The sequence below is a fragment of the Pleurodeles waltl genome, chromosome 3_1, assembly GCF_031143425.1.
Source record: "Pleurodeles waltl isolate 20211129_DDA chromosome 3_1, aPleWal1.hap1.20221129, whole genome shotgun sequence".
In the NCBI taxonomy this organism is placed as follows: domain Eukaryota; kingdom Metazoa; phylum Chordata; class Amphibia; order Caudata; family Salamandridae; genus Pleurodeles; species Pleurodeles waltl.
The window spans coordinates 1,419,386,744-1,419,458,832 of NC_090440.1; positions in this window are offsets into that span (position 1 = coordinate 1,419,386,744).

Genomic DNA, 72,089 nt, shown 5'->3' on the forward strand with positions numbered 1-72,089 from the left:
ACTCCTAGCAGCCTTGGATGACATCCTCACCCTATTGGACCATGGTGAAACAGCTGCCCTCATCCTCCCTGACCTCTCCACTGTATTCAACACAGTCTCCTACACCACCTTGTGCCTACACAACACCGGCATCTGCAGCAAAACCCTGGGTTGGATCTACTTCTTCATTACCGGCCAAACCCAGAGAGTCGGGCTCCCACCTTTCACAGCAAAACTGACATTACTCAGCTGTGGAGTACCCCAGGGCTCTTCTCTGAGCCCCACCCTCTTCAATGTCTCCATGACCCAGCTCACCAAGATCGTCAGACACCACGGGCTCAGCATTATCTCATACGCTGACGACACACAGCTAATTCTCTGCCTCACTGACCAACCATCAACAGCCAAAAGTAACATTCACAATGGAATGAAGGCAGTCGCCGACAGGATGAAAGACAGCTGCCTCGGTCTCAACTCGGATAAGATAGAGATCCTCATCCTGGGCCCCACCCACCACCTGGGATGACTCCTGGTGGCCAACTGCCCCATCTTACACCGACCAAGCATGCAATCTCGGCATCATTCTCAACTCATCGCTGTCTATGGCCCGCCAAGTCAATGGCGACTCATCTTCTTGCTTCCACACACTCCACCTGCATTGGAAGAATTTCAAGTGTATCCCCATCGACTCAAGAAGAACAGCCACCCATGCCTTCGTCAGCAGTAAACCTGAATATGGAAATACACTCTATGCCAGCATTACCAAGAAGTTCCAAACAAGACTCCAGAGAATACAGAACGCCAGGACCAGACTCATCCTGGACATCCCCCGCCACAGCCACATCTCCTCCCACCTGAGAGACCTACACTGGCTCCTAGTCAACAAATGCATCACTTTCAAACTCCTAACACACGATTACAAGGCCCTACACAAAATCGGACCTACATACCTCAACCACCGCATCTCCTTCTATGCACCCCCTGGCACCTCTGCTCTGCTAAACTGGCCCTCACCACCACCCATGGGATCCCAAAGAACGTGGCTGGAGGACAATCCTTCTCCAACATCAACACACAGACCTTGAACAGACTGGCGCTTCACCTCAGGCAGTCCTTCTCGCTGGCTCAGTTCAGGAACGACCTGGCTCTTTGACTGATCCGTGTCCGCCATCAGCACCTTGAGACCCCCCAGGTGATAAGTCTCACTTTACAAATATCTGATTGATTGATTGAGGAACACTATTACAATGACATGATGTCTCATGTTAACATTAGGTCTAGGTGTATGACTTACTAGCCTTTCCTGTTTGGACAATGTTTGGTAAATGTTTACTTTTTATATAGCTCATCATATTAACCTCAATTGTAAGATAGTGTACAACTGACCAATAGCACCCTTAACAGGTAATATGCCCAGGATCACACAGTTATGTTTAACACATGGAAGCCAGGATCATAACTTAAGTGTCCTGGTATCACAGCTGACAATTTAGCCACCAGACCACATCATCTGCAAAGAAGTGCAAAGCTGCATATCACATGTCTTTGACAGAGAGCATGTGTGCACCAGCCAGAGACTGACTGGACCCCTTTCTCCACACATCACTGCAGCCCAGTTTCCCCAAGCGGGCTGGGTTACTTTTTATAACCTCCCTCATAAATCAGCTTTCTGGGAGATAAACACAATTAAGAGCTAAGAGGCAGAATAACCTCTGCAGCCCAGCTTGGTGTTCTGCACAAGCATTTATAAGGCTTACACTCTCTCTCATATTAATGTAACAAAAAAACAAAAGTCCGAATTTTTATTTGAATGTTTTGCCCTTTTTAAATTAAAGATAATGGGCCTTAGAGTCTCAGAATCACAATTTTTATGAAGCATCTCCCAGAAAAGTATTTGTGACTATTAGAAGAGACACACTGTGCACAGTTTTTCTTTTAAATGACCAAAAACGAATGATATTCCTCAGCAGAACATTTGAACAGAAACCCAGATGTACACCTAGGCATTAGCAGAGTTAGTCTTTCACCATAGTAGGAGGTTAGGGGTCACATCGAAGCAATGCAATAACTGCTACTCATGTAAAAGACAATGCCATTGCAAACGAGAAGAAAATACATAACTGGGTCAATTGCTTAGCAATGTCAAACACAAAAATATACTGAAATAACATTACTGGCATGCTATTTACTCTACTCATTAGCGCCACATGCTGTCCAAGTTTAGCAATGTTTTCTTTAGTACGTACAAGTGTGCATGGGGGCTGGTGCAAGCTAGAGACTGTAGGCACATGCACTCTCAGTGCATGTTCAACAGTAAATAAAGCAAGTATTGCCAAAACCAATAGGTCTCACCTAAACCTATTGGATTTGGCAATGTGTGTTTAGCCATGTTGTACACCAGTGTGCCTGCTGTTCAGCATGTCTAAACATTAGTGGTGTGGAGTGTCAAAGTGGATTGGGGGAGTAGAGTGTCATAAAGTGGATGTATTGGAGTGTCATAGAGTGAAGTGGGGCAGCACAGTATTATAGAGTTGAGTAGATGAGAGGAGTGTTCAGTCGTTCAGTGGCAGAGAATGCCATAGAGTTCCACTCTATAGGGTGAGGTAGGTTGGAGTGTATTGAGGTAGTGAGGTAGACTGGATTAAGTGAGAAGGGGTGTATTGGGGTGGGGTGGATTGGATTGGAGTGTGGTACATTGGAGTGGAGTGGATTCTGGTGGAATGGACTGAGTGGGGTGGACTGCACTGGAGTGAGTTGGATTGGATTAGATTGGAGTGGGATTAGATTAGATTGGAGTGGGGTAGATTAGAGTGGGTGGGGTAGATTAGAGTGGGTGGGTTACATTGGAGTGGGTTGGATTGGATTAGATTGGAGAGGAGTGGATTAGATTGGAGTGGGGTGGATTTTATTGGTGCCGGTTGAATAATTAGAGAGTGGTGAACTTGATTGGAGTGGGGTAGATTAAGGTATTTTGGAATGGGTTGGGTTGGATCGGGCTGGAGTAGGGTGGATTAATGTGGACTGGATTGTACTGGAGTCGGGTGGATTAAAGTGGATTGAATTGGAGTGGGATGGATTGGGATGGTGTAGTGGATTTGAGTGAGGTGATTTGGGTAGCAGTGGACTTCATTGAAGTAGGTGGGGTGTGTTAGATTGGAGATGGGTAGTTTGGATTGGAGTAAGGTTAGTTGAATTGGAGTAGGGTGGATTAGAATTGGGTGTGTTGGATTGGAGTAGGGAGGATCAGACTGGAGTGGGGTGCATTGGATCAGAGTGGCATGGATTGAATGTTAGTTGGGTGGATTGGACTGGAGTGGACTGGAGTTGATTGGGGTAGGGTGTATTGGATTGGGATGAGGTAGAATGGGATGGGGTGGGGTGAGGTGTATTGGATTGGAGTGAGGTAGATAGGACTGGGCTAGATTGGTTGGAGTGGAGAGGGGCCGATTGGATTGGTGTAGAGTGGACTGGATCACAGTGAGGTGTACTATGGTGTGGCAGGGTGGAGTGGGGCAGGTTGTATTGGACAAAAGTGGGGCAGATTGGAGTGGGGCAGATTGAAATGGATTGGAGTGGGGCAGATTGCTTTGAATTGGAATGGGGCTAGATGTGAGTAGGATAGATTGTATTAGGGTGGATTGAAGTGGGGTATATTGCAATTGAGTGGTGTGGACTGGATTGGAGTTGGGTTGATTGGGATGGTGTGGGGTGTATTGGACTGGAGTGGGGCGAATTGGGATGGAGTGGTGTGGATTGGATTGAGGTGCGGTGGATTGGATTGGTGTGGGGTCTATTTTTTTATTGGAGTGGGGCGGGTTGGAGTGGGACAGATTGTTTTAGGTTGGAGTGGGGCAGACTGCAGTGGGGTGGACTGGAGAGGGGCAGATTGTTTTGGATTGTAGTGGGGCAGATTGTTTTGGGGCAGATTGTCCTGGATTACAGTGGGGCAGATTGGGATGTAACAGATTGTTTTGGTTTGAAGTGCAGCAGATTGCAGTGTCGCAGATTGTTGATTCGGACATATTGTGGTGGGGCACATTGTTTTGGATTGGACTGTGGCAGACTGTTTTGGATTTGAGTGCGGCAGATCAGAGTGGGGTGGATGGGAGTGGGCATATTTCTTTGGATTGGAGTGGGTCATATTGTTTTGGATTAGAGTGGGGCAGATTGAAGTAGGGTAGATTGTTTTGGTTTGGAGTGCAGCAGATTGCAGTGGGGAAGCTTGTTTTGGATTGGTGCAGATTGGAGTAGGGCACATTGTTTTGAATTGTAGTAGGAGAGATTGTTTTGGATTGGAGGGGGCAGGTTGGAGTGGGGTGGATTGGAGTGGGGCAGATTTTTTGAGGAAAGTGAGGTAGATTAGAATGAGGTGGATTGTTTTGAAGTAAAGTGAGGCAGATTGGTGTGAGGCTGATTGGAGTGGGGCAGATTGTTCTGGATCAGAGTGCAGCAGATTGCAGCAGGCAAATTGTTTTGGATTAGGGCAAATTGGAGTGGGGTATATTGTTTTGGATTGCAGTGGGGCAGATTGAAGTGGAGTAGATGGGAGTGGGGAATTTTGTTTTAGATTGGAGTGGGACATATTGTTTTGAATTGGAGTGGGGCAGATTATTTTGGATTGGAGTGTGTCAGATTGTTTTGGCATGGTGCAGATTGTTTTGGATTTGAGTGGGGTGAATTGGAGTGGGGAAATTAGGTTAGAGGGGTTGGGAGGATTGGAGTGGGGTGGGTTAGAGTGGATTGGATTGGGTAGAGTGGTTTAGATTAGAGTGGGTTGGTTTGGTGTGGGGTGCGGTGCAGTGGGGTGAATTGGACGGGGGTGAATTGGGGTGTGCGGCACAATTATGTGTGAAAGCATCATTTCAGAAAATACACATAATAAAGGAACAATGGCACAATATTTAGTGCAATATAATTGACATCATTTGAGAAAAGCACCCACTAGCAAAAACAAAAAAAACATGAGTGCAATGTGATAAAAGATTACTTGGCATAATAAAAGAAAGTTAGTTATAAAAAATACAACTTTTCAATTTTGTTTGTTTTCCTGGGTACATTTTTGCCAGTGAAAAACGTTTTGCTTGCAGTGCACTAGAAGTTAAAAAAAGAACAAAATAGTACCTAAAATACATCGGGAGCAGTGGACGGGCACTAATTAAGTTTTATCAATCAGTACTTGGTCTCTGCTAGGCACAGAGGAACGGAAATCATGCTAAACCTGCAGTGACAAATTACGAGGCTGTAAAATAGAATGCCATACAAGCTCACAAATCAGAAGTGACAGGCGGTTCCAAGCCCTTTACTGTACACAACAGAGTGTCACAAGTGAGATACATGCACAAGCGCATGCACTCGCAGGCTCAACCCTGAAAAGAGTACTTGCTGGCCAGTGGAAGGACACTGGCCACTGGAAGCAGTACTTGGCCCAATCGCCACTGCATGGACGAAGAATCCAAAGACCTGGAGGAAGCCATAGGCCAGGAGGAGCTGCTCACCATTTGAAAGCAAGGAAATAAGACCCACATGGGAGCCAGCCAATAGAAAGTAAAGAAGTGTTGACCAATAGGAAGGAAGCAAATGAGATCCACATGGGAGCCAGCCAATGGTAAATAGAATGATGTGGGAGTCATGTGGGTTGAACCAATGTTAAGTAAAGATAAGTAATGGGTAGGCTTTAAGCCCCTTTTTTAAAAAAAATTGTTTTAATCAAAAGAGATTTCGCTAGCACAGCACAAGTGTTGTGCAGATGAAACCTAGAAAGGGACCCAGTGAAATCTTTGGTGGTGTGTCTTGCTTGTTTCTGGTCCATGGAGGACCTGGTCTGGCAGTTCAGGCTGGACTGTTCCCATGGGGGACAAGGTCTAGACTGATTTGCTTATCGCTAAGTCCAAACTGGAATGGCATAGCAGACATAAAAACTGATGGATTAAACCCAGATCTGTGATTGAGTGTGAATGTTTGATGTGTTCTTCATTCCGTCCATCATCTGTTGTTTTTGCATTTCTTGTATTTTTGGGTTAGCGTCAAAAGCAATGGATGTTGCGGTGTAATGCCCTGAGCAGCAGCCATTGCACGCCCCTCTGACGCAGAAAACTGCAACAGGGAGGGGGGCATATTTACAAGGAGGTGTTAAGCCTCAAAAGTGACTTAACGCCTACTTGTAAATATGGTGCAGTCAAAAGCACCACCTGAGCATCACTGAAAGTGACACTCCGGTGGCGCTAGGGCATTGTAAACTGGCCCATTATGCCTGGTGCAGGCATAATGTGGCACACGGGGTTACAAAGGTGGGCAATGCATGCATTGTGCCACTTTCTAAATATGGCACTTGGAAAAGGCTATATTAGCGCCGCCTAAGCGTAAAAAAAATTACACTAAGACGGCGGTATGGCCGTGCATGGGGCTCTTAAATATGTCCCTTAGTTTATTTTGAAAAACAATGAGCAACCTACAAAAATGCCGCATGGGGAATTCTGAACTCTATCCGCGTTCCAGGCATCTCTAGTTTTCCAGGTTCACTTATGGGTTTTACAGCTCTTTCAAACTGCAAGTATGTGTTAAACGTGAAAATAGGCAATAGTGACTACCAACTGCCCCAGTTATAAAAAAAAAGTGGCTTATCACTGGGTGGGGAAAGTCTCAGCAATTAAATAGGTAAAACACGATCTTCTGGTAGAATGTTGTGTGGGTCGTAAACTGTAAAACAGACCATCATAATTGGTACAAGCAAAACACCAGAGGCGCATAGCACCACCTGGTGACTAGCATTAGAATCTCATACAACCTTAAAAAGCTACGTGGGAGGGAGACCCTGCAATGAAAGCCTTCGGAAAAGCAGTTTTTGCCGCTCCGAGAAGGGATTTAGAAGATAAACCATTAATACATAATTGCATCTGTAATTTAATTTGAAGTGAAAACTAAAAGAATGCAAATAAGCCCACGGAGGCGGGTGCAGCTTTCACACAGTTCATAAACAATATTTTTCAAGATCCCACTGTAATTAAGACGCTGCCTGCTTGCCTGCAGGCCTGGCTTAATGTGGAAGAGCCACAATACAGACTGACAATTCACGTGTAACTCATTAAGACAGTGTTAAGTATGTCGGTATGGGGAAAGCAGATCTGACATTTTAATTTCCGGATATGCGGGTTCCTAGGCCTGTGGCTGTTCTTTTTCTCTGAAATGGATTATGAATGCCGTCCCGTGGGTCTACTTCTCAGAGGTATTTGGTTACACTTGCTGGTGAAAGTGGTGCACATACAGCTCCTGTCCCATTATAACACCTGACCTTTGGGGATGTTTTTTTCTTTTCTGCCGGCACGTAAAAAATTCTACTATCAATTGTTGATCTTTTCATATTAACTAATATAAATAATGTCTTAGTGCAGAAGGAATGGAAGGGTTATAGCACAGAGAGCCCACGAAGGCATGGAACCCAGAAGACATGTGCTGGGCAGGAGGTGGTACAAAAGCCCATCCTGCACAACAGAATGCTAAACAAAAAATATTTTGGCAAACCTGGCATCTTAAAGCCTTGTAAGAAGAGAATGGGGTTTTGGAGGCGGCAGGGCGCTATGCAAAGAATGGCTTGACTAGTACTTCTGAACCTTGCCTTCGCCGCCCCTCCATCTCTTCCAAAAAAGAAAGAAAAAAACGCCATTGTCCTAAGAAAGAGTTTTCACACTCCTTAATGGCTTTCGGCTGCTTATTGCCTTCAGAGACGATCTAGATGACTCAGTGCACAATATTCCAGCTTGCTTTCATTTCCCCTGTCAGATCTGGTGACGGTGCGCAGGGAGCAGATATCGTGTGACACACGCACAGTGCGTTTTGACACGCCACCTTTAGCATTAATCTTTTCACCTCCGACCTGCAAATATTCAGACCACAGAATTTCTTCATTGTCCAAGAGACCTCTAATGGCAGCAAAGCACGTGTCAGGAGATGCAGTAGTGTCTTGAATCCCTATATCGACAATTTAGGGACGGTGTAAAGCAGTGGCGACTGGTTCCTATTCACAACGAGGGGGACACAATAGTAATTACATTTAAAACAAGCAGTTTCAAAGCAACGGGTCTCGCATTTGCTTGAGTTTGTTTGAGTCTTAACCGGACTTTTTTTGCCACATAAATTGAAAATGAAAAGTAAAACAGTTTCACTTAAGCAGCCAATTCAAAGAGCCATGTCATAAGCGTGAAGGAGACACACAAAAGGAAAAAGAAGTTCGCTCACAGTCAAACATATCGGCAAAAGTGTAATTAGCCATTTAACAGGAACGAAGGCCAAGGCAGTAACCAAACTGCCCCAAAGAGGGACAAACGTAAAGCATTTACCAAAGATAAGGGATTTTTGAAGGGCAAGCCCACAAACAAGTGATGATGATGGGCGTGAGGTGGGCGTGGTTGAAAGCCCAAATAGCTAACAACACATTGGAAAAGCAGCACTTGTGCGCTGCTATGCTCGACCTAAAAACAGTGAATCCCTGCCCTCATTTTTTTAGATAATTTAGCACTGAATATAGATGCCTGTTTCTACTCAATTAGGAGAATCAATTCATTCATCACTAGAACACTGTTGCAGTCTTTCTCAAGTCTTAATTAACTCCCTCTTCCTCTTCGTACAACCACACCCCTCACTGTGACCCTTGTCTTTAGATGGCTTGATTAAAGCATCAGCTTCCTGCTATCCCACCACAAGTTTGTCATCTGATCCCTGGATTAAGCCCTCCACCTTCCCACTCACACCATTTACAATTTTCCTACTCCACACTAATCCCACATTACTTGCACCAGGTTTCATAACTCTCAATGTACAAACAAGGCCCTATCGTCCTTACACTCATGTTTAAGCAAATTCTATGAGTACCCACATCCATCCTCGTCATCCTGAAGTCAAAAACCCCTGTCACTAGCTATAAATCTGCTTCGGCAACCACGATTCAGACCACTCACAATTTCCCCGCCCACCCACTGAACGTCCAGCCCCTCTATCATTCTCACCAGTCCCAGAAATTAACACGCTACACCTTCGAGCCACGGATCGGCATCTGTGACCTGGATCAATTTCTAATATTGGAAACTCTGGCCTAACCACACTCAGTCCAGGCGATGTGTGCATTGTTGCAGTCTACTGTACACTGGCATTACTTCACAATCTATTCCTAGTAACACGTTTGCGGCATCATGCATTTCCAATCATAGTAATTAGGCACCAGGGCAATATTGTATCGTATTGTACCCATGGATCGTAGCACAATCTGTCGCTATCAACCACTTGAAATAAAATGTGAGTGTTTTTGCACACTGAGCTATTTAGGACTGTTCAAAGTACAGTTATAATGTATGATATTTCAGTAGAGTGGCACTTTATTAAACATCTTTTCCTTTAATTCTGCAATTCAGAAAGGTTATATAACATGAAATATACGACATGCAATTCTAAAACTATTAACTCAGTAAGTTGCTTACACTGGCTTAGCTCAACTGTGTATTAAAATAGTTCATTCCACGCTTAAACTGAATTTAGGCAGAAAAATAAAAGCAACGTTAAATGCCAAAATGCTGTAATAAATAGTTACTATTTCACACGCAGTGCTTGTGGCCAAAAAACTGCGTAATTCCTAAGGAAAGATCATAAGCAGCGTTTGTCTTTTAGGATTAGAAGGGAGAGAGAGAACGATTAGGGGGGAAACAAAAGGTGGGGGGTTGGTTGGCTGCCACGAGGGTTGGGGGGAGTTTAGGGTAAGAGAAAGATTTTGTGATGGGGCGGACAGACTGCACTCAGTTAAAAGAAGAAAAAAAATGAGTTAGAGCTATTAGCATTGTAAACTCCTAAGCAGACTTTTCTTGCCACATAAACTGAAAATGAAAAGTAAAACAGTTTCACATAAGCGAGCCGACGGCTGCCAAGAGCGTAAAGCAGACACACAAAAGGAAACAGAAATTCTCTTGCAGTGAAACCTACCAGCAAAAGTGCAATTATCCATGTAACCGGCAGAAGTGCTATTGGCAAAAGTGCAATTATCCATGTTACCTGCAAAAGTGCAATTATGCATGTAACAGGGTCGATGTCATGCAAAGTGGTTGACTGCTGCCCAGCGAGATTGCGCTGAATAGGAAATAAAGAGAAAAAGTAGTCCAGAAACCATACGGAAAACACGGAGCCTTGTATATTTTCAGTAGTTGGCCGGTGCACTCGAGGAGGGTTAAACACCTGAAAAAGCATGACGTATGCATGCCTTTCACTAAAGAAATCCAGCATATTTTAAAAGGCAAGCCCACAAACCAAACAAACTGATGGGTGTGACAAGGGCGTGGTTAAAAGCCCACAGATGGATTACCCCAGTGACAGAGGGCTTTGAGCGCTCAACCCTAAAAATGAGACTTATCTTGGGACGTCTTCTCATTGTCTCTGCTCTCCTGGATCCAACTTGTGACGGGACACAGGAAACTGCACTAGTCAATCCTGGCCTGGTAACCAGCATGAAAGTAGCATCAATCAGGATTCGTGGGAGCGCACTCTCTCTGTGCTCACAAGAGCACTGGAGGCCTATGCTTTCTCTAACCCAGCTGTCTTAAGACAGCTGGGCTGGAGATTCTTAAAGTGCACATCTGACAGCCAGCCAAAGGGACATATGAACTTTAAACAATTGCACAGCTCCCTGCTGCCACTTGGCAGCAATTGCCCGCCCCGTCCTGACACTCGGTTCAGGACGGGATGCTGAAAATTAAAATGGTAGTAAAGAATATTTATTACCATTTTATTTTTCAGTTCTGGGGGCATTTTATTTAGCGGGGCGATGCTCCTCCACTCATGTGGAGGGGCCATCCCTGGTGTAAAGGTACCGCTGGTGCCCCAGAGCCAGGGGCGTAACATTAGCGCCCGCAGCTCCTGCTGAGGGCCTGAGTTACAGTGGGGCCCTCAGCAGCAGGCCCCTGGCCTGTGAGCTCCTGACTGGATGTAGGGGGAAGGGGGCCTCCAATCATCTTTGTAGGTTGACCCCCTCAAGTTTAGTTACGCCACTGCCCAGAGCACTTGGTGACAAGCTAACTGCAACTTGTCAGTGTGGAAGACGGCACCACCTCGGTTCCCTTGTTGCAGGGATTGATATTCATCATAGTAGTTAGTATGCAGGCCTATTTTTCTTGTTGAAGGCTAGCATATGTAGAATTATATTCCCCAGAAGGCCTCTATTGGTTGCATGAACACCCACCAAAAAGAGTGATAGGGAGTACTGCGTATTCCAACCCAACTTTTATGGCTGTTAAGAATCTGTTTTTAGGAGAGTACGCCTGTGTTGAGAGCGAGTCCGGAATTGCCTTTCTCTCCCCTCTCTTCTTTAATAAGCTGGTTCTTTTGGAGTGTTTCATCTGTGATGGAAGGCTGCCATACCTGCGGTTTTCCTATGTGTTGGTAAAATCTATATTCCAAGTGAAAAATAGGCTCCGTAAATGAAAACCAAAAGCTGCTTTCCCTATCAGACTTTGAAGACTGCAGAAAAATACATATTTTTTATGAACTTAAACGTAATTTGCTCAAAGAAGAACGTTTTTAAACAACATTTCTAGCTGTCAAATCTGATTTTTCAATTGCATCATTTCTATATCAATTTTGTCTTTATGAATGAAACCACCAAATGTGACTTTAGAATGAAGATACAAGCCTTTTGAGATGTGATGGCAATTTAGGGTAACTTCTATCTTTCATTTGATCAATCTGCCCTTTAATAAGACACAAGTGATTAATGATTGTTTTTGCCCAAACTAGTAACATCTGACCAAAACAAATTTAGGGGCATATCTAAGAGCCCCCACAGCGCCTCCTTGCGCCACATTAGCGTAATTTTTTCTGATGCTAATGGTGCCCAACGAGGCCAAAATCCCCATGCCATATTTAAAAAGTGCCACAATACTTGCATTGAGCCACTTTGTAACCCTTTGCGCTACATTATGCCTGTGTCAGGCATAATGTATGCAAAGCGGGTGTTCCACCGCTAGGGGTGCCTCAAAAATGGTGCAAGGAAATCTAACAGATTTCCTTCTGTCATTTTTTTGGCACTTTCAACGCCTCCTCATAGCAGACATTAAAAGGGGGCACAACATTGTTTACAATGGGCCCCTGTGTACTCTACGAGAGTAGCGCCGACATTTTGGCACTACTCCTGCAGAGTACATCAATAGCGTCATAAAAAATTATGCTATTGCCCCCTACCCTGCGTCTTGGTGCACAGTATTTTAACTAAAGTGCTCATCTGGTGGTGGTAGAGGGGCAGGAAAGGGCGCTAGAAAAGTGGCACTGGACTTTATGCTGTGCCACTTTACATAAATATGCCCTTTAGTCTTTGTGTTTCAACTGTCCAGGAGAAAGAAAGGAGGCGAGAGAGGCAGTGAAACAGTGAGAGAATGCAAGAAGAAGAAGAAGAAAAAGAAGAGAAGTTAGAAATAAGAACAGGGACGAACAGGTGGGGATAAGTGGGAGAGAAAAAGTTAGAGGAGAAAGGGGACATAGGAAAGGGGAGAACAGAGAAAAGGCAAGATTCGAGAGAAGGAGAGGTATAAGATGGGAGAGAAAAGTGTAAAGATGGAGCAGGTCTTTTTAAAGAGCCATCACGTATGTAGGTTCACATGGGGGTATTTAGGCCCGTATTTAAAAGAAAATGGCGCAGCACTGTGCTACACCAAAATTGACAGCGCTGCACTGTGTCACTTTAGAAACACAGGGATGCACCATATTTATTAGAATATGGCACACCCCTGCGTTTCCCCCTGTCTTGGCACTAAATTGAGCTGTCTAGCACCAACACAGTCATCCTTGTACCATCGTAGTTTGTTAGATAATTGACTGAAGGTAGTTACACAGATTAACATTTTCTTTTCCTCCTTTTCAATGGGCATTGAAGGCTGCTCCCCCTGTTATTATTCATAGCCCTCTTGTTAACTTTCTTAATCAGTCTGCTGGGATATGCTTTCTCAAGGAGTTTCTCAGTCAGTTTTTTGTGTGTGTGACTTGTACTTCCCTATGTCTGAACAATTGTGGCATAGGCGGAGGAACTGCCATACTGGAATGTTTTCTCTCAGGGCCAGTGGGTGGAAGCTGTGAAATCTCAGGAGACTATTGCAGTCTGTTCGTTTGTAGAAGACCTCTGTTTCTAAGGTACTATCTTTCTCCCTTATAATTATATCTAAAAACATTACTTCATTTCCACTCATAGTAGCGGTGAATCTTAAAAAGGGATCTAATGCATTCGGACACACCACAAAAGGCTGTGCTTCTTCACACAAACTTCTCCAAAGCAATAGAACATCATTGATGTAACATTTCCAAAGGCAGATCTTCTCTCTGAATGGGTTTGATTACTTCAAAACATTTTCTGATGCGAAATCATGTACATAAAGACAGGCCAGGCCCAAAAGTGCTTCCCATGGAGGTCCCCGAGGACACCCATTCAGTTTCCCTCAGGATTTTCTCCTGTGGAATGTTTGTATACAAGGACTCCAAATCCAGAATTATCAATAACTAGATTGAGACATTGTCTCTCTTCATTCCCGGAAAGTTTTTAATTTGTGGTACCATGGACCATATAGCAATGCAAGTTATGTTGAGAATGTAAGAGTGACTCCTTGACCTCGTTGATTGTGAATTAGTTTGGGGATACGAGGCCCCCTGGAAGGTAGCACAACTTATAGACTCCTCGTAATTTATCTTTTACCTCCTACATCAATATGGGTCCTCTCTACATACATGGCTCAACCTTTTAGTTGAGGGTACAACCTATGGAAGGTGGGCTACAACACGTAGAATTCTCTGTTTGAGCTGATTTTGTACTTCCTTAGGGTGTGACTATAAAGGGCGGCACTGCTATCATGCACCAAGAAATGAGAGGCCCTCAAATTCAGGGTAAAAACGTAAGAAACATTGTCCACCCCACATATCCCACAGTGGTGTATTATAGGCTTCTTCAATTAGAAGGGGCTAATGCATGAATATGGCTAGTGTGTGTCACTGTGTGGAGTGAAGTGTGTATTCTCAAGCGTGAACACTGAGCTTCTGAGTGGGAGTTTTTTATGAAACCATGGGCAGAACTAGTATGGGTTTCTGTATTACATACCTACAGGTGCCCCATGAAGCATTAATCTTAAGGAAGATAGGCTTTTTTTGCTGGTGGCTCCATGCACAATGTCTTGTAGGGTGAACTGGGGATTTGGATTTAGGTGAGTAGGGATCCTTGGCCCTGATGAATGCCAGAGACCCTTAGAGGCTTGTAAGAATGGGCAGAAACATGTTGATTTGAACAGGCGACATGAAACATTATTATTGTGGGTTTACCATGTGCTTTTAACAATACCTGTGTTCCCCACTAATAAAGGAATTACCATGGGTAAATACAAGGTATTTTTATGAGTCTGGATCCCAGTCTTTTTATCCAGTTAACATTTATCAAGAACTCCCTTGTGCTCAGAGGAGACAGATGGTTGAGTCTGCCCTGGTGGTATTGATCCTACCAGAATGGGGAGTAGAAGCCAAGGATGAAGCATGACACTATGAGGTGTGTGAGGCTACTACTTCCTTAAATGGAAAAGACCTGGGTGACGGTGTGTAATTTCAGGTACTGAACTTGATAGATTTTCATGTATGAAGAACTGGGACAGTGACTTCCCAGAATCAGTCATATTTTTTGTGCTATATGTCCAGAACCGTGGTGTTATCACTGCCTGTTTATGCTCCCCTCTTCTCCATTTGCAGTGTTTTGAGTGGAGTAGAACAGGGTAGAGTGGAGTGGGGTAGATTGGTGTTGAGTAGAATGGGGTAGATTCAAATAGATTGGAGTGGGGTAGATTAGGGTAAAGTGGGGTAGACTAAAATGGGGTAGATCAGAGTGGGGTAGATTGCGATAGAGTGGAGTCTAGTATATTGGATTGGAGTGGAGTCTGGTAGATTTCAGTGGGGCATATTTGAGTGTAGTTGAGTTCTGTATATTTGAGTAGAGTGGGGTGAGGTGGATTGGGATGGAGTGGAGTAGATTAGAGGGGGTTAGATTGGAGTGCAATGCATTAGGGTGGAGTGGGGTAGACCAGAGAGGAGTGGGCTAGATTGGGGTAGATGGTAGTGCGGTGGAGTGGGGTAGATTGGAGTGGGGAGGGGTAGACACAGTGGAGTTGGGTAGATTGGGGTAAAGTGAGGAATGCTGGGCTAGATTGGAGTGAGGTGTAAGGGGGTAGAGAGGAGTGAGACAGATTGGCATGGAGTGGGGTGTATTAGAGTGGAATCAGTTAGATTAGAGTGAGTGGGGTAGATTAGAGTGGATTGGGGTAGAGTGGGGTAGATTGGGTGAATTGTGGTAGAGTCACATGGACCTGGGTAGATTGTGGCGGAGTGAGGTTGACTGAGGTGTAGTGGAGTGGGATAGATTGGAGAGGGGTAGATTGGGATAGACTGGAATGGGGAAGATTAGAGTGGAGTGGTGCTGATTGGTGTATATTGGTGTGGTGTAGAGTGGAGGGACATAGAGTGAAGTAAAGTGTTGTATAGTAGAGTGCTGCAGAGTGGAGTGGCGCATTGTGGAGTATGCATGGTGTGGTCTCGCACAGCCATTACAGGCAATACACTTTTCACATCATGCACCTCAGATCTCACCCACCTTGACCTCTGATTGCACGAGGGAAAACTCCAATACCCCAGGGCATAAAATTAACCAGGTGCGCTAAATACCGCCTATGATGAGTTTCCCCTCCAAATGAGGAATAGCATACAGATTGCCTCCCTGAAAAATTGTGAAGGTTTGATCTGCTGACATTGACAAAGGTAAATTACAGGGATGCAATTTTGATGTGCTTACAAATTCTCCAAGCATGATTGACCGCATGCCACTGAATCCTAATTAGACCAGGGTGCAAAATTCTGTTCTGCTGATGGAGTTTTCAGAATTCAGGCACTTCAGAGTAGTGCGAAGTTCCCAAATTCCACCATCCGGTGCTAAATGGTATTTTTTTCCATTCACACATACAAGATTCTTGTTTTTGGCACTCCCTCATGAGCACCACAATACTCTCAGGCCACTAACGGGAACACACAAGATTTTGTGCCTGCTCAAGCAGCTCCTGGTTGCAACAGCACCAAAAACAGTGTCGCTTGCCAATGCACCTCATGTAGATTTTCTACTCAAGACGTAGATAAATCTAGTCTAAAAGAGGTTTTTTATCTGATTTTGTTGTCCATTGGACCCATCAAATAGTTTTTTAGTGTGAGAAGCCTTTTTTATATATTTTTTCCAACAGGAAGGAAGTGTCCTAATGACACCAACTTCCTGTGCCTGACCAGAAGACTCCTCCCAGCGCTTTGTTAATCTCCTGGTCAATTTTCACTGGGATTTTGAGGTGAACGCAGCACTCTCTTTGTCTCCTGGAAATGTACCTTTGGATTTAAAGACTTGTTTTTGTGATATCATAGAAGTAATTGCAAAACTATTGTATAAAGGTGTTGTTTGCTTGCTTGGGCATGCACCAGTTTCTCTTTGTAAATTAATTTGATTTTTAAAATTCATTGTGATGAGTGGCCTTGAGGGGCCTAGTTTTGTGTGCCTTTCATTGCTTTTTCATCTTCTGGAAAGGGAAATTGTTGCACAGCCAGTACCCTTTCTCCATGTGTGTTATATTTGCAATATTCATTTATTTTATTATGTGGCCTGGACTTCCAATGGGCCATCTAGCTAGTAGGCCCAGTACTAGACATCAGTGCAAGAAAGAAATGTTTCTGTGGCATATGGATTTAAAACTAAATTTAGGGCAGGGGTAACATTGGATTAAATAAAAAATGTAGGCTATTGTCTGCACTTTTTTTTTTCTGCAAAAATGCATATGTGGGGTAATATTTGATGGTATAGGAGGATGTGTGTTATAAAAGTTTTATAGCTCACGTAATTATTGTGTTTCTGCATTGCTGAATTAATATTAGTGTTTTCTTCAGTGTTAGCACCATGCTTCCTTATGGCCAGTGAGTGTGCGTGTGTTTGTCATCGGCCACCATTTGTCTGCTTTCTCAATGCCATGTGGCCAGGGGACATTTTGTGTAGTGTATGTCCATAGGCCTGAATTCATGTGTTCTTTGTTGTCCATGCCTCCTTCCTCGCTGATGTTGTTTGACCATGCGGCTGGTGGCCATTTTGTGTATCCAGCCACTGTGTTTTTGCCATAGGTTTGCATGTGATCTTTGTTCTCCATGCCTCCATGCTCCCCGTTGTTCTTTGTCCATGTAGCTAGAGGCCATTTAGTACATCCAGCCAGTGTGTTTTTGCCTTAGACTGCATTTATTCCTTTTTCCCAATGCCTCCTTGCTCGCTGTTGTTGCTTGATCATGTGTCTGGAGGCCATTTTGTGCATCCAGCCAGTGTGCCTTTGCCATAGGCTTGGAGGGATGGATGTGATACCAGTTTAATAACATGCTTGGGGATCATTGTAGTATATGTATACTAGAAGAATATGATTTTTGATGAACATGGCTTATATTATTACTTGCTTTTTTTGCATTTTTAATTTTGCACCTCCTTTCCTCATAATAGGTTTCTTTCTTCTCAGTCTCCCATACAAACATCGCTATTTATTGATCAATTGTTTAATGTAAGTTTTTATTTGATTTTTTGTGTAATTTTATATTTTATTTTCTATTATAATTTGTATTTACATTTTTAAAAAACATTTGTTTTCTTCTTTTTTTATGCTTTCAAATTTTTTTAATTGTGCATTTTGCCTTGATCCATCCATATATTTATCCACCATAGGCACACAGCCACGCTACAACATTCAGTTTCTTTAGATGTATAATGTAATTTCCTCCTGGACACCCTTGCTGCAGTGCACTGCAGGTACATCAGCAGCAGCATTCATTTTTTCAAATATTCAATTTCCCCTGGACCACCTTGCTGCCATAGGTTTTGTTGAGGATTATTCCATTTAATCATGAACCTCTATGAGTACCACCTATCACAGGTGTCTCCTTTAAAATATATATAGTCAAAGCAATGAGCTATATCTGAATGTTGAGTTGCCTGATTTGAAATGAAATAGTATGGTGGTGTCGTTTGATTTTACAATGTTTGGATAAATTAAAATTTATTTCACAAGTAAACAGCCACACTCATTTTGCATTTGTCTGTACTATTTTAACCTGCAACAATGCAGTGTTTCACTAACTACATGTTTTTCTTGTTTGTTTTTAGGTGCAGAAGAGAAGAAGAGATATCACCCGCAGTACTGCCAAATAGACAACCTGTACAGTGATTTTAGACCTGCAATCTCTTCTGCTTGTGCAGCTTAGCTTTCTACCAGTGGCTTGCCGACCACAACCTTTTTTGGGAGGCCATTGTGCCTGCTACACTGACCTCCGGGAAGGAACCTGGGAACAGCACTTCTGCATCAACAGCACCAGCCCACCTAAGCTCAAGACCATGTCTGTCGGTGAGGCAGCCACTGCAATCATGGCAACGCCAACAAGTAGTGACCCTAAATTGGATTTGTCTTTTTCTGTAAGTGGTAACCAATCATTTTAGGAAATGGAAAGCAGTCACAGCCAGCAATAGTAAATCTTCCTGAAGTTATAGCAGAACAGGAGATTGAGCTTCCTTCCAAGCAAGTACCTCCTCTTTTAGACTCATTGACACCCAAATCTCAAGCAAGGAAAAGGAAGCGTACTATTCCGCCATCTTCTCCAAGCACCACTTCCGATGATAATGATAGGGACATGAAGTGGACCCCGGCAGATGCCAGGAGAGGCAAGAGAAAGGAAAAGTTTGCGAAAGCCTTAGAATCAGGGAAGGAGATAATGAAGAGGATGATGATGATGACAAGGCAGTCATTGTGGAAGCTGGCACAAAGGAGTCCAACCTGCTCCGAAGGATGTGGCACAGGTATCACTGGCAGCTTCCATATTTGTGAAGCCCCAGCAGAGACCTGTACCAACCCCTACCTCAGTAGAAGTATGCACTGCAGGGAGACAATCAACAACACACCTACCCACCTCCAGTTCATCTTCAGGAATTGGCAGTGGCCCACTAAGAAAGTACTCCTCCCAAGTTTGGGATTTTTTTGTTCTTAGCAAACAGGAAGAGAACATTGCAGTATGCTCAATTTGCCACATGAGTGTAGGTCGATGTAAACCTGGTTCCCATTATAGTACTGGAGTCTAAATGACTCATATGAAAAACCATCATGCAATCCTGTGGAAAGAGCACCTTAAAAAAATGCCGAACGTGGTTGAGATGGTGAAGGTGAGAAGAGCTGGGAAACATCAGCTACAACTAGTCAAATCACGGTGGGAGGTGAGGAAGAAGATCGCGACATTCTCATGCAAAGCAGTCCTGTCCCCAGCAGTGCGCCAGAATCACCCACCTCAGTGACATCACAATGGCACAAGACGACTCAGAGTCAGATGGAGACACTGTGGCACACAGTGACTGCCCCACAACACACATGGAGCCTACGACCACCTACTTCTCAAAAGTCTACTGCATCAGAGGCCTCAGAAAAGAAGAAAATTCAGTCTACTAGTGCAGGCATGTTTAGGCAGAAGAGGCTCTATGACCGCAACCACCCAACTGCACATTTGTACAATCGTTGAGCTGGGAAAAATGTTAGTGCTGAATGTCCTGCCTTTTTCATTTGTGGAAGGAGTGGGATTCTTAGAATTTGTGGTGGCCTTTTGAACAAAATGGAAGGTTCCAAGTTGGACCTATTTTCCTAAAGTTGATGTTCTTGCATTGCATCACTATGTAATGCAATTGGTTGGAAAAGCTTTGCTCCAAAGTGTTGTCCACACTATCCACCTGACGCAAAACATGTGGACCAGATGTCAGGTGACTGATTACATGTACATCACTGCACACTGGATCTGTTTTGTGGGGGTAAAGCAAAAGCTATCTACAAGTCTTGGCCCAGAAGAAAGTTTTAGGAGTGTTCAGCAGGTTGCAACCGTAGCCATGCTTCCCATGGATAAATCACATACAACTACAAACATCTTAGAAGAATTTAACAGCAAGGTTTCTGAATAGCTGTGACCTAGAGGTCTCTGAATTGCATTTGTTGCCATGAACAATGGCAATAACATACTCAAGGCTGTGGCAGGGAGTGGACATTTCAGGGTCCTGTGTTTGGCACACTTTATCATCCTGGTTCTACAAGAGTTTCTCACAAAAGAAGACATAGTGAGCAACAGACTGACCACCTACAGATCAATCTGCACTAATTTTAGCCATTTTTTTTAAAGCCTGGAAGCAGTTGCCGATTATTTAGCGTGCTAATGGAGTAGCAGTTAAAGCTCTGATTCAGGAGTTGCCAGAAGCGGATGCAATTGGAAAAAGTATGACCATGGTCAGGACAAATGGGGCCTAGTCAAATGTCTGACAGAGATGCTGCTCCCTTTTGAGGTTTCACACATGAAGTTAGCAAGGAGGACAGCACAATGGGCCAAGCTATTCCATTGTTGCATCTGCTATAGGACCAGCTAAAGAAGGTGTCTGAAAGGTTCGCACTCAGGGGTGTGAATGAAAACCCAGAAGTGCATGCCTTGATTCGGAGCTTAAGCTATCGCTTGACTTCTAAACAGGGCTGTAAAATTACATTTTCTCACCCAAAAACTAGATCTGTGCCAACCTGCTTGATCCTCATTACAAAAAAATTCTTACCACGTTCAATCCCTTTTCTAGAGGGAATGCTTCAAAATACAAGAAGTGGATTGTTGAGGGAGCTGGACACCAGGAAGAAGACCAGCTGGAAGTTGGAGTCACACTCTATAGTTCTGGGTTGCTACCTTCAACTTCCAGAAAGGACAGTCTTGTCTCAGCACAGCAGCCAGAAACACGAACAGCGGCAATAACAGCAACAGAAGAATTGGACCCAACCTCTGCATTGGCTTGGTTTCAAATGACAGGTCTTAGGCCCAGTGCAGAGGCAAAGTCAAAGAGGTCGAGCAAGTGGCAGCACCAATGACCATTCAGAGGGTGTTTCAGGAGTATCTGGATGACCTAAAAGATCTATGTATGGATCACAACCCATTGGTGTATTGGTATGGGAAGATGCACCAATGGCCAGAGCTCTTCAGGCTGGCAATAAAGTATTTGGCTTGTCCTGTACCCATTGTGTCTGCTGAGTGTGTGTTCAGTGCAGCTGGTATAGTTGTTGCAGTGAAAAGGACCAGCCACTCATCTCAAAACGTGGAGAGATTGACCATGATCAAAAAGAACCAACATTTTATACCACCTGGTTACACCATTCCTGAAGTACCACAGGAGGAGGATGATTGGTCAGAATCATGTGTGTTAGCTAACCAACTTCTGGGTGAACCACATGAGTGTGCGGATGAACTCTACTTCTCGAACTGAGTATGCCAGTGCCACAGGGCCCCATAGAACTTTTTAATTATTTCTTGTTGAACTACTGTCTTTGCAACATAAAAAATGCCAGGGGAACATTATTTGTGCCAGAATCAGTTGTATGCTGCCCGCCATTTTTGAGTCACATATATGGTGGGTTGGAGCTGGGCCAGTGTGCAGTGATGAAGCTTCGACAATACCTTCATGACATTGAAAACAATTCCTTGCATGCCTATCATTTGTTTTCATCACTTAGGAGGGCTGCTTCAGAAGAACATTTACTTACAATAGTGCCAGTACCAAATTCCAATGTGTTTCCTGCCTCAAAGATACAATTGTGTACCTAACCTACCCGTGCTTGGATTGGAAGAGGTGCCTATAACTAAGTACAATGATTGGAACAATGAGTGAGTGATTTGAGTGATGATTGATGATGTATGTGATGGTAGACAGTGAGGGAGGGTGTTCAATTAATAGTAAACTTTGATCAATAACTGGTACCTGATGAGTAATCATTTTGACTGAAGGTGATTGGCCTTTACAAACTTATTAGGATAAAAATGTACCTCTTCAGATACGAGACCAATCACTTTAGTTAACAAACACAAATCTATACAACATACAGCAATTCAGTTTCTCTACATGTTCTTCAAGAGCAGTGCACTACACTTCTATCATGCACGTACTGGGACAGAGTTACTTGGAGTCAGGTGAAGGATGGAAGGACTCAGGGCAGGACTGCTTGTTTTCGATCCAGGTAGGACCTGGACTGGCAGTTCAGGCTGGACTGTTCCTGGACTGTTCCCATACGGCACAGGATCAAGAATGATTTACATATGGCTGGGTCCAAACTGGGGTGGCATAGTGAGCAAAAGAACGATGGATTAAACCCAGATCTGTGACTGGGGGTGAGTGTCTGCATTGTTCAGCACTCCGTTCATCATCCTTTTGGGTTGCTAAAGTTGCCCTAAGTGGGAAGGGTATGCCCAGACGTGGGTCCCGTGCTCACTGTCCCACTGGAGTCAAGCTAGCCTGGCTGATGAAGGGTGATAACCAGAAACCGGTCCTAGGATGCTAGTTTCCGGGTCCAGGGAGGACCTGGCCTCCATCCATCATCCTTTTTGGTTGCTAAAGCTTCCTCATCAACAACAGCTAGAAGAAGGGAGTTGTCAACTTCAAATGGAAACTATGACTCTGAGGCCTAGTACTCAGTTTTGTGGAATGGAGAGATGTGAGTTGGTTTGGGAAATGCTGACGAATGAGTGTGTTTTACAGCTGGCAAAAGTGAAACTCTGAGTCTTCTTGTTTTTCACTCTTCCTCTGAGACATCTTGGTATATCCCTCATTAGGCTTACCTTCCTTCTGTCCTTCTCCTTGACTCTACAATGCAGTGTCTGTTTTACAATCTGCAGGCCTTCTCCTCTCCTGCATGAATGAAAGGAGAAAGATCATCTCAACACTCTTGCTTTCCTGACAGCCTGGTCTAGAGACAGGCACCAACGAGTGAAGGACATTCTGAGGAGAATGTGGATGTACCACCCAATTTGGTAAAAAAGTATCATTTTTCTTTTAACTATTTTTTCAAACCTAGAGGATTGAACATTTAGATATCTATACCTTGGGTCTCTAGGGCAGAAGTACTGTTTGCAATGCATTTAATTTAACTGTGTCATACTCATTCCTTAATTTCCTTCCACAACAGGCTGACGATGATGATGTGCTGCTCATCGCCCTGATAATACACCTTTCCCCGAATCCCCTTTCCCATCCATTCCTCAAACCCCTGACCCTCTTCCCCCAGGCTAAGTGATTTATTGAGGTGTGACTCAAGTTAATTTATACCAAATAGATCCCACACTCAATGGGGCAGATGTGATTATATGCCACACCAACTCATGATGCGATCTTCTATTACCATGCCAATAGCCCACACCAACCTTACTCAATCACATAAGTAGGAAAGAACATCGGGCCAGATGTAGGTAGGTTTCATTTTGCGAGTTGCAAATTGCGAGTACTAGTGACTCGCAATTTGCAACTCGCAAAATGAAACGCAGAAAGTTGTCTCAGACACCTTCTGCGACTCGCTATGGAGTCCAAAGACCCACCTCATGAATATTAATGAGGTGGGTCGCAGTTTGCGACCCCATAGCGAGTCTAGGCACTCACAGGGATGGTGGCCTGCTGGAGACAGCAGACCACCATGTCTGTGCCTGCTTTTAAATAAAGCAGTTTTTTAAAACTTTTTGCAGCCCGTTTTCCTTAAAGGAAAACGAGCTGCAAAAAGAAAAAATACCGAAACCATTTAGTTTGTTTTTTTCAGAGTAGGCAGTGGTCCATACGACCACTGCCTGCTATGAAAAATACTTTTTTGTGGCATTCACAAAGGGGAAGGGGTGCCATGGGGACCCCTTCCCTTTGGCGAATGAGTTACCATCCACTTCAAGTGGATGGTAACTGCGAGTTGGTTTGCGACCGCTTTCGCGGCCACAAAGCAACTCAACATCGCGATGCGGTCGCAAATAGGAAGGGAACACCCCTTCCTATTTGTGAGTCGGAATCACATTTTGCGAGTCGGTACCGACTTGCAAAATGTGACTCTGCATCGCGTAAGGCCTTTTGCTCCTTGCAAACTGCGTTTTTCGCTGTTTGCGAGACGCAAAAGGCTTCCTACATCTGGCCCATCATTCCTTACAGTCAGCATCATCCTTCAGGCTTTGTTATGCATTGATAAATCACTTAACCTAGTTGACTACAGAGTACAGACTTTGAGTAAATTTTTCATGGCTTGAGGATTTCATATCTTTAGCTTTCAAATGACATGCTTACCATTGCTCAGAATAATGTACTATTGCTAGTATTTAATATGCAGTATACTTTGGTGTGTCATGGTGGTAGTAGTCTGTCCTCGGTCTTTCTAATGCTACAATATAAATGTATATGTATTAACTACTAACTCTCGGTTTTTCTTTCTATTGAGTTGTCTATGCAACGTTTGATTAATCCTACAATTGGAAATCACCTAGGTGGGAGTGGGACCTCTCTGTGATGCCTTCCCTGTTAGTGCACTACCACTACTATAAAGAAGGCAACTTGGGAAACCCTTCAGTAAGGTGTTGGAACTTGGAGTATTTACAAAGGAAGCATCTGCCAGCCATTACTTCATCTTTTCAGGTAAGAGCACTATGGGGTGAGGTGAATTACTTTACTTATTATGTAACTAACGTTTACTGCAGTTGAGATAAGGTCTTGTTCATCTATGTTTCTGTAGGCAATATAGGGAATGGCAGCATACCCTTCTTACCAGCATAAACGTAGAGAAATAGATGAAAAGACAGACCGTGTGAAATGGCATCAGTGCAAAGTTAAATCACAAAAAAATCTTCTGATATAAAGTGGATTATAAATATTTCCCTTTTACTAATATATAAAATATAAGCCTTAAAATGTAAAAACACAACAGATCTCCACCACAACGAACTCACACCTCTTCCACATCTTATCTCATTCCTGTTCATAGTCCAAAATAAATGTCCAAGTTCAAATTAACTGTCAAATGTCCTTAATAAAATGCCCGCCATCCCTACCCACACCTTCCTCCCTCCAAAATAAAATTTAAAAAGTACTAAAAGAGGGCATTTTATATGAGGGTCTCCCGGTGCTCAATGTGATCCTCAAGTTATGCCATCTAATGGCCCAATTGCACCTGCTCTTGCAGCACGTGGCAATAGTAAAGTCGGTCTGAATGATGGGTGGAATGGGGGCAGGCAGCTCCAGGCTGTAGACGGCGCTGGTGTGGTCTGAAGCCTTGAAGCACAGTTGGTTGGCTGGTAGAACTGGGCCCAGGTCTAGGAGCAGGGGCATGGGCCGGGGATCTCCTTGTCCACCAGCTTCTGGTAATGTGCCTTGTGGCCTCCAGCATCTGCTGCCGGCCTGCAATCTCCTTCCCACTCGGTGGACAAACTGTAAAGAACATTCTGTGCAAACACTTGTTGTTTTAAATTACATTGTGGCACAGTATACCTACATTGCTGCTGGTCTCCTAGGGCCATTGGAACATTTGATGTGATGATTATGAAAGTCAGTCACAGGGAGAGACATGATTACAACACATGCCTCTGTAAACCACTGACTGGCTGAAAGAAGGCAACATGATTTTTTTTTTAAAAGGGGGATTTATTTTTGGTAAAGGACTTCCTAAAAATTAAAAAGTACAGACACTTTATGTGGAAAAAATTACTTTGTTTAATGAGTGAAGTATCATCCACTATGGCAGACAAGTATTCTATTCTCATAGTGATAAATGATGAAAGCATGCTAGCTAGCGCATCGGTTACAATGTAAATTTGCTACTCTGCAGTCTGCAGCTGGTCCAACTGCAATGGACAAGAAGTTATCTTTGGTTCTACTGGCCCTGCTCTTCTCCAAATGAATTTTTATTCTACCTTGAGTACAAATAGGCAGATGAGGTTTATATGTCTCACACATGATGTATCGCATGTGGATAGTAGATATCCTGTCTGGCTTAAGTAGACCGTGAGAAAAATGATGCACTACAGTGCAGGAAAGGGAACAAGATATATAGATTTTTTTGGGCACGTTCATCACTGAGTATCCCATCTGCAAAACATGAAGTCACAGACACGTAATCCTTCTTTATTTCCTGGCCTCACCTTCAAACACATGTAATTTAAATCACATACATTCACTTAGCAGTAAGGGAAGGAAAAGGAAAGGAAACTTGACTTAGAGATTAATTTAGACTAGAATTTGGCAGAAGGGTTACTCCATCACAAATGTGACAGATATCCCGTTCCCTGTATTATAATTGGTAATACGGTGGACGGGATATCCATCACGTTTGTGACGGAGTTACTCCCTCCTTCAGTCTCCGAGTTTGGCGATGTGCTGCAGCAGGGTAAGATACAGTAAAAAGTCTGGGTAGGTATGGTAGATGTTTTGCAATAAAATACTGGTGTTGGGTGTTCACTGATAATGTAGCTTAAGCTTAGTCAGTCACTGTAGTTGAAAATGAAAGTTGATGAATGTCAAATTTGAACAGACATAAATCCATTATGAAAATAATATGAAGTATGAACCACTTTTCTGCACCGTAAGAGTTGGCACATGTCAAAAATGTGTTTTTTTTCAATGTGGACAGAAGTTAGGAACAAATAGTACAATGCTAGGGAAGGTGAGTGAGTCGGCACTGAGAGGGAAGAGAAAGACACCTTGTTTTTGTTTTGGTTTGCAATTCATTGAAATGCTACATTAACAGAAGCAGACACACATTGCACAGCCAACACTGCCGTGTCGGATTGAACCATGCTGCAGTTGGGTGGGTCATGATCATCATGGCCCATGGGTCAAGATTTGCAACTCGCAAAGTGCCATGGGTAGTGAGGTCATGGATGATGACAGATGGATGATTAAACAAATACAGTGAGTATGCTAGTAATTGTCAATCAACAAGCAATGTGACTTGCCATCACCCGTCCCAGCCACCGCAGAGATTCCCTCTTCAGGTGCTGAACCTGGTGCGCTGGTGCTGGCCACAGCACTGGTGGTCTGTATGGCTAGAAAAAACAACATTACACATTTTAGATGCCACATACACCTTCCCCCTTTTTTTTTTTTTAACATATGTTATCGAAACTGCTGGGATAATACAACACAACACTGGGGAGTTTCATTATATCCTTGAACACTCTCTCCTCATTTGAGCATGTACAAGAAATAGAATACCTTCACCACAAACAAGCATAGAAGAGGTTTCTTGGGTCTGCAAACTCTGCAACCTTCACAGTAGATTACCTAATCTAGGGCCTGACCTAGATATTGGCAGTAATGGTCCGGCTTTCATATTGGCGGTAATGGTCCCGCTTCCAGTTTTGTGACTGAAAACCTGCTGGCTGCCATGATGGACTGCCCACTGGATTTAGAAATCCATCAACTGTCCACCACCTCCAACAAGAATTACCACTTGTGTCGACGGCACCATAGGAAAAAACATCCGGGTGTACAGCTCCAGTCCCTTTTACCACTGAGCCAACCACAATGTGCAGTCCCGCCAATGCTGCTGTAGTGGCTAAACCTCCATACTAGTGTTGGCTGATTGGGGGCAATATAAACATGAAACCTTTTTAACATTTTTCCTCTTTCCTGTCAACATGACCCCAACTGTGGTGATTATAACCCTGCTGCTAGTGGACAAGATGAAAACCAAACCCCTCGTCACTGGAACCAGAGGTAAGTCACTGAATTACCTGGCATCCACAGACTTGCGCAGTACAACAACACACGACTTGGCTTTCTTTACCCAAGAGCCTCAGACAACAGAATAATGATGTGCAATGTATGTGCTTGTATTGTCGAATTCATAAAAAATTGTGAAAACACATCTCAAGATGCCTCTAGTACCCACTAAGCCATAAGGCACAGCAATACCAAATAAAATTGTGACCATACAGGGGTGCGCAATAATCTCCCCAAACAATAGACCCAAATTTATCAATTGCAAAAGGAAAAGCTACAAGGGAATGTACACAGAATGTACAAACACTTTTACCTCTAAACTGCAAAACGTGTCAGAGGTCTTGGAAGCTCATGTGTCCCCTTGGTGTTTGCATTTCATGTCAAACTTTATATGAAATTGAACCCCAAAGTGTCATGTGTCCTGGGTAATGCATATGTGGATAATATTGACACAGCATGTCAAAATAAGCACACATGCATTGTCCAGTCACAATATCAGAAGGACGCCTACGTTTGTCATGTCAGTCATGAAGGTCCAACACTTGTGTCTGCATTTATAAAAAACCTCAAATATACAACATTTGCTTGTCACTCTCACAAATGAGATGACGTGTATGTCTCACTCATTAGCAGAAATAACATAATCAGCAAACATTTAAAAGCAGTAAAGAAATTGCCAGGAGAAAGGTATCCTCAAAATAAAAGTACTTTATATAAAGCAGAGATAATTCTCTCAAATAAAAAAAGAAATATGAAAACTTTTTTGACTGTCTATGTGGACCATTATGGCTGTCACCCCACGTTTGCCTCCTAAAGTCACTGCCAGAATGGAACCGTCTCTGGAAGGGGCATCTATGGGGCAGAGAGGGCAGGTTCCTCAATGATGTCACTTGGAGGGTCCTTGGATTTGGGAGGGGTAGATGTGGGCTTGGAAGGGGTGGATATTGGTTTGGGGTTGGGTTTGGTTTTGGTAGGGGTGACATAGGATTGGAAGGGGTGGTGTGGAAGGGATTTGGGAGGGATGGTGTGGGATGTGGAAGGGGTAACATGGGATTTAGAAGAGGTACAAAGGGGGTGGGGTGGTGAGACGATTGGGAGGGAGCATGGATGTGTAAAAGATCAGAGCAGGGCAAACCTCAGATCCTCCTTAGGGAAAAGGGCAGGTAAGGGACTGAGCTTGCCACTGTTCTGAAGTCTCAGGGTCATCAAAGACTTTCTCTATGCTGAGACTCCTGCCCTGCCAAGTGGTACTTATCCAGTCCCTGAGCCCGTGAAAGGAGAAGCTGGTGGAACCAAGACTAAAATCTACACACAAGAGCCATGCAGGAGAAAAATCAATGCAGCACATGCTTTGTGGCTGAACAATTGACACACCATCAGCATCGTGGCTGGAAAATCAATGCAGCACCTGAGAGCAGCTGCCGAAATGGACGCATCACCCACACAGCACTGCACTTCACCACTGTGCACCGGAATTTCATATGCATCGTCGCTCGGCATCAAAATCATCATGAACCTGCGCATACCCAAGGTTGCCCATCTCGAAATTGACATATTGTTCTTCTGCTGGAGGGAAAAACACCACATCGCCTACCCAACGAGAGAAGAAACGACGCATGGCCTCACTTGCAAATAAGGAATCGATGCATTGTTGACTTTTCCAACACACACTCCCCCGTGCGGTTTAGTTTTTGATTCAAACCAGGGGGCATATTTATACTCCGTTTGCGCCGAATTTGCGTCGTTTTTTTCGACGCAAATTCGACGCAAAACTAACTCCATATTTATACTTTGGCGTTAGACGCGTCTAGCGCCAAAGTTCATGGAGTTAGCGTCATTTTTTGGCGTGAACACCTTCCTTGCATTAATGAGATGCAAGGTAGGCGTTCCCGTCTTAAAAAATGACTCCCAGGCATGTGCGTGGTATTTATACTCCCGGGCAAAAATGACGCCCGGGAGTGGACGGGGCAAAAACCCCCACATTTGCGCCTCTTTTTAACGCCTGGGTCAGGGCAGGCGTTAAGGGACCTGTGGGCTCAGAATGAGCCCAGAGGTGCCCTCCCCTGCCCCCAGGGACACCCCCTGCCACCCTAGCCCACCCCAGGAGGACACCCAAGGATGGAGGGACCCATCCCAGGGAAGAAAAGGTAAGTTGTGGTAAGTATTTTTTTTAAAAAAAATTGTGGCATAGGGGGGCCTGATTTGTGCCCCCCTACATGCCACTATGCCCAATGACCATGCCCAGGGGACAGAAGTCCCCTGGGCATGGCCATTGGGCAAGGGGGCATGACTCCTGTCTTTGCTAAGACAGGAGTCATGTTAATGGCGTCTGGGCGCCCCAAAAAAATGGCGCAAATCAGGTTAAGACGATTTTTTTGCCTCAGCCTGACTTGCCCCATTTTGGGACGCCCAAACGCCATTTTTCCCTACGCCGGCGCTGCCTGGTGTACGTCGTTTTTTTTCACGCACACCTGGCAGCGCCGGTCGGCTAACGCCGGCTAACGCCATTCAATAAATACGGCGCCCGCATGGCGCTTCAGAATGGCGTTAGCCGGCGCTAATTTTTTTGGCGCAAAACTGCGTTAGCGCAGTTTTGCGTCAAAAAGTATAAATATGGCCCCAGGTACTTTGTGTAAAAACAACGCATCCATTGATTTCTATTGGGTAATGTGGCATCCGTATCACCAACAGGCTGGCGGTACGGAGACCCGTATTACGACTGCGGCGGTTGCGCCGCGGTCGCACCGCCGGGGCCGGCGGTTTCCCGCCGTTTTAGCCCCGGCGGTGATAATCCGCCAGGGCAGCGCTGCAAGCAGCACTGCCCTGGGGATTATGACTCCCCTACCGCCAGCCTGTTTCTGGCGGTTTGCACCGCCAGGAAGAGGCTGGTGGTAAGGGGAGTCCTGGGGCCCCTGGGGGCCCCTGCACTGCCAATGCCACTGGCATGGGCACTGCAGGGGCCCCCTAACAGGGCCCCGTGCAGCTTTTCACTGTCTGCATAGCAGACAGTGAAAAGCGCGACGGGTGCTATTGCACCCATCGCATGGCCGCAACACCGCCGGCTCCATTAGGAGCCGGCTCCTATGTTGCGGCCTCATCCCCGCTGGGCCGGCGGGCGTAAATTAGGTTTGCACCCGCCAGCCCAGCGGGGATGTTGTAATGGGGTCCGCTGGAGTGCAGCCGCATTGGCGGCCGCACGGCGGTTACCGACTGCCGCCCGCCAAGCTTGTAATTACCCCCTAAGTCTCTTTTTAATTTAAGAAGTCACAACTTTGCTTGTGTGTGTTGGATTTTTGTCATTTTAGTCTTGTTTGATTTAGATAAATATTGGCTATTTTTATAAACTGTTGTTGTGTCCATTTTGTAGTGTTTTCTCTATGTTACTGTGTGTGTTGGTACAAATACTTTACACATTGCCTTTGAGATAAGCCTGACTGCTTATGCCAAGCTACCAAGGGGGTGAGCAGGGGTTATCTTAGGTGTGTATCTCCCTTACCCTGACTAGAGAGAAGTTCCCTGCTTGGACAGAGTGCAAACTGTCTGCCAACCAGAGCCCTTATTGCTAGCATTAGTGATCAGCGGTTGTGATAGAACTTGTATTCGTACTTGACATACAGTGATTTGTGTACACTGCTGTTTTCAGTGCAGACCATTACGTGACCACATACTGTTTTTTCCTCTTTTGTTCTCTGGTGTCCTCCTGGATGTATTATTGATACTGGGGACTCTCATTAGTTGTTATACTTGGAGGCCTTTTCCGAATGGAAATCAACTTCCGCCACCTGGAAATCTATTGAGTGAGGGAGCTAAAATGTTCGACAAGGAAAGGGGGGCTAGATGTGAAGAGAAGGTCCCAAAGGTGAGTTCTTGAGACAGCCCCATTTCGGTATGAAACAAAATGTTGGGAAGCACCCACACCAGATGAATCTGAGGAAGAAGACTACTCTGATGAGGAGGCAGTGGCCCTGAAAGGGAACCAGAGAGAGAGGGAGGGTTCCTAGCTCAGGAGCAGTGTGTGAGAGAGCTGGCCGAAGAGCTTAAGAGATCTGAGGCAGAAAGAGCCTTAGCCAAGAAAAAATAAATGTTTGTAGCTCATGAACTGAGCTTTGGAGAACTGAAGCTGGAAGCCATGAGGGCTGAGTCCAGTTCAGATTGTGGCAGCAAGAGTGTTACATCCATTACTGAGGAAAAAGTGCACACGCCAAGAGACTTGATGCCCAACTTGAAGGAAGGGGCTGACATACACCAGGAGGGTTAGGGTTATGAGGTAGCTCCAGTGGTGCGGGGGGTCCCCAAGGTGGATTGGGGAATTGGCTTGGGGAGTCATATTCCTATTGGTGGCAGGGACACTCTACTGGCTCTAGGTGAGAGTGAAAAGGAGAGGGGTTCCCCCCAGGTAGAAGTCCTGGTTGTGAAGTATGGAGACACCCCAGAAGAGTGTGGGTTGAGGGTCAGGGACAGTCAGATACTGTCTCACCAGTCTCAGGAGGGTGAAGTGGGGCACCTTTTTAAGGTACTGGATGGTGAGATGGAGGGTAATTTGGTTAACAAATGTGAGGGGCTATGTGATGTCATTGCTGAAGAGCATATGTTCAGTCCTTGTGTTAGAAATGGGGTTTCTGGTTGGCTAGGGTATGGACCTAAGCCAGGCAGAACCCACCTACTCTAGTCAGGGCAAGGGAGTTACATGTCCAAGATAACCCCTGCTCACCCCCTTGGTAGCTTGGCATGAGCAGACATGCCTACCCCGGAGGCAATGTGTAAAGCGTTTGCACACACACAACACACGTGACACAAGATGTACACCACAAAGTAAACACAACACTGAGCTATGTAAAAATAAACTGTATTGCACAAAACATAATTAGACCAAACATTACACATCAGTAATACCCTGTTACCTTAGCAGCTGTCAGAACGTTACACAAGTTACTAATAATCTGCAAGAATAAGCAGTTGTCACAATGGAACACGTAAGTACTCAGGATTCTGCAACACAAACAGTAGCCAGGAACTACAATAAAGAAATATATATACTTGTCATGAACAAATCATAACTATCCATAAAAGGAACATTAGAAAACTTATGGCAAGTCATGAAAGCATATATCCGCAGGTCATGCCCATAAAAGGAACATCAACACTTGCATTGCCCTCATAAAAAGAGGTTGGTATAATGATTCTAGCCAGTCCAGTACAGGTAAACAAGAATTTTATTATGTCTGGGACAAAGTACCTGTTTTAGGGCGAACGCAGCACCTCCTGTGCCAAGAAGATCAGTGTGGGGAGGCCGCTTGCGCTCCTGGGCACGGAGCAGTGGCCACACGTTGATTCTGGAGGGAGGGGGTGGTCTGCACCCCCTCCGGAGATGAGTGTTGGGCCTCTCTTTAGGGTTCCCGTGCCTAAACAGTGGCAACATGGTCTGGGGGTCCCCCCACGAGTAGCAACTGACCCTCCTGGGGGGTACTAAAAGCAAATGGTGTTCGGGGCGTCTGTGCCCCGAGGACAGTGGCGGGGGGAAATTAACTTCCTTTCCACCCCTGGACCCTGCAAGGCCGAAGGCAGTTGCCCTCGTCCGTGGTGCAGCTGGCGGAAAAAAATAGGGGTAAAGCTGACACCTCTCCCAACGTGTGGCGTTCCTCCTGGAGACAGCCGAGAACCTCCAGCAGGCCGTGGTGGTGACGCTTCTTTTTAGTAGGAGCCAGCGTGTGCCCCAGGGCCACAACTAGGAGCATGCCGGCTCCAATCTCTGTTGTCGCTGTGCACTGGGGGCACACAAGAGCGCTCAGGCAATGCACTCTTGGCTAAACAAGCACCCGGGTTGTGGCGGTGAACTCTCATCAAAGGGCCTATGGAGCACTCAGGGGCCCCACAGGCATCGCTCTTCAGAGAGCTATGCCCGGGCTGCGGCAGTGGTATTCCTCACATCGTCTGCGTTAGAAAGCACAGAGGGGCACAGACAAGCACTCTCCAGGTGCTATAAGTGAAAACCAAAAGCACTTCTTGTGCTTGGGGTAGTTACAGGGGTCAGGGGCCACGGTACCTTGCCCCTGGAGACAAGAGATGGGAGAAGCACAGGGCTACCAGGTCAGCACCAGGGGTGCAGGTGATGGCATTTCCTCCTAGTAACCAGACAGGTCACGGGTCAGCACAGCAGCAGTAGTCCAAGGTGGTCCTGGTGAGTCCATTCAGCAGCGTCCTGCATCCAGTTTCAAGTAAGTCTCGGGAGTCCCAAGAATGTCTAAATTGTGGGGAAAATTCCCCTGTGCTTATACTCAGTTTACAGTGTCTTTGTCAATGAGGAGGAGAGGGAGCTCCAACCAGTTACAACTGGTTCTGGAAGTGCTCCTTCGCTCCTCCAGCACAGGTTCCAAACATCAGTGGGGAGTAAACGACCCTATTGTGTGAGGCCAGGGCACAGCCTTTACAAATGCAGGTGTGCCCCACCTCTCCCTTCTCTCAGACCAGAAAGACTATACAATATGTAGATGCTCCTCTGTGACACCTCCACCCTCCCTGTGTACAGGCTATCTGAAAAGTATGCACAAATCCCCAACTGCCAGTCTGCCCAGATGTGGATTGGAGTCAAGCTATTAAAACACCAAAGTCATAAGCACAGATAAATGTGCACTTTCTACAAGTGGCATTTCTGTAATAGTAATAGAAATAAAAAATACACCTACGCCAGTAAGCAGCATTTCTTATCACCATTACAACCATACCAAACATGCTTACGCTACCCCTCATAAATCAGACAATACCCCTTAAACATAAGGAAGGGCATTTCTAATGCAATCCTATGAGAAGGCAGCACTCACAGCAGTGAGACACCAAGATAGGCTGTTTGTCACTACCAGGACAGGCCATGCAACCTGACATATGTCCTGCCTTCTACATACATGGCACCCTGCCCATAGGGCTAGCTAGGACGTACCTTAGGGGTGACTTACATGTAGTAAAAAGGGAGTTCTGGGCCTGGCAAGTAAATTTAGATGCCAGGTTCCTGTGACAGAAAACTGTGCACACAGGCCCTGCGCTAGCAGGCCTGAGATAGATTTGAAAGGCTACTTCAGTGGGTAAGGCAAGCAGCGCTGCAGGCCCACTAGTAGAATTAAATTTACAGGCCATGGGTATAGGGATACCACTTTACAAGGGACTTATAGGTAAATTAAATATGCCAATTAGGCATATGTCAATCATACCAATTTCACAAGGGAGAGCACACGCACTTTAGCACTGGTTAGCAGTAACAAATTGTTCAGAGTCATAACGTCAGCCAGCAAAGGTCAGAAAAATAAGGAGGCAAAAGGCAAAACGTCTGGGGCATGACCCTGTAAAAGGGCCAGGTCCAACATGACCCACTATCATCCTAAAGCCAGGTGAGACCAAATCAATACTTTGATGGACTTCCCTACTTGAGGCGATAGAACCAGGACCCTGGCCCACAACTGCACGAGCATGATCCAGTTCTATGCCAATCTAAACCCAGTTGAATCTCTCTGTCTATGCTTCCCAGACAATCTAAGCTAACTCATGGAGGCGTCCTAGTTGTCTGTGGCCAGAGCCAGGTCCCATGCCATCCCGGGACCTCTGGTCTCTGAAACCTCTCTGAGTGGGTGGCAGGAGCCCCAGGAGCATAGCATCCTCTCTCCACTCTCCTTCCCACGAGTTCAGGAGTTGACCCCTGCCACTGGTCTTCTAGCCTAGGGACTGTTACCATAGCCTGAATAGGGGTCAGGGGAGAGTCTGTCCTCCTGCCCCTACTTCTAGGGTTCCGCCTCCTCCTCTGAGGAGTGGTACCCCCAGAATCCAGAACTCCCAGGGCGCTGGTGACAGTCGTCCTGGTCAGCTCACCCACCAGTTCAGAGGAGCCCCCTTGTAACTGGTCTTCCAAACCAGGGTCCTTCCCCTCTGGCTGAGCCCGGGTCAGGAAAGAGCCTTTCCTCCTCCTGCCCCTCCTTCTAGAGTGCCACACCCTGCCTTCAGGAGTGATACCCCCAGAAGTATTGGTAGAGAGACTGGGAACAGCCGTCTCTACCTCCAGGTCAAGGGAGTTACCCAGGACCTGGTTCTCCAACCTAGCGACAGTAGGACATGAGTTAGGGGAGAGTCCTCCCTCTCTCTCAAACCCTTCCCTCAGAAAACTGAATCCCGGGGAAACAAAACAGTGGGGATGCTGGGTAGAGCAGCATCTACTCCCAGATCTAGGTGGTTGCCCATGACCTGGTCCTCCAACCTAGGGACGGTACCATTGGGATCGACATGAGTTAGGGAAGAGTCCTTCCTCTCCCTCAAACCCTTCCCCTCAGAAACTGAATCACTGGGGAACAAAACAGTAGGGATGTAGGGTACAGCTCTTTCTACTCCCAGATCTAGGGGATTGCCCATGACCTGGTCCTCCAACCTAGGGATGGTACCCTTGGGCTGGACACAAGTCAGGGGAGTGTCCTCCCTCAAACCCTTCAAAGGAAGCATCTGCACCCCCCTTTGCAGGGTGGTGCTGCTGGTCTCCAGAGTTGGAGCAACACTGTTTCCAGTTGTCCCCCCTTCCCATTCAGACACTATGGGATCCCTTTCAACAGATCGACCTTTGGTAACAACTACTTTCCCGCCAGTGTGACAGGTGTTGGCGTGAATAACAGCAACGGAACATGTGTCTCCCTTAGAATGAGATTAACCAGCCCTTCATACGTGGTTGCTGTGCTATCCTCCACCCATCTTTCTAGCGCTTTGCAACAATTCCCCATGAAATCCTCACAAGACTGGTGCGACCGCTTCTTGCTGCCTCTAAACCTCAACCTGTAGTCTTCAGGGGTGAGACCATACTTTTATATCAGGGCCTTTCTGATGTGGGGATACCCTTGCCTGTCACTCCCTTCTGGGGCCAGTAGGGTATCCCTTTCTACCTCAGGAATATAGCTCAGCTCTCTAGGACAATTCCCCAATCCTTCTCAGGAATCCTGCGCGCAACTAGAGCTTCCCCATACTCCCTCAGCCACTGACATATGTTGTCCCCCTCATTGAACCTAGGTACCAAGTCTGTGGGTAGGTAAGGATTGTGTCCAACACTACAATCTATGCGGCCATCACTGGACTCCACCTGCAGTACCAGTGAGTCCAGATTTGTCAAACGGCGCTCCAGAGCGAGTCTTTCCCTGGAAAAGGCCCTTTCAACCTCTGCCATCCTCTCCTGGACTAAGGTCTTTTCCACCTTAGCCCGTCTCTCTTCTACAGCCAGCCTGGCTAGCTAGCAAGGGATGTATAGGTAAATTAAAATGCCAATTAGGTATAAGCAAATTTGAGAAAACAGGGCTGATTGCAGAGGCCCCATAACTTTTTGCCCCCATTTTCCTCTTTTTGCTGGTGTTTTCCTGACTTTGATGGTGCCCTGGGTACTGCTAACCAGTCCCAGGGCCTGTGCTCTGTGTAAAATGGATATGCAAATTAAGCTAATTATAATTGGCTAAATTAACCTACCTATAAGTCCCTAGTATATGGTAGGGCATGTAGGTTTAGGGACCACAGCATAGGTGGTGCACTGCTGAGGTGCCCAGTGTAATTTTAAAAGCAAGCCTGCCTTGCTGGCTGCTTTTAAATTAAAGTTATATGCAAATTCGACTTTGGAATTAAAGGTACTTCCAAAGTCTTAAACTACCTTATTTTTACATATAAGTCACCCCTAAGGTGTGCCCTATGTGCCCCTAGGGCTGGGTGCCATGTAACTATAAGCAGGGACTTTATAAAAATAGATTTATAAGCCCTGGTGAGGTAAAAACAGCCAAATTCGATTTTCCCTCATTGAAGTAAATGGCCTTCATAGGCTAGAATGGGCAGACTTTATTTTAAATTTTAAAGTCTCCTTAAATGTTACATAAAAAGAATTTGGTATCAAATTAATTGTTGTAATAAATCCCACAACTTCCAGTTGTTGGATTTAATATAACTTGTTCAGGTAAAAAGTTTAGACTTTACCTAAAAAGTTGCCAATTTCAGCTCTGCATTGTTTTTGCTGCTGTGCTCTGATTGGCCAGCCTGCAGCAGCTTCTGCCAGGCTGCCTTGATGAGGTGTGAAGTGGCCTGGCTTCACACAAAGGAATGTGCTTGGGGGAGAGAATCTCCCCTCAGCAGATGGTGAGGCAGGAAGGGGGAGGGCGGCCAAACTGGTCTTCAAAGGCAGAGAAGGACATTTGGAGCACCCAGCAACACCCCCACATCCTGCAACCCCAGACAATTAGGTGCCCCCTTGATTAGATTAGGAGAGGGGTGTGTTTATGATTTTTAGCCACACCAGTGGGTGGGCTCAGCCAGATGTAACCTCCAAAAATCAGATTCATCCATGTTGGATTTTTAGAGACTGTTGCCTTCTGGGATGGATTTTTGCCACACTTCCCAGGAAGTGGTCATCACAGGGGGACGACCCTGTCCCTGATTGGAGAACCAGGGCCCCCCTGCTTTTCACCCAGGAGCAAGGATAAAACTGGCAGACCTGCCCCCACACCTCAGATCCCCTCCAGAATTCAACAAGAAAGGAACTAAAGAAGAAGAAGGACTGCCCTGCTGGACCCCTGGCCTGCACCTGGAACCTGCACTCAGAAGGACTGCACCAGCTGCACACTTGGGCTTCACCACAAGAAGGACTTTGCCTGGCTTCAACTGGTTCAAGGAGGGACTCCCTGTTTGCTACAGGTGAAAAATTGCTATCCAGAGTCCCCCTGCACCAACTCCTGAAAAGAGACCAGCTGACCACTGTCCAGTGGCCAGAAAGGAGTTTGCGCCAGGTGCATTCTGGGAGTTGAAGTCCGCACCCCCCAAGGACCATCACAGAACTTCTGGACCCTTGGGGTGAGCTGTGGACCCCTAAAGAACCTTAAAAGAACATCTGGGTGAAGCCCCAGAAGTTTGGAGAAGATTTGACAAATTTTGTAAAAAAGCTCCAGAGAGGGACCGACCCGCCGCGGAAATTCTAGCCGGCTTGCCTCAACCACGACCCGGCCTGACTTCGTGGTTCGTCCCGGTAAAGAAAAACATCCGAAAAAGAGACTAAGTCCGAACGTAAAAAGTTGACCGGGACCTCCCAGCCATCGTATCCGAGAAGGGCTCCACGGACGTCGGATCAAGATCCAGGTTTACCCCGGTCGAAGGATTTTCATCTCGAAAAAACGACTAAGTCCGAAGGTAGAAATCACCACCGAGGAAACCCACATCGCGTATCCGGACAAGGGCTCCAGGAGGTCGGATTTAACTGGCAGGTTCGTCCCGGTGAAGAAAAATCTTCAAAATAAAGACAGAAGGTAACTTTTTAACCGAGGCCTCCCGCGACCTGTAGCCGAGCAGGGCTCCATCGCGGTCGGCCTGAAAGTTTGACTTTGCCCCGGTCGTGGTGCAACCAGATGACCCGATTGGCGCTTTTTGTTTCTAAGCGCTAGAAAAGTAATAATTCTTTGAAAATTCATATCTCCGGTTCCCTTCATCCGATTTTATTCGTTTTGGTGTCATTTTAAAGATAAAAATATAAACTATTTTTATAAATTGGTTTTGGATTTTTAAACTGTTTCCTGTGTTTTATTTAATTACTGTTTTGTGATATTTGAATGCTTTACACTTTGGCCCTCATTCTGACCTTGGCGGTCGGCGGAGAGGCGGCGGTCGGACCGCGAACAGACCGGCGGTATTAAAAATGGCATTCTGACCCTGGCGGGAACCGCCAACACAGCCCGCCAACTTAACACTCCGACCGCCACAGCGGTACAAACAAACAGCGCGGCGGTTCCCGCCAACAGCCCGGCGGCAGACAAAGTACCGCCCACCCTATTACGACCCACCAATCTGCCACCTTTTCCGGGGCGGGAGCACCGCCGATAAGAACACGGCGGAAACAGACTACGAACGGGAAAACGCTCACCTCTACGCACTCCACGCGAGATTCCGGCAGTATGGAGCCAGAGTTGCAGGTCATCCCCGCACTCCTATTCCTGCTCATATACCAGGAGCACGCCCGGCGGCGCGGAAGACATCGGTGAGTACTGCACCTACGACACAGGGGAGGGAAAAGATTACCGGCACACACCCACCCACCCACACCCACTACAACACACACATCAATGCATTCCCACAGATCACTGTCACAACCCACAAACCACCCCCCTCCGAAATAATGCAAAGACCAAAAGAAGAGATCATAAACGGGCAGATATATTGAAATATGGACACCAGTAATCAAAATAAATTAATAAACTATGTACAAAATATATACAGCTACTAAATGTAGTCCAACCACTGTCCGTGGATCACAGGGGTCCTGTGCAAAGGGGCAAGGCCCAGTCCCACGACAAGAACTCCACGGAGAGAACACTGCAGGGGCATCAGAAAGAAAATAGGACAGGCACCTCAGGGGGAAGGGAAGGGGGGGCACCTCAGCCACTTGAGTACACGACGCCAGATCCACCAGGGGACTCCATGACCACTGGCCCATCCTGGGGAGTGCAAAGCCACAGTCCATACAGTCCATACAGTGGGTGGCCTGCCCACTGGGCCATCCTGGGGAGAGCAAAGCCACAGTCCATACAGTCCATACAGTGGGTGGCCTGCCCACTGGGCCATCCTGGGGAGAGCAAAGCCACAGTCCATACAGTCCATACAGTGGGTGGCCTGCCCACTGGGCCATCCTGGGGAGAGCAAAGCCACAGTCCATACAGTCCATACAGTGGGTGGCCTGCCCACTGGGCCATCCTGGGGAGAGCAAAGCCACAGTCCATACAGTCCATACAGTGGGTGGCCTGCCCACTGGGCCATCCTGGGGAGAGCAAAGCCACAGTCCATACAGTCCATAACAGACCCCACTGCCACTGGAGGGGGCAAGTTGGCCAGAGGACATCCTGCAGCCCTGCCCGAGATAGATCCTGCCCTGCCACGTCTGCCAAAGGGCCAGCGGTTCTTGCCCTGAAGGGCCCAGTTCAGCGGTTCTGGAGACAGCGGGGCCCAGTTCAGCAGTTCTTGCCTTGAAGGGCCCAGTTCAGCGGTTCTTGAGACGGCGGGGCCCAGTTCAGCCGTTCTTGAGACGGCGGGGCCCAGTTCAGCGGTTCTTGCCTTGAAGGGCCCAGTTCAGCGGTTCTTGAGACGGCGGGGCCCAGTTCAGCGGTTCTTGCCTTGAAGGGCCCAGTTCAGCGGTTCTTGAGACGGCGGGGCCCAGTTCAGCGGTTCTTGAGACGGCGGGGCCCAGTTCAGCGGTTCTTGCCTTGAAGGGCCCAGTTCAGCGGTTCTTGAGACGGCGGGGCCCAGTTCAGCGGTTCTTGAGACGGCGGGGCCCAGTTCAGCGGTTCTTGAGACGGCGGGGCCCAGTTCAGCGGTTCTTGCCCTGAAGGGCCCAGTTCAGCGGTTCTTGAGACGGCGGGGCCCAGTTCAGCGGTTCTTGCCCTGAAGGGCCCAGTTCAGCGGTTCTTGAGACGGCGGGGCCCAGTTCAGCGGTCCTTGCCCTGAAGGGCCCAGTTCAGCGGTTCTTGAGACGGCGGGGCCCAGTTCAGCCGTTCTTGAGACGGCGGGGCCCAGTTCAGCGGTTCTTGCCTTGAAGGGCCCAGTTCAGCGGTTCTTGAGACGGCGGGGCCCAGTTCAGCGGTTCTTGCCTTGAAGGGCCCAGTTCAGCGGTTCTTGAGACGGCGGGGCCCAGTTCAGCGGTTCTTGAGACGGCGGGGCCCAGTTCAGCGGTTCTTGCCTTGAAGGGCCCAGTTCAGCGGTTCTTGAGACGGCGGGGCCCAGTTCAGCGGTTCTTGAGACGGCGGGGCCCAGTTCAGCGGTTCTTGAGACGGCGGGGCCCAGTTCAGCGGTTCTTGAGACGGCGGGGCCCAGTTCAGCGGTTCTTGAGACGGCGGGGCCCAGTTCAGCGGTTCTTGCCTTGAAGGGCCCAGTTCAGCGGTTCTTGAGACGGCGGGGCCCAGTTCAGCGGTTCTTGCCTTGAAGGGCCCAGTTCAGCGGTTCTTGAGACGGCGGGGCCCAGTTCAGCGGTTCTTGCCTTGAAGGGCCCAGTTCAGCGGGTCTTGAGACGGCGGACGGTCTATGGCCAACTGCTAATTGCCTGGTGGTGCCCTCCTGGGCAGCGGGGATGGTGCTCCTTCACTGCCCACCTGGGCTGTGGGTGGTGGGGCCCTCCTGGCCAGCTGGGCTGGGTCCTCCCTGGGCAGCGGCTATGGGGGTTGTGGGCTCCTCCTGGGCAGCAGGCCTGCTGCCTGACCTCTCCAACTTGCTGCCCTTGCCCTCCTTAGTCGTCGGCCTGTGGCCCTTGCCTCCCTTTGGAGCTGTGGCTGGTGACTGTCTCTGGGTGGTGTCCGGGGGGGATGTAGAAGGCGGGCTCCTGCGGCGCCCCTTCCGCCTTCTGCTCCTCTTCCCAGGGGGTGGGCTGGCTGTCCCCTTGCTGCTGGGCGAAGACCCAGACATGCGGGCTGGCGGGCTCCAATACCCCTGCACCCTTGTCAAGGGGGCTGCAGGGCTGGTGGTGGCTGAGGTGCTCTTCTTACCCCGACGAGAAGGAGGGGGGGGCTCAGGGTCAGGAAAGAAGTTAGTAGTGGCGAGGAAGAGCTTCTTGGGACAATGGAGAGTGGTAGGTACAGTGGGAATGGGAGTGGAGGGAGAGGATGTGGTTGTAGGTGAGTCACGTTTGCTGTCTTTGGGTGCAGGTGCAGGAGGGATAGGCTGTCGTGAGGTGGATGGCTGTTGGGTGGGTGGGTGGCTGCGTTTGTGTGGTGTGGAAGAGGGGGTGACAGACACAGTGGGAGAGGACACAGGGGACGTGTAAATGGCAGTGGGGGTGGTGACTGCACGTGTGCGGACTGGAGTGGAGGGTGTGCTGGTGATGGAAACACTGGCTGATGGTGAGGTGAATGGAGGTGTGAGTGTAGACGTCACAGGGAGGGAGGAGGGAGACGAGGAGGTGGGGGTCACAGAGGTGGTAGTGACTGTTGGCATGTCTGCATCGGAATGTTGCGTGTGTGAATGTCTGCGTGATCTGTGGTGCTTATGTTTGGATGAGCTTCTCTTGGGTGTTGAGGTGTGTGCAGGCTGGTCTGATGGTGTGGGTGGGACAGGCAGAGGAACAGGAGACTGGGAGGAGGGAGTTAGTAGAGGCAGGCAGGAGACAGGGACAATGGCTGCCGTCAGTGCTGAGGCCAGAGCCTGGAACGATCGCTGATGGGCAGCCTGACCCGAATGAATGCCCTCCAGGTACGCATTGCTGCGATGAACCTCCCTCTCCACCCCCTGGATGGCATTCAAAAGGGTAGTCTGCCCAACAATGAGCGTTCGGAGGAGGTCAATGACCTCCTCACTGAGGGCAGCGGGGGTAACAGGGGCAGGGCCTGAGGTGCCTGGGGCGAAGGAGATGCCCGGCTTCCTGGCAGAGCGGGCACGGGGCGAACGCGGAGGGGCTGCTGGGAGGGCGGAGATGGTGCGCTGGGTGGCGGCTGTACCTGTAATGGCGGGGGGCACGGATGGTGCCACCCCCGCAAGGGAGCCCCCTTCCGAGGACGTGTCCGTGTCGCTGCAGGCTCCAGTCGTCCCCGTCGTGGAGCTCCCCTCGCCCTCCGTCTCACTGGTCCAGTCTGACTCTGTGGCATGGCCCTCCTGGGCCATGTGAGATGCAGCTCCCTCCTGCCCCGATGCCACTTCTCCTCCGCCTGATGATGCTGATGCACACAAGCACAGAAAGACAAACAAAAAGGGGGGGGGAGAGAGAAATAAAGGGATATTGAGTACATGGATCTCCGGTACAGTTAGCGGACATGACAGACACAGATGCCCCCTGCACTAAGTTGCGCACTTGGGGTACGCTACGCATTCCGTGGAACATGCCCTACATGCCTAGAGTTGACAACTGCACCCATGGATGACACGGCCCAGGGATGGCTGTACTGACAAACTACTGAGGGTGGTGGCTGGGGACACAGGGGCTTACGGGGGTGCCCAGCCTACAGATATCGCCCTGGCCTAGGGGGACCCCCAGCCCTCCTCCCCCACCCAGACACCTCCACTGCGCGACAACAGAGTAGATAATGCTTGTACTCACCCCCTTGTGTCTGCTGTGCTGCCCTCACGCGCCCATCCAAATCAGGGTAGGCCACCGCCAGGATCCGGAACATCAGGGGGCTCAGTTGACGGCAGGCACCCCGCCTACGTTGGGAGGCCATCCCCAGCAGAGACTCGGCGGTCTTCTTGGTCCCGCGGCGGATGTCCTCCCACCTCTTGCGGCAGTGGGTGCCCCGTCGATGGTGGACCCCCAGGCCCCGGACTTCCTTGGCGATGGCACGCCAAATCCCGATCTTCTCATGGGCGCGGACCTATGTGACACGTACAGGGAGGGAGAAATACCACGTTCAAGTTTGTCAGCATTTTCCTTTCCAGTGGCCCAACGCCCCCCATCCCCGCCAGGCCCCCCGCCAGGCCCCCCGCCAGCCCCAACATGCCCCCCATCCCCGCCAGGCCCCCCGCCATGCCCAACATGCCCCCCATCCCCGCCAGGCCCCCCGCCAGCCCCAACATGCCCCCCATCCCCGCCAGGCCCCCCGCCAGGCCCCCCGCCAGCCCCAACATGCCCCCCATCCCCGCCAGGCCCCCCGCCATGCCCAACATGCCCCCCATCCCCGCCAGGCCCCCCGCCAGGCCCCCCGCCAGCCCCAACATGCCCCCCATCCCCGCCAGGCCCCCCGCCAGCCCCAACATGCCCCCCATCCCCGCCAGGCCCCCCGCCAGGCCCCCCGCCAGCCCCAACATGCCCCCCATCCCCGCCAGGCCCCCCGCCATGCCCAACATGCCCCCCATCCCCGCCAGGCCCCCCGCCATGCCCAACATGCCCCCCATCCCCGCCAGGCCCCCCGCCAGGCCCCCCGCCAGCCCCAACATGCCCCCCATCCCCGCAAGGCCCCCCGCCAGGCCCCCCGCCATGCCCAACATGCCCCCCATCCCCGCCAGGCCCCCCGCCAGGCCCCCCGCCAGCCCCAACATGCCCCCCATCCCCGCCAGGCCCCCCAGCCAGCCAGTGGCCCCAAATCCAGATAGAATTAAACTCACTTGTTGGTCTGGAGGACCGTAGAGTAGCGCATACTGGGGGAGGACCCCATCCACAAGTTTCTCCAACTCCTCTCCAGTGAAGGCAGGGGCCCTTTCCCCAGTCGCAGCAGCCATTGTCCCTTCCAGACCGAGGTCACAGCAACACTTGCAGTATAGGTCCTCTCCTGTGAAAGTTCAAGTCGCAAGTGGATAAGTAGATAGAAAATGGCGGTCACGTCCGCGGCGGTGCGTACCGCGGCGGTGCGTCCCGCCACCGCCGGCGCCCTTCGCCATTGGCTCCTGAAACCCATAGGCTTCAATGTTAACCAATGCGGCTTCGCGCCGCGGTCTTCGCCCGCCGCCCGCCGCGGTGTGCCACGCCAGCGCATTGACCTCACATCCCATTGTCACACTTCACAGGTCAGGCAGCCGCCATTTCCAGGGCCCACATGGCTCAATTTCAACTGCGTCACACAGGCCTAGGCCTTGCATAGCCACTCAGACACGCCATTCACTGCATAGAGAATCGTATACTGTGCTAGCTGTGAGTACGTACCTGTGGGTTGCCTGACTGTGTGCTCCATGTTGTCCTTCCTAGGCACCGTCCGCTGGGTTTGGCGAGGAGACGGATGAATCCTCCCGTGTACCGACCGCTGGTGGACCTGTCGACAATGGAAGAACGCCACATTATCCTGACCTACCGTCTTAACCGTGCCACTATCCATGAACTGTGTGCCCGGCTGGAGCCCGACCTGATGTCCCCCATCCGCCAACCCACAGGGATTCCCCCTCTGGTGCAGGTCATGTCAGTACTCCATTTCTTGGCAAGTGGGTCATTTCAGACAACCGTGGGAATTGCTTCTGGGATGTCTCAGCCCATGTTTTCAAAGGTGTTATCCAGAGTGTTGTCTGCCCTGATGAAATCCGTGAGGAACTACATCATTTTCCCTGAGGTGGGCGAACTGGCTACAGTGAAGGGTGATTTCTACGCCCTTGGACATATTCCCAACGTAATTGGTGCCATTGATGGGACCCATGTGGCTTTGGTTCCCCCAAGAGACAGGGAGCAGGTGTACAGGAACAGAAAAAGTTACCATTCAATGAACATCCAGGTGGTGTGTTTGGCTGACCAGTACATCTCGCATGTAAATGCCAAATTCCCAGGGTCAGTGCATGACGCCTACATCCTCAGGAATAGCAGCATCCCTTACGTGATGGAACAGCTACAGAGACACCGTGTATGGCTAGTGGGGGACGCTGGGTACCCCAACCTGTCGTGGCTACTGACCCCAGTAAGGAATCCCCGGACCAGGGCAGAGGAACGGTACAATGAGGCCCATGGGCGTACTAGGAGGGTGATCGAACGCACCTTTGGCCTCCTAAAGGCCAGGTTTCGCTGCCTGCATATGACCGGTGGATCCCTAATGTACTCACCTAAGAAGGTGTGTCACATCATCGTGGCCTGCTGCATGCTTCACAACCTGGCTTTGCGCCGCCAGGTGCCTTTCCTGCAGGAGGATGGTCGAGACGGTGGTGTTGTGGCAGCGGTGGAACCTGAGGAGAGTGACGAGGAGGAAGACGACGGGGCTGAAACAGACAACAGGGACAGAATCATTGAACAGTACTTCCAATAGGACACAGGTAACATTTCAAAGATAATTTAGTAAAAGTTAACTACTCTGCAGCATCTCTGCTGCCTGTCTATTTGCCCCAGTGTATGATGACTGAGTTGTGGCTTTTCCCTCCCTATTTCAGATCTGGGGTCCCCACTACGAGTCCTGTGCTTCGTTTCCCCATGGACTACAGCTTTGTGGCAGCTGTTTGTTGACTTCACCATGTACAAGGACATATTTGCACTGTCATGTCAATTACAATCTATTGAAATCACAGCCAGACTCCTGATATTTTGGTGCAAAATAGGTGTTTATTGAAGTGCTCAAAATGGGATGGGTGGTTTCAAGTGGGTGGGGGCTATGGTGAAGGAATGTCCATGGCAGAGTCCAGAGTAACAGTCACACAGGTGCATTGTCCAGAGGCCTGTGGAGAGATGGAGCATGGGCAGTTCGAGGATGGACAGGGTGACAATGTGGGACAGTGGGATGACATCAGGTGGTATCCATTGCTGGCGGGGGTCTTGACATCCTACTCTGTCTTGCGAGATCTCAGGGCCCTCTTGCGGGGTGGTTCTTCTCCTGCAGGAGGTGGGGGTCTGGTGGGCTGCTGCTGTGCGGGGGCCTCCTGTCCACTAGCGCCGGCGGAGGTGGATGGCTGTTCTTGGTCCCGGCTAGTGGCAGGGGCCCTTGGGTGTTGTTCAGTGTCCGCCCTGCTGTTTACGAGGTCCTGCAGCAGCCCTACCATGGTAACCAGGGTGGTGTTGATGGCTCGGATGTCCTCCCTGTACCCCCGATAGTGTTCCTCCTGCAGTGCCTGGATCTCCTGGAACCGGGCCAGTACCGTCGCCATCGTCTCCTGGGAGCGGTTGTATGCTCCCATGATGGTGGTGAGGACCTCGTGGAGAGTGGGTTCCCTGGGCCTCTCCTCCCCCCCCTGTCGCACAGCTGCCCGCCGAGTTGCCCTGTTTCCCTGGGCCTCTGCCCCCTGGCCGGTGTGCCCACTACCACTGCCCCCAGGTCCCTGTTGTTGTTGGGGTGGTGGGTTATCCTGGGTGCCCTGTAGTGGTAGACACACCGCAGATTGACGCGCCCTGGAGACAGAGGCATGGGCCCGCTGGGTGGGAGCTGTGCTGGTGTTCCCAGAGGGGTTAGGGTCTATAGTGGCCTGTGCCTGTGTGAGGGGAACCGACTGTCCAGAGGTCCCCGATGGTCCGGGCTGGTCATCGGTGTCCAGATCGACAGAGCTGCTGTCATCGCTGACGGCCTCTTGGGTGGGGGGTGTGGATAATTCTGGCCCCTCCGCCGCGGTGTGTTGACGGTCGGGTCCTGCAGGGGTATAGAGGTATGGTTATAGTTTCAATGTGTGGCATATGGGTGTATCTGTGGGTTCCCGTGTCCCCAAGTGCTGGCATTCGTGTGTGGGGGCTTTGGTGAGGGTGGCTTGTGGGGGGGATGTGTATATGCATTGGGCATGCTTTGGTGATGGGTGTCCATGCTTAGTGGACGCATGCAGGCCTAGGTTTTGGGATGTGTGGGTTGTGATGGTGAGACATTGGCGGGGAATAGGTGTGCTGGGGGTGGAGGTGAGCATGGTGGTGGGGGTGAGGATGGTGGTGGGGGTGAGGGTGGGGGTGAGGATGGTGGTGGGGGTGAGGGTGGGGGTGAGGGTGGGGGTGAGGATGGTGGTGGGGGTGAGGGTGGGGGTGAGGGTGGGGGTGAGGATGGGGGTGGGGGTGAGGGTGGGGTTCGAGGATGGGGGTGAGGGTTGGGGTCTGATTTGGCATGCAGGTGGGGGGGAAGCAGTATTGAAGCTTCAACTTACCAGTATCCATTCCTCCGCCGACTCCTGCGAGGCCGTCAGGATGCAGGATGTTCAAGACTTCCTCCTCCCATGATGTGAATTGTGGGGGTTGAGGTGGGGGTCCTCCGTCAGTCTTCTGCACGGCGATGTTGTGCCTGGATACCATGGAACGCACCTTCCCCCGTAGGTCGTTCCATCGCTTCCTGATGTCTTCCCGATTTCTGGGGTGCTGTCCCACTGCGTTCACCCTGTCGACAATCCTCTGCCATAGCTCCGTCCTCCGGGCAATGCTGGTGTATTGGACCTGTGTGCCGAACAGCTGGGGCTCTACACGAACGATTTCCTCCACCATAACCCTGAGTTCTTCGTCTGTGAAGCGGGGTTGTCTTTGGGGTGCCATGGGGTGGTGTGTATGATGTGTGGGGTGGAGTATGTGTATTTAAGTGAGTTGAGTGTGGTGGTGTGTGTTGTTTTGTGTGTGGATAGTGTGTGGGTGATGGTGTTGAGTGGCTGTGGCTGTTATGTTTTGGATGCTGGTGTCTCGCTCTTGCCTTCTTTACGATTTTGTAAGCGTAGGGGTTTGTGGGTGATGTGGGTGGGTGTTTTATATTGTATTGTGTGTGTGGGAGTGGTGTGTGTATGTGTATCAGGTGTGTGGGATTCAAATCGTCCAATGTGGGTGAGTTTTGTTCGTTGGTGGGTATTCTGACCGCGCCGGTGTGTCCCGCCAATGGAATACCGCGTTTGAATGACCGCCGCGTGGATTCGTGGGTCGTAATGGGATGGGCGTATTTCTGTTGGCGTGGCGGTGGAGGTTTTGTCACCTCCACCTTTCCGCCGACCGCTGGTCTGGCGGTCTGTTGTGGCGGTCGGATTTTCGGAGGTTTGCCTTCTGCGGGTCAGAATGACCGTGGCGGGTTTCCGCGACCGCGGCGGGATTATGGAGGATTTCTGACCGGCGGTAGGCGCCTTTTACCGCCGAGGTCAGAATGACCACCTTTGTCTCCTAAGTTAAGCCTTGACGCTCGTTGCCAAGCTACCAAGGGTTGAGCTGGGATTAATTTACTGAGACCTAACTGTACCTAGGTGGAGGTTAGTGGCTTGTTGCTAGGTGTAGGTACCTACCTGCCCTACCAATAACCCATTTTCCAACATTTTTGGAAGCAGCGACGGGATCCTGTACTTGTGTTCAATATCACGTTACAGTTTTGAGTAAAACAAATTTAAAAATCCTTTAAATTGTCCAAGTGCAAAAATTGTTTTTAATTTTTAAATTTGGATTAATTTCAATTATTGAATTTTTGTAATTTTTCTAAATTCTTGTTTCCAATTTTTGCAAAAAGTTTTTGTTGACACAAAATTAGGGAACCATGGAGCTTGATCTGACTAGCCTACCCACACTGACAGTAGTCCAGCTTAGGGGGTTGTGTATTGAGAGAGGGTTGCCTGCAACCACTGATCTCAGGAAGCAAATCCTGATTAAATCCCTGACAGCATGGGCTGAGGCCCAAGGGCTAGGCACAGAGGAAGCTCCAGAGGAGGAAGAAAAAGGGGAAGATGCTAACTCTAACCACTCAGGGGAGGGAAGGCATCTGAGCCTAAGTGAGGAAGAGGAAGAACGGTCCTCAGTAGACACAGTCACTAGGGGCAGACCCAAAGCTAGTGGTAGGAAGGGGGTCCCTTCAGGAGGAGAGAACCCATCCATCAGAGAAAGAGAGCTGGAGGCCCAGCTAGCATACATAGCTTTGGAAGCAGAGAAGCAGGCCCTAGAAAAGAAAAAGTGGGCATACAAAGAGAAAAGAGATGGAAGCAGCGATAAAGAAGCTGAGGTGTCCATGGGTGGGGAAGTTTGCCCCAGATTACCCAAGGGGGTGGTTCCTGCTTATGTAGAGGGGGATGACATAGATAAGTGGCTGGGGGCCTTTGAGAGGGCACTCCAAATGAGAAGGGTTAGGCCTCAATACTGGGGTTCCCTTTTGTGGGAGTTGGTCCCCAACTCAGGGAGGGATAGGCTTCTGACCTTAAGGGGGGAGGAGGCAGATTCATACCCTAGTATGAAGAGGTGCTTAGCCAAGAAGTTTGGTCTGACCCCAGAGCAATATAGAATGAAGTTCAGGGACACCCAGAAGGTCAGTACCCAGTCTTGGGTTGACTTTGTGGACATTTCACTAAAGGCACTAGAGGGCTGGATTATTGGTAACAAGGTAAATACGTATGAGGGGTTATACAATCTGATCATGAGAGAGCACATCTTGACCAATTGTATCCAAGAAAGGTTACGCCAGCATCTAGTGGACTCTAAGCAGACCAACCCTAGAGAGCTAGGGGAGGCAGCTGATGAGTGGTTGAGAACCAGGGTGGTTGTCAAGTCCCAGGGGGGAGACTCCAAGAAGGGGGGGACAGGTCCCCAAAAACCTAAGGAGGGAGGTGGTAAGCCCACCACAGAGACTCCCTCTGTACCCCAGAACCCTAAGAAGGAGGAGAGTAAATCCCACTCCCACTCTGACAATCAGAGACAGGGAGACCCAGGGTTAAAAAAGCTCTTGGACAGTAGGGCTTGCTTTGACTGTCAGCAGACAGGTCACTTCAGAGGAGATGCAGCCTGTCCAAAGAAGGTGGTTAGCACTGGGCTGTCCAGTGTAGCCATAGAGGAGGACTCCTCAGATGATGAAGTCCTCCTAGCATTGTGCTGGGAGACAGGACCAGATGGTAAGCTGGTGATCCCTGAGGGTGGGAGTAGGCACTTCCACCACATTCAAGTGAATGGCATCCCTACCACTGGCCTGAGGGACACCTGTGCCAGTCACACTATAGTGAGTGACCGGTTAGTGACGCCAGACATTTATGTCCCAGGAAAGACAAAGAAAGTCAGGATAGCCACAGGGGAGGTGACCTCTAAACCTGTAGCCATAGTGCCCCTAGAGAGGGAGGGTATCCTTGACTGGATTAGGGTGGTAGTCAGTGCTGACCTCCCCCTAGATTGTATCCTGGGCAATGACCTCCCAGAGGTGAGTCTGGTCACAGATGGGGTGGTCGCCCAGGGCGCCCCCCAACCCAAAGTCCTGGGGAGTCAGTCCCTACAGTTAAGAGACAGGGGTCCCCAAGAAAAGGAAAGAAGAAAAGGAAGGGTAGGCCACTCTTAAAGAGAGTTCCAGGGAGCCAAAGGCCTTCTGCCCCAGTAGGGGGGGAGCCCAGAGTTGGCACTGGTGAGGCCTCACCTGACCCCAAGGAAGTCCTGAGTAGTCAGGCAGCTGTCCAGATGCAAGGTGTTGCCCCTGCACTGACAGAAGGGAGAGTGGAAGGAGGGTGTCTGCCACAGGAGGTGGTAGCCCCCCACTCTAGACAACAAGAGGGGTGCCAGGACCCCAAAGAAGCCCCTAAAGCAGCTCAGCCACCTGTCAGTGGAGAGCTTAGGGTGTGGTTCTGGGTACTGACAGCTGTCAGTAGCCTCTGCTGGGTGCTAGCCTTCCTGGCAGCACTGTACTTGGCCTGGGAGGCAGACCCCAGGGCCAATAGCAAAGTAGGCCCCCTGACCCTATTGGTCATGGTGGGGTTGCTCAAGTGTTGGGTGACCTCTTTGGGTAAGCTAGGTGTTGCCCTAGCAAAGTTTGGAGTAGGGGAGGTGGGCACCTCACTACCCAAGTTGGCAGAGAGAAAGGAGGAAGACCCCCCTAGAGGAAAGTTTCAGTTTGAGTTCGGTCCTTTTACTGTTGGGATGGCTTCACTACCCATAGGGAGTGACCCTGACAGGAGGATATAAGGCAGAGTAGGCCCTGCAAAGGGACAGCCAGTTTTCTTCATTGTCTTCCTCGCCTAACAAGCCAGGAAGACTCTCCCAGGGTTGGGCTGAGTCTCCTGGGCGTGTGGGCTGGGGGGGGGGGGTTGTGTGAGAAAACAGGGCTGATTGCAGAGGCCCCATAACTTTTTGCCCCCATTTTCCTCTTTTTGCTGGTGTTTTCCTGTCTTTGATGGTGCCCTGGGTACTGCTAACCAGTCCCAGGGCCTGTGCTCTGTGTAAAATGGATATGCAAATTAAGCTAATTATAATTGGCTAAATTAACCTACCTATAAGTCCCTAGTATATGGTAGGGCATGTAGGTTTAGGGACCACAGCATAGGTGGTGCACTGCTGAGGTGCCCAGTGTCATTTTAAAAGCAAGCCTGCCTTGCTGGCTGCTTTTAAATTAAAGTTATATGCAAATTCGACTTTGGAATTAAAGGTACTTCCAAAGTCTTAAACTACCTTATTTTTACATATAAGTCACCCCTAAGGTGTGCCCTATGTGCCCCTAGGGCTGGGTGCCATGTAACTATAAGCAGGGACTTTATAAAAATTGATTTATAAGCCCTGGTGAGGTAAAAACAGCCAAATTCGATTTTCCCTCATTGAAGTAAATGGCCTTCATAGGCTAGAATGGGCAGACTTTATTTTAAATTTTAAAGTCTCCTTAAATGTTACATACCAAGAATTTGGTATCAAATTAATTGTTGTAATAAATCCCACAACTTCCAGTTGTTGGATTTAATATAACTTGTTCAGGTAAAAAGTTTAGACTTTACCTAAAAAGTTGCCAATTTCAGCTCTGCATTGTTTTTGCTGCTGTGCTCTGATTGGCCAGCCTGCAGCAGCTTCTGCCAGGCTGCCTTGATGAGGTGTGAAGTGGCCTGGCTTCACACAAAGGAATGTGCTTGGGGGAGAGAATCTCCCCTCAGCAGATGGTGAGGCAGGAAGGGGGAGGGCGGCCAAACTGGTCTTCAAAGGCAGAGAAGGACATTTGGAGCACCCAGCAACACCCCCACATCCTGCAACCCCAGACAATTAGGTGCCCCCTTGATTAGATTAGGAGAGGGGTGTGTTTATGATTTTTAGCCACACCAGTGGGTGGGCTCAGCCAGATGTAACCTCCAAAAATCAGATTCATCCATGTTGGATTTTTAGAGACTGTTGCCTTCTGGGATGGATTTTTGCCACACTTCCCAGGAAGTGGTCATCACAGGGGGACGACCCTGTCCCTGATTGGAGAACCAGGGCCCCCCTGCTTTTCACCCAGGAGCAAGGATAAAACTGGCAGACCTGCCCCCACACCTCAGATCCCCTCCAGAATTCAACAAGAAAGGAACTAAAGAAGAAGAAGGACTGCCCTGCTGGACCCCTGGCCTGCACCTGGAACCTGCACTCAGAAGGACTGCACCAGCTGCACACTTGGGCTTCACCACAAGAAGGACTTTGCCTGGCTTCAACTGGTTCAAGGAGGGACTCCCTGTTTGCTACAGGTGAAAAATTGCTATCCAGAGTCCCCCTGCACCAACTCCTGAAAAGAGACCAGCTGACCACTGTCCAGTGGCCAGAAAGGAGTTTGCGCCAGGTGCATTCTGGGAGTTGAAGTCCGCACCCCCCAAGGACCATCACAGAACTTCTGGACCCTTGGGGTGAGCTGTGGACCCCTAAAGAACCTTAAAAGAACATCTGGGTGAAGCCCCAGAAGTTTGGAGAAGATTTGACAAATTTTGTAAAAAAGCTCCAGAGAGGGACCGACCCGCCGCGGAAATTCTAGCCGGCTTGCCTCAACCACGACCCGGCCTGACTTCGTGGTTCGTCCCGGTAAAGAAAAACATCCGAAAAAGAGACTAAGTCCGAACGTAAAAAGTTGACCGGGACCTCCCAGCCATCGTATCCGAGAAGGGCTCCACGGACGTCGGATCAAGATCCAGGTTTACCCCGGTCGAAGGATTTTCATCTCGAAAAAACGACTAAGTCCGAAGGTAGAAATCACCACCGAGGAAACCCACATCGCGTATCCGGACAAGGGCTCCAGGAGGTCGGATTTAACTGGCAGGTTCGTCCCGGTGAAGAAAAATCTTCAAAATAAAGACAGAAGGTAACTTTTTAACCGAGGCCTCCCGCGACCTGTAGCCGAGCAGGGCTCCATCGCGGTCGGCCTGAAAGTTTGACTTTGCCCCGGTCGTGGTGCAACCAGATGACCCGATTGGCGCTTTTTGTTTCTAAGCGCTAGAAAAGTAATAATTCTTTAAAAATTCATATCTCCGGTTCCCTTTATCCGATTTTATTCGTTTTGGTGTCATTTTAAAGATAAAAATATAAACTATTTTTATAAATTGGTTTTGGATTTTTAAACTGTTTCCTGTGTTTTATTTAATTACTGTTTTGTGATATTTGAATGCTTTACACTTTGTCTCCTAAGTTAAGCCTTGACGCTCGTTGCCAAGCTACCAAGGGTTGAGCTGGGATTAATTTACTGAGACCTAACTGTACCTAGGTGGAGGTTAGTGGCTTGTTGCTAGGTGTAGGTACCTACCTGCCCTACCAATAACCCATTTTCCAACAGCAAATCATGCCAATTTCACAAGGGACAGCACATGCACTTTAGCATTGGTGCTCAAAGTCATAACATTAGCCAACAAAGGTCAGAAAAATAAGGAGGCAAAAGGCAAAAAGTCTGGGGAATGACCCTGTAAAAGGGCCAGGTCCAACACCTTGTTTTTCAGAGCTATGCCAACACCCGGTGGAGTGTGAGTTCTCTGACCCCAATGAACTTGCACAGGAGGCAGACCTCTGGGTGAGCACCATAGAGTCTGAAGAGGCATTTGGGGGTGCTCCTGAGCGGAGTGGCTCAGGGTTTCCCCAACCAAGGGTGATGGGGGAGGTTTGCAGTGACCCAGGCAGGTCCCTGTGTAGTGAGATGGGTGAGTGGTCCCATGTCCTGTCTTAGAGGAGATAGAATGGAGGTGGGCTGAGTCCCAGGGTGCCCAAGATCCAATCCTAGAGCCTGAAGGTCTCCATGAGGGAATGCCAGGAGGGGGAGCCTAGCCTGTACCATAGGGCCATCTGCTGAGGGGAACCCCATAGTGTTAGGAGGATTTTGTGGGTGGCTGTCACCAGCGTCTCACCAGTCCTGGTGTCTGTCAGTACCACTCCAAAGTGGGGGGTGCAGGAGACCAGACAGTGGGGTGAGAGGGGGAGAAAGTCGCCAGTGGATAACCTTGAGGGTCAGGGGGTCATCTCTGAGGTCAGAGCTCCCCAGGAATGACCCTGGTGATATCACTTCTAGCCTGGGGTGCTTTCATGCACTGTCAGATGGACAGGAGGCTGGAGAACTGTGCCAGGTAGACTCTTACCCACCACATGGGAAATGTGTTTACCTTGGGGGGTGGGGTTACTCCCCCAGAAGCCCTGGCTTGCCAGGCAGTGGTCCAGTCTCAGGGTGCAGACCCTAGGCTGGATGGTCAGGTTAACGGGTAAACTCTGGCCTGATTGGGGGTCAGTTTGCCCAATCATCCGCCCCTGTGTTACTTCAAGGGGTAACTCCCCAAGGTGGAGAGATGCACCACGTGCATTGCGGATGGCAAAATGACACAACACCTGTGTGCGGCTGCCGAAATCGATGCATCACGCATGCAGTGTGGCTCTTCACCAAAGTGCTCCAGAATTTCATACACATTAACGCTGGGCGTCAAAATGATCCCGAATCTGCACGGACCCGAGGTTGCCCATCTGGAAATCAACGCATTGCTCTTCTGCTGGAGAGATAAATGACGCATTGCCTACCCGACTGGAGGAGAAATGACGCATTGCCTCACTTACGAGTAAGGAATCGATGCATCGCTGACTTTTCAGACTTTTCATGCGCCTTTATTTTTTACGTAAACCAGGTACTTTATGTAAAAACAATGCATCCAAAACAATGCATCCATTGATTCCTGTGGATTAAGACTCTTTAATTTAAGAAGTCATAACTTTGCTTGTGTATGTTGGATTTTTGTAATTTAGTCTTGTTTGATTTAGATAAATATTGGCTATTTTTGTAAACTGGTGTTGTGTCCATTTTCCAGTATTATCACTGTGTTACTGTGTGTGTTGGTACAAATACTTCACATATTGCCTTTTGAGATAAGCCTGACTGCTTGTGCGATGCTACCAAGGGGATGAGCAGGGGTTATCCCAGGTATGTATCTCTCTTACCCTGACTTGAGTGAGGGTCCTGGCTTGACAGAGTACAAACTGACTATTTCAGCTAATAGTTTTTTCTTCTATACATACTGATGTCTGTACCCAGGCATGGGAGGGAGGCGACAGACTCAGGTGTACCAGCCTTTTCCAGACCTTGATACCATGGAGGAAAGAGACATCATCAAGAAATTTGGGCTAAATAGGCAAACTATCCTGGATTTGTGTCATCAGTTGGAGCCTGATCTCCTGCCTCACAATATGAATCCAACAGTCATAACACTAATAGTGAAGCTCATGGCAGTACTGCATTTTATGGCCACTAGCTCTTTTCAATACACTGTGACAGTATCTGGGGGCATGGCCTAACCAACATTCAGTGGTGTCCTACAGAAAGTCATGGCTTCCTTGATGAGGCACATCAACAGCTATATCCAATTCCCACATCCACAGGATTTAGCCATTGTGAAATGAGATTTGTATGCTTGGGTGGACTACCACATGTGGTTGGAGCAATAGATTGCATGCATATTGCTTTGCTGCCACCATACGCTAGGAAACAGATGTACTGTAATCTTAAGAACGTCTATTCCATCTATGTGCAAGTTGTCTGCTTGTCAGATTTATGCTCTCAAGTGTGTGTGCCCACTTTCCTGGGTCAACACATGATTCATTTGTACTACAGAACAGCACCATACCATTGAAGATGTCACAATTTGGACCAGAGAGGGCCTGGCTTGTTGTTAAGTACATATGACTTGAGGGTCTTTTGCCTGAATCCAAGCTTAGGAAGGGACAAAAGCTGGATATTTAAGTAATCCGTTGATGTGTCGCTTCCATGTAGGAGACTCAGAGTATCGTAACCCACCATGGTTATTTGCAACAATGAGGAATCCAGTAACGGCAGGAAACGTTTGCTTCAGTGAAGCCCATGGAAGGACACAGAGGACAGTGGAGTGGGCATTTGGACTCCTGAAAGCCAGGTTTCAGTGTCTGGGCAAGATTAGTGGAGCCTTCCTCTACTCACCCAAAAAGGTGTTCCAAATCGCGGGTGCCTGCTGCATTCTCCATAACATGACCCTGCAGAGGAACATCCCTGTAATTGCAGAGGAGGGAGACCATGATAAGCTCCCTGGTGAGGATTTTGAACTGTCCAATGAAGATGACATTGTTGAAGAAGGAGTTGACTTATGTCAAAATATGATTGATCGCTTCTTCACCTGACTGTAAATTTACATCTTCAAATTGTAACCTCCAATGTCAGTACAACTTGTGACATAGGGAACATATCAGTGTGCAATGGTAATTTGGTACAAATGGTCAGTGCAGGAAAGTCCAAGGCATAGATGTTACTAGACCAGAGTTTTCCTACAATGAGTACTGTGGTCATTGACAGGACTGAACTTTGCTTGTGCGAAGTATGCATGTCCTCACAACGTATCACTTGAGTCAAGTTGAATATGTGAAATCATTCATTAACCCTTGTAATTCTGTTTCAGGGTCCTTCACCATCTCAGCTTCATTTGGACGTTTCAAAGTTGTGACATTTGCAGTGATTTGTTGCTGTTGGAAAGTACAAAGTGAACATGTATTGACCCTGGGACAGACACCCACCTGGTATGGACACGTCTTGTGGAGAAACAACTTGCACTCTATTAGTCTAGAAGTTTTGAAGATTGCATCAAACTTGTTTTCTGTATGACGGTGTCATCAATGCAATATGCACCACTTCACTTGCTGACGCCACATGTGTATGGCTGGCCCTTGAATACTGCTCTTCCTTCGCATTGGCTAAATCTTCAATTCATGGACAGTAGAGGTAGCTGTTGACGTGTCTCCTCATAGTTGATAGAACTTTTTGTTTGTGCACCACTGAATGGTGAATATGTCATTGCACCAGATACTGCCACAGTGTCCTGTACTGGTCATGTGACTTTAAATGTTGTTACTGCCATGAAGTAGACTATCGGTGTTATTGATCTAGGATTCCTATTGTGAGAGCAGGATGTATGGCTCCAACTGAGGACATGCATCAGTGATAGTTTGCCTATTTAATTTGATCCCCTCAAATATTCCCTTTTCTCCATGGTGTCAAGGTCATAGAGGGTATAACTCTGAATGGCACAGACATTTGGGGTTAGGTCTGGTTATTGATGCACCGATTTATTTTCTTTAAGGACCTGTTGCCAACATATGTATGTTCAAAACACATAATGATTTTAGCTTTTTTCCTCTGAATAAAATATATTACACTTTTCCTCATTGTCATTAGGAACTTTCCTTAGCAAATGAATCTTTAGAAGACATGACTACATGGTGATGGACAACGGACATAACAAATGGAAGGCCAGTAAAAATACAACAATAATTTTGCAGTTTGAGTCCATACCATTTATTAGCATGAAACAAAAAACAGAAATATGAATCATAAAATGTTGAAATGAAACAAAAAAGTGTATCATGGTGGATGTAAATCTGGGAGTAGAGCCAAAAACAGATTGGAGTCCAATGTATAAAATACAATTGTCCTCAGAAAAGGTAAGTGTGTTACAGAAGTAGTCCACAGAATGAATGCTAGACACACAAGGGAGGAATTTAGGATTTGCATCTCTTGGAGTAGTAGTGGCATTCTTTCCATCCTTTCCTGGTGGTTCAGATGACCGTCCCCTCGGGGGTGGAAGGGGGAGACAGGTGCAGAGCCTGGGATGAGAGATAGTAGGCTCCTCATGTGGCAGGGTCTCCATGTCTCTAGCTGGCAGGAGTATAATAGTTTCAAATGTACAGGATAAACAGACAGGGGCAGGAGGAAAAGGAAAAAGCCCTGCTCACATGGTGGTATATGTCATAAAGCATCCCAGTCAGGAACCACATATTTTCATTATGATTGCGTATTTCAGATATGAGCTCCCTCTGCACCTCCTTAATTTTCCTGAGCTCAGTTACCACCTTACTCATCACATCTTGGGAATGTTGTACTGCTCCCAAGACTCAGTCAATGGTGGTCTGGCTCACTGAGACTCCAGTGTCCTCCGGTGGATGACTCAAAGATTGCCTCCTATGACACCTGTCCCTACAACCCTGTGCCCTAGAAGCAATGTGCCCCATTCCATCCCTCTGGTTCCTGGCAGAACTGGAGGCAGTGTTGGTGTGCTCTCAACAGCAGCCAGGACTGGGGGGCACAAGATTGATGTGTTGTTCCTCTGGACACTGGAAATGGAGGTATCCATTGGCTATCGTGCTGTCACAGCTGGGGTGGGAGGTGAAGGTGTGGACTGAGTGTGAACTACTGGAGCTGGCTGGCCAGACTGACCAGATGGACCAGGCTGCTCGTGATCATCTTGGCTTGCAGGAGTGGTGGCCTCACTGAAGGCTTGCTCCTGGTCTGGAGTGGATGTGTCGTGTGTGGCAGTCACTGTTCCACTGGTCTGAGGTTTTGGGCCTGAGAAAGATGCAGAGATGATATGAATAATATCTAGTTAGTGCATTTTATGTGTCTTTAGCTATAAATGGGGCAACCTAAAACAATAAAATCAGACTGATAGACTGATTAGTCTTTGGTGTGATTTTATTTTCATTATTTTACACATGCAGGCTGATTTACACAGATGTCAACTCCAGTGATGATGTTGTAGACATTGTCCTGGAATGCAAAAGTGTTATTTGAGCATTGTACATTACATGTAGTAGACTTTTGACACAACACAGTGGTAAGTAGACTACAGTACTGGACCATTCAAAGGACTGTCAGGTACTAAAAGCAATGTGGGTCACCTTCAAAATGTAACTGTCATTGGTCATCATAAGGACAGTCTAATGTAAAGTGTGTGTACTTTTACAATGTAGGAACTCCTGGAAGCAGATGACTATGAAATATGTGAGTATTTCCATCACTTCAATGTCGCTAAGAGAAGGTGTCAACATGCTCAAGATATATAACAATGGACAGTTTGAACCATCGCTTGACATGGTGACTGTGAATTGCACAATTTGTTCAGATGTGTGCACATGTAGAAGTTAAGAAAGGTGGAGCAATATTACACAGTAGTATAGTTTTGCAGATACAAAAACAGCATCATGGTACACAACTCCATTTGTGATTGTAGAGGAATTGTGAAGTGCAACTTATCGGACTTCACTAAGCCAGAGAATCCAATCACCCCTTCAGGATGTAGGATATGCAAGACCTTCTCCCGCCAGGGAAATAGGTGTGAAGGGGGCCTGGGAGAACCACCACCAGTCCTCAGGGCCTCCAGTTGATGCTTGGAGGCCATTGAAAGGATTTTCCCCTTCATGTCGTTCCACCTCTTCTTAATCTCCTCCTGTGTGTGCAGATTGCTAGCAACAGCATTCACTCTGTCCTCTATTCTGGACCACATTTGCCTTTTCTGGGAAATGGTGGTATTTTGTTCTTGTGCTCCAAATAATTGTGACAGTATTCTAATTATTTCATACACCATGACAGTCAGCTTTCCGTCTGTGAAAAGAGGATTTCTCCTCCCTGCCATTGTGATTTTACAAAAACAATATATTTTACAGTCAAATTGAACACAACATAACACAGAGGAAGAGGAAACATAAAGCAAAGACCTCTCCCCTGGCTAGAAGTTTCAGGTGTCTGAATGGTCTGCTGCATTGGGATGGCAAAGGATCATAGTCTGGAATATAGTGTGCTTTATAGGGTGTTTTGTAGGTGTTCTCATTTGTCAAATGTATAACAGGTGAGGCCTATTTGCATCCAAGCAATGGCCACAGCCATGGTACTATACTGCATGGGTCTCATGACAGACTCCCACCATCATGGGCCCGCCTCTGAAGCACCACCAACACAACTCCGTGGTCTAAACAGACATAGCAGGATACCACCATCAAAACTGTGATGGAGGACTTAGTCATTGGCATTGCAGTCCGCCATGTCTGCTGCAGGATGCAGCTGGTGTGATGGTGTGCAGTCCGTTGTGGTGGTCTTTAACTTAGCCACAACACATCTAAATACAGTGGGTGGTAGACTGCCAGCTTGACTGTCTTTTCGAGCCCACCGCCAACGCGGCTTGGTGGTAATACACCAAAATACAAATCAGGCCCTTGGTCTTTTAGCCTTACAGTATCAGTCCACAGGGTAAAATAAAGTTAGGGGAGAGGGACAACAAAACCAAGTAGAAGATAGCTGAAGCTACAGATTACAGAAACTAGTGGAAGTCAGCTTCAGAAACCAAGAAAGAACATTGAATAGAGTGAAGAGCATTTTTTTTTAAAAGTCGCAGCATAAGAGAAAGTTGAAAAAATGTATCTAACTTGGGACAGTTAAAAGTTAGAGAAATAAATATAAAAAATAAGTTACTGGGGCCAGCAGAGCCGTCTGTCGCGGCATTGGTGGTGGCAGTGGAACTTCATCCACCATGGCACTAGTGGTGACACTCTCCTCGACCCAACCCTCTGATGCCCTCTTCTTGTCCTTGGGTGCTGATGTACAAAATAAAGAAGGTAACAAAAATAGATTTGTGGTACAGTTAATCTGCTAGAAAATGTTTTGACAGGCAAAGGCAAACACGGTAACCAATTGACAATTTCTAATTTCCGATACCTTACCTAAGCCCCATTTCAACTTTCCTACTCTACATTTGAAAATACTAATGAATTTCAACAAATTATCTTTGCTTTGCAAATCGCATTCGCAACCCAATTTGATGGGCCAATTCAATCAGTTTCCCTATTCAATACTTAGATGCATGCATACATCACTGGAAGATTGCTTGGGACTATAGGAGCTACATAAAAAGAAAGACATAAAGAGGCATATTTACAAGACCCTTGTGCCTCTTTGCACCACACTAGCACCATTTGTTATGCTAATGTAGCATTAAGAGGGCAATTTCCCCGTGCCATATTTACAAATTGGCACAATACACTTCGTAAACCCTTGCGCCACATTATGGGGGTCATTCTAACCCTGGCGGTCGTCGACCGCCAGGGCTAAAATGATGGGGGCACCGCCAACAGGCTGGCGGTGCCCCGCAGGGCATTCTGACCGCGGCGGTTCGGCCGCGGTCAGAAGTGGAAAACCGGCGGTCTCCCGCCGGTTTTCCGCTGCCCTTCTGAATCCTCCATGGCGGCGCAGCTCGCTGCACCGCCATGGGGATTCAGACACACCATACCGCCATCCTGTTCCTGGCGGTTCGCCCACCAGGAACAGGATGGCGGTATGGGGTGTCGTGGGGCCCCTGGGGGCCCCTGCAGTGCCCATGCCAATGGCATGGGCACTGCAGGGGCCCCCGTAAGAGGGCCCCACAATGAATTTCACTGTCTGCTTTGCAGACAGTGAAATTCGCGACGGGTGCCACTGCACCCGTCGCACCTTCCCACTCCTCCGGCTCCATTCGGAGCCGGCGTCCTCGTGGGAAGGCGTCCTCGTCCGGTCGCCCGCCAGCCCAGTGTAAAACCCAGAATACCCGCAGCGGTCTAATGACCGCGGTGCAGTATTCTGGAGGGGGGATCTCTGGCGGGTGGCCTCCGCTGCCCGCCAGGGTGAGAATCACCCCCTATGTCTGCGCCAACATAAATGTACGCAAGGAGGGCGTTCCCCCATTAGGAGGCCAAGGAAAATGGTACAGTGAAACTTACTAGATTTCGCTGCGCCCTTTTTGGCATCATTTTTAACTCCTGCTCAGGACAGGCCATAAAATGATGCACCCATATTCTCCTATGGGCCGCCCTGTGCTTTGCTGGACTAGTGTCAACATTTTTGGCACTATTGCAGCAAAGCACCTCAATAGCACCAAACATGTTGGCGCTATTGTTGTATTGTGTGCCTTAGTGCACCGTATTGTAAATATGGAGGTCCCATGGTGCTGTTATTGGGGCATTAGGGGGGTGCAAGAAAAGTGGTGCATGAATGCTGATGAGCCACTTCCTTGTAAATATGCCACTGACAATGCTAACTCATTGATATATATTACTTACTACTAATGCCACAGTACCACTATCTTAGTGACAGGAGGACAGAGAAGTCAGCATAACCAGCATAATCAGCCCAAGTTGCAGTACTGAGTACCTGTCTTGCTCAAATTGCACCACATAATATTTGTAATGTTGCAGCAAATAAAGTTAATTTTTAACTTTTGAGTGGGAGCAGCATGCTATTTGAAAACAAAATTAGCATTATAGGACAGGACACAACAAAATTACTAATAATTGTTTACCAGTACTCACTATGCCCCGCAACCTAGACCCCCAGCAGGTCGAGCAGGTCCCTCTCCCGTTAATGATATCTTCCCAGAGGTGCATTAGCTGCTGCTGGGTGCACCGAACCCTAGGGCATTGGTGAACGCAATGGTGCTCCTTCCCCCACAGCAGCTGACATTCCTGCAGGGTGTACCCACTGCTGGGCCTGCCATCTGCTGCCAGCATGGAGGGAAGGTGGTGCTCCACAAAAAAACATGTGCAACCACCTCCTCCTCACTAAAAATGATGCAAGGCTGCATCTTTTGGTGGCATCTGTGCCCGCAGGGTGTGCAGTTTGAGGCACCCCCTGCATTTACTGCCTTGTCCCCCACATTCTGCAATGGTACTGTCTGTGATGTAAAACAAAAGGCTGGGTAAAAGAATGAATAGAGAGGGAGAAAATAAGTTAGGAGAAGTTCGAGGAAAATTAAAAAAGGGACAAAAAAAGCAACAGAAAAATAAAAAAGAGGCAAAAACATGAACACACAAATACACACAATAATGAAATAAATGTAAAACAGGGGAGGATTCTGGCAGTAATTACAATGTGTATTCTGCGCTATTTAAAATGGAGGCTTAACGTGTGTGTATTATCACGCCAATCGCCATAAATGATTTTGCCTCTGTGGAATTGTCCGTGTCTGTACACAGATGGCAGACCACACCCCCTGTTGTCTAAAATGGCTTAAAAGATGTGCAGCACTTTAAAGAGCACATTGTTGTTTTATTGAGAGCGTCTGCCTGATGTGTATTGTTTTAAAACAGTCCCCGGTGCACAGATGTGATAGACGTGTAAGTCTTCACTAATGAACTTGCGCGTGACAAACTCTGTGCTACTAACTGCTTCCTGTTGGAACACTCACACGAGTCCATGTGTGGTGCTGTACCTGTGTTCTGAAAATTAGACTCGCTGCACAGGGCAAATTTCACCTTCATGCTGAAAATAAATTTCAAGCACATGTTGAAAATGTGTCATGTTATTTATGTTATGTAATGTTTCTTTATGTTATTGTGTGTTAGCTTTTCTACATTGCTTAATAGTACTAATGTGCCACTGAAGTGTTATTATGGTATTTTATGCTTTTTTATGTTATGCTACGTCATGGTGTTCTGTTTTAGCATTCTAATTGCATTTCTTACTACTGGCATTCCCGCAAAGAACTATGGTAAGTTATCTGGTAGTTGGATAGCACATAATTGTCACTGGTGTGAAGTTTTATTCTCTTCTGCTCTTTTTGAGTTCTGCAGCTTGTGGGTCTCCTGATTTGGGCACAAATAGGAACTGGCACATGAGTTAGGATTCCGAATGTCACTGAAAAAAGAGAAATTTGAGATTATCTTCCCTTCGCGTTTCACCAGGAAAATCATAGTGATGTCAATGGGGGAACTGTCTGGTAAGAAACAAAACATGCGATAATCAATGAGGCCTTCATTCGGACCTGTAACCTTAGCAACACCACGTGAAAAATGCCAGAAAACTCTGCCCCACCCCTAGCTAGACAAACGGAGACAAGGACCTGAAGGGAAAAGTGGTCGAGGGAGAGAAGGCTTTGGACCGTAACAGCAAGGAGGGCTGGGAGGGCTTGAGTACATCGACCCAGTCTAGAGAGAAGTGGAAATTCTGGACCAGGAGTAGCAGACTCCGGTAGACAGATCAAAGAGGACCAATACCAGGAGATTAACAGAAAGAAGGATGAGATACAGAAGGTCCAAAACCAGATGAGATCCGATCAAGGAGGACTAAGAGACAAGAAGCAAATCGACAGGACCAAAAAGCCCATGACCGGAAAGAAGTAGGCCAGCAAGACCACAAGATCACTGACCCAATTGGCCAGGAGAGATTTAAATGACCAGGAAGGCCTGGCTCAGTTGGATTGGGTTCAGAAAGTCTATGAGTCACTAACAGTGATCCTAAACAAGGATGACAAAGACTACATGAATTTTCAGTGACATGGAACATGGGAGCTAGGACGCCCAGTGCCCATGGATGAGGAAGATTAGACCAAGAATGACCATTACTAGGAGGATGATAGAGGGAACCATGGGCAGATAGACATGAACAAGGTAGAAGAGGCAAACCAGGAGACCTTGATGACTAGTAGGACTAGGATGGGACAGGAGGGTAGGGAAATCAATGCCATTGGAACCAGTACCAGAAGAAATGATACACGAGAACCAGACAAAGGAGTACCAGGACTATGTGGACCAGGGGAGCCAGGATCAGAAGGATTAGGAACAGACAAGCCAGGGAACTAGATAAACCAGAGGAACAAAACCACAAGGACTGATGGATAAAAAGTAGGATGAGGGGCAATGGTTACCTGTAAGTACAACTTAGAGGGGGTGGGGACCCACACACACATGCACACCCACTTATATATATGCATTCACAAGCAACCACACACATAGCCATTTAAAATATTCACTCACAAATATACATACATTAAAAAATCAGCTATCAGGAAAGGAAGCTATGGAGGTGCCAGGAGGGTTGGGACTGCTGCCTCCCCTCAATGACTGAACTTAGAGTGACTGCTGACCCCACCCACTCTGTGACAAGGTGTCAGTGATATCTATTCTGCCCTGGGCACTTCAGGGCTTAAAACTGAAGTGCCCAGGTATAATGCTATCAGTGATGCTCTCATTTTTCACAACGGGGAGGACCTTGAGGATCGTTGCTGAGCTGAGGAGGTCACACCCACAGGAGCTGTGAAATCCTCAGCCCAGCAAAGTTCAGCTTGAAGCCTGCACTTTTGGACATGTTTTGCTTCTGGCCACCTGACCTGAAAGTCGAAAGTGTCTGTCAGGCTGACATTTAATCAGCCTGACAGATACTCTTTATGTTCAAAAGGTGGGGATGTGGCCACTTGGCAGTTAAGGATGGGCTGCTGCTGGTGAGGAGGACAAAACGATAAAGGACTCTATGAAATAGAAGACCCAAGAGCCAAAGGACAAGAGCAGGAGAAAATATGAAGGATGACGAGACAGACCAGGACCAATAGGTTCAGGGCAAGGAAGTTTGTAGGCTAGCGTGAGCATGGTTAAGGAACATCAGAACAGGGAACGTTTAGGGTGATCTGTGACAGAACAAGTTCTTGCAAAACCATGCAGGTGAAGAGAAGGAGAACGAGGGCCAGGAAGATCAGAACAAAAAGGACTATTAAGATCAAGACCTGGAGGGCATTGACCAGTATGTCGAGTACAATAAGATAAGCAGGACAGGCACAAGGAAGACTGGGGGCCGCACCGATGGCACTTAGTAGACCAGAGCAAGAGGACTAGGTAAAGTTAAAAAAACTGTCCAGGAGGATAAAAAACAGGGCTGGGAAAGTCATAAACAGCAGGAACTAGGGAAGCAGGACTTGGATTACTAAGTGAGGCAGAGTAATCATTCATATCAAGTAGCAGGACCAGGGTGAGGCGGAGCAGGTATAAGAAGGCCAACCAGAATCTAGAAGATGAGTGGACTGAACAGTGGCAGCCAGGAGGTCCAGGAGAATATAGACTGTACTCATGAGGGCCCAAAGAAGAAGAACCTGGATGAAGAGGGCCTGGATCAATGTGTGCAGTACTTTTAGGACTAAATGGACAAGGGCAGATACAGGAAAACCAGGACAAGCCAGTTACAGGATGATCCAGACCAGGAAGAAAAGGGATAAGAGGGCAATGCCTAAGAGGGCTGGGACACAAAAGAGCAGGTATACTGAGGGGACCAGCAAGACCAGAAACTGTTATACTGGAACCAGAGGAGCAGGGTGAGAAAGATCAGAAGGTCCAGGTCAAATGGACAAGGGGATCAGGAAAGAACAAGAAGAGGCCTGAAGGGACCAAGATGGCTATGAGTACCAGAACCAAGAGGAATAGGCATACAAAGACCCAAACAAGCAAGACCCAAAACAAAAGGATCAAGTCTAGTGGTCACAAAATCACAAAAAGAGATCTCGGACCATGACTAGGAATAATTAGTCCATTGCGTCCATATGCTGGATATGCTGAATATCCATAGAAGCAGCTTTTAGTACTTTACAAATTATTGCTTATTCATTCGTCGCTATGGAAACCAGGCTTAGATGAGGAAGGCTATGACAACATGAAGAGATGATCAGGCAATTAGAGAAAGCAGGACAAGAGCTAAGAGGACTAGGGAAAGGAGGATGAGCTTGACCACGACCAAGGGTAAAAGGCCCAGAGGCCCAGGAGTATCAGGAACTGGTAAACCAGGAGGAGCCTGATGAGGATGAGGAGGAAAAAGAGGACGGGACAACGAAAGCCATGATAACAGGAGCCATGATGACCAAGCTGGGTGGCCAGGAACAGGATGGCCTGAATAAGGAAAATCAGAACAAAATGGGCATTTGTCTGGAATGACAGTGAGCAGGAGGACCAGGGCCAATGGTATCATGAAATGTTGAAGGAAGACCCAGGCAACTAGTCAGGTCAGGAGCAGGTGGACTAGGGCCATTAAGACCAAGGACCAGATGGGGGAGTAGTAGGTGGATGAAAGGGATTAGAATGAGTAGAACAGGAACATGGCTAGGAGGACAAGAGAGATCAGAATCAAGCATACCAGGATCTGAAGTCACATTTGGAGCAGAAGGACTAGGAAATAGAGTATTAGGAGCAGGCTTGTGATGATCAGGGAAAACAGGACAACCAGAGCCATGAAGACCAGTTGGGCCAAAACAGAACCAGAATGACCAGGCCCAGCCATAGAGGACCAAATAAGGGGTACCAGGATCAGTTGGTGCAGTACCAGGTGGACTACAAAGACAAAAACCAAGGTAACGAGAAACAGGATGACCCAAACCAGGAAGACTAGGAGTGCCAGCCCTAGGAGAACCATGACAACAGGGTTAGGTTGATAAGTACCCATCAGACCACCAGGATCAGCGTGAGAATCAGTAGTACCAGGATCAGGAGGCCCGGAATGGCTACCACAAGGATTATCCAATAGCACTGCCAAAAAGACCAGGGTCAGGAAGGACTTCAACCAGGAGCACCAGACTCAGGAATCTAGTATCAGGGTGAACGGATTCAGTTTGACAAGGGGCATCATGAGGATCAGGAGTACCAAAACAACTCAGCAAAGGAGGATGTAGCACACGACTAGGAGGGGGACCATTTCCTAAAGGCACAGAAAGACCTGGAAGAGAAGGAAAAAGACTGAGAGTAGGAGGACATATATATGATTCTAGGCCGCATACATTTTAAAATCCTTTTTGTAGATGGTTCTTATTCACACTTTTTCTGTTGCCAATTCCTAGAAGCCACCACTGCTTCAGCCTATGTGTAGGACTGGTAAATATTTGCAGAACAATAAGCATGCAAAGAGATTGAAAAAAAAACTGAACTTTTGCACTCTACCTCTGAGTAATAGATGATTTCTGATGCTGACACAGTGTCCTGCCGGTGGATCAGAGGACCTAAGGACTAAAATTTGGAGGAGTGTAAGGCCGATGGGTGAAAATGAGTGTGGTCTGTGAAGGATGTCAGAAAGGGTTTGAGAAACTCAGTTTGCTGAAGTCAGGAAAATGGTTAATGTCTAACCAGTGGGTCAGATGGTTCTGGGAATCAGCGAAGGGGGTGTTCAGGATTATAACAAGGCTCTGAAGAGCAGTAAAGGGGGTGATGGAGGCTGCAGATACATTGTTTCAGATAGCCCAAAGATGGATTCTGTGTGGCTCCCAGATCTGTGTGCTGACATTCCTTGTGTGTGTTTGTGATTTGGATATGTAGCAAGTGTGTATTAGTAAGATTCCCTGTGTGATAAAGTCTAAGTGCATGGACCAGTGGGATACATTTTTCATGACATGTGTGGGGAGTGAACACAGCATCCCTACACTGTATGCATATATTGACTGCATCCCTGTGGATGGAGGGTGAAGACCCAGAACTGATGTGAGGTACTACAGAGAAATGACTACTCAAATAAATTCTGTGAGGTCAATTTTATTAAAAGGCTGCTGATTAATTATTGCTCAGTGACAAAGTAGGGTAGTTTTTAGGGGTGAGGAGTAGGTACAATGTTTCTCTTGCTCAAGTTGACAAAGTTTATAAGCTGGGCTGCTCATAGGCCTGTGTCTGATGAATGCTCAGGAAGGCTGATGAAAGATACTGACACATGCTGAGATTTCACACTTCAATGTGTTCTTGTTCTGGATTCTCCTGCTTAGAGCCAGCACTATCTCTGCTGGTTCGAGAGCCATCATCTGGCACAAAGGATGTTTCTGAGCTAAAGCCAGGAAATGATATTTGAAAGACAATCACCACAAAGCATTTCCAAAACTTTAATAGTGGATCAACATCCCAGTCTGCAAAATAAGTATTAAAGAAGAACTGTGAAATTATTGGTCTGTAGTTCACAAGAATGGATGTAACAAAATGTCTCTGTTTATTCAATCTTTTATTTCTTAGAATTATTGCAATAGAAAATAATTAATACAAATTTCCGTGAGTTTCTTTCTTTATGTGTCATTCATTCATTCCTATATTTCTTTCTTTCATTTACTGGGAAAATTCATTTGTACCCAAGGACATTCCGTTTGATTAAATATAGCCCTTCTACTTTGCTTGAGGCTCCCAAGTGAAATACTTCCTCTGATGGGTCAACAGAATGGAGGGCATCAAAGGTAGGAATTATACCGTTAACCTTAATTGGAGTAAAACATGGCTGTAAAGGATAGCAACAAAATAATAATGCCCCAGTCACCCTGGGAGATCCTCCCCCACCCCTCAGCCTGTGGGACCATTCATTGTTTTTTTTTTTTTAGGAAACAAACTCCTGCTGTGAAAGTTTGTTTTTAAAAAACAAAAAAATATTTGAAATGTTTGCTGGCCAGCCCTAATGTCTGACAGTACTGTCCTTCAAGTGTTTCATGCATAAACAGGAACCCTCTGTGAAAGTTTGTTTTTGAAAAACAAAACCTTTTGGAAATTTGGTCAGCCAACCACAATGTCTGACAGTCTACCAAACGTTTCATGCATAGACAGGAACCACAATGACAGCAGTTCAGTTAACTGGAGAGAGCTGTCCACAGGGCCCATGGACAACTCTAAATTTTGTGGGTGGAGGTGTCTCAGGATGGAGTAGGTATTATCCTCCGCCATCCTGATGAAAGTTTTTCTTCTTTCTGTCATTAGCTTGGAAAGGCAGCTCCCAATTAAAATATGTTGGTCACTTCATAAGGGGCTCTATTCAATTATTTCTATTTTGATAACATCTAAATATTAGATGGCTATATGTCACTGGGACATAATGTTTTCAGTTCTGTTCTTTGCTTTTACACATCATTGTTCAGGGTGTCCTAGCCTGATTTGTTTTATTTGACCTGAACCAGAATTAATAATTCCAGAATGCACTGATTTTCTGAAGAAAAAGAGATGTTCCTTAAGACATGGAGCCTTTTGGTAATCCTATATTTAGCCCTATCTATTCCCACGTCTTTGTGAGTTAGAATGAACCTGCAGGTAAACGTAAAGGAGTAGGAGCATTTGTGGAGCCCAACACAGCTCCAATAAGGGGTCTCCCAATTTGATATGTTTTTAGCCCAGGGCATAATGGATTGGCGCTCTATGCCATGTCTGTCAGTGTTGCAAACTCACAAGGTTTGGGACCGCAAAAGTATTTATCAATATGCACAAACCCTTTTTTATGAATGAGGCCATTTCTGATTGTTTCTGAATTGCACACTGGAAAACTCATGACAGGGTTTTCCTCCCTTCCCTTTTCAATTCACAAAGCAATTTATTGATTGAAATTACTGTCCCAAACCATCGAGAAGCTAAGAAAGAGTTGGGGTTGAAGCTAATTTCAAAAGAGAAGTTGTCCCTGTAGTCTCCTTTCACTTTGAAAATCATGTTGTGATCCTCAGGGACGAAAGGTTTTCCACAACTGAAAACTTTTTTTTAAACCAACACTTGTTCCTTTAAGGAACACAGGCAGCATTAAAAAAAAGATTTCCTTTTTGGACTACCGTCATGGAGATGTAGTGTGCTGCCCTTGCAGGCTTCAGTCTCTGTGATTACAGCCAATCAAAGAGCTTTGCAAATTGTCACCTGCCTAATGAATATTATTTTGGCAGGTTGTTCTGCAACCGCCATACATCATTTTTTTGTGAATAAACCAAACAGTACATTTGTCGGTTTACAAACTTTTATTCCAAGGATTTTGTGACCACTTTTTGTGAATGAGCTGATAATACATTACAACCCTAACTTATATGAAGAGATGGATGCCTATCCTGTTTACTCATTGTTTACTGTTCTTCCTGCTGTAATTACCTTTTAAAATCTGCTTAAAGCAATATAAAACAGAATTTAAGCTATTTAGACAGGAGCCGGGTAAATAAGTAAGTTCTTCTGCTATTTGCATGGCTACTGGCCACGTTGAGAATGCTGTTCACAGTTTAGCCACGGACCAGGTACATAATTACGTTTCTTTTCAAGCTATTTGAAAGCCCGCGTGCAATTCCTGGTCTTTAACCTGCTTTCACGTTAATATTGACATTTCTCTGGTACTTATCCGACAACTGGTCTGATACTATATCATTTCTGTTATTTATTCAGATTCTGCATGACTACTTAAGTTAAATTACTATTTGCATTTCTGCTGGCCTAAATGAACATCTGCTGTTTTGGTTGATGAGTGAAGCTTTATTATTTGCTTGACTGCTGGTCAAAGAGTACAAAATCTCTGCTATCTAACTAGTGGCCTGATAAGTAGTAAAGGTTCTTTTGTTATTTGCATGGGCAGGTAAATAGTGAAGTTTTTCTATATGTACAGCTACCAGCCAAACAGTGCAGCATCTCTACGACTTAGCCAGCAGGCTGGTAACTAGTGACGTGTTTCTGCTATTTGCGTATCCCCCA